Raw genomic sequence first — 71,827 nt, forward strand, 5'->3', positions numbered from 1 at the left:
CTATAGTCCATATATAGATTAGTCTATCTATAGTCCATCTATAGATTAGTCCCCAACTTAATGACTAACAGATAAAATCACAAAGATGAAAATGTTTTTGTTGCTTGTTACATTTCAGGCAAGCTACGCCAGCATTTATTTTATTGCCTAGTTTTAAAGCAAAGTTAGATGATGCCATTCATTTGACATTACATGGCACTGAATTTACAATAATCTGAGAAGATCTAACCAAATAATGTTAGCTCGCTAAATAAACTATGAATTACTCACCATCAACATCGTACCTACTGTTCTATAAAACATAGTCTATGTTGAACAGAGAAATTAGTTGAGGAAGACATGTGATTTTGGATGGAATATCTTAACCCAGTAACAAGGATGTAGCAAACAGAGGCGTGTGGGTGTTTCAACCTTTTTCAAACTTTTTGAAACACCCACACACTTGCTGAAAGTTTATAGAATTGTCCAAAATTGTCTACCACGTTCTAGAACTTTCTGGGACTGACCAGAAGTGTAACCATTTTGATTGATGTTCTGTTGAGGAAGTGAACTTATGTATACAGCTAGTTCGTTTAGATGGCATCAAGAAGTTACACACCTCCAGCAGACACATTTTGCTACATCTGTGGCCAATTTATAGACGAGCAAAAAAGTACTCTGTGAATCTGTTACGGTGTGTGATACTTACAAAGCAGAGTTTGTATGCTTTCACATGTGAGCACTGCAAGAAAGCTCTTGAACAAATGAAACTTATTAGATGAAAGCGTCCAAGTCACAGATAAGAGGAAGCATCATTAAGCTTGTTCCAGCTTCTTTAGTCATCACGAATGATTCTTTTGCTTCTTTTTAGTACATGAAAAGCAAACTAACTTCAGCTAAATGTGACCAGTAATGGCAAAGAGAGCGTGAGCGACTACTTTTTTCATGAGCTATGAATGAGAATGTGTTGACATGTTAGATCAGTAAACACTGAAGGATTATGGTGAGTTTTCAAACACACATCTTTTCCAGATATACTGTATACCCATATGCCAAAGGTCGGTAAAGAAATCATGAGAATCTCATATGCTATGGTTAACAAAGCAAATGGTTACTACAAAATTAGCACGTACATTTAAAAATTATAACAGCTCAATGGTCAAATGGTCAAATAGAATGCATAGGAGTGCAAAATGTGTCATATAAATAAAAAAATACAGCTCTATATAAAATATACAGTATCAGTGCCTCTGCCTTATTTTTTTATACACCTAAAAGCTCAAGACCAGAAACCAGGCTTTCATAGAGCTGGTCACACTAATGATGAATATGGTCATGATCAATGATCATTAGCAACATCTGGCTGCTTCTCATCCTCTTCATTTCTATGGAAACAGTAGGGGTGACCTTAATTGCTTTGCCTCATTTTTGTTAAACAAATAATGACAGTAATTTGTCCTGTGTCATTGTTCATTTACCTCATTTTAATCTGCCAATTACCAGATTTTTTTTCCTGATGTCCTGATATGTAACCATATTCAAACAGGGTCTAATTTGTTGTTCACATGACTGTATAGGAGATAGGTCCTTCATTAGCTGTAGAAGATATTTATACTACTCTATACTAGTCTTCTCAGGGGAACCTGTCCCATATGATCCCCTTCTCGGGGGTCCAGTTAGCAAGAGGTGGGTCCTGGATTCTCGTCATGGATCACAGAATGCCTGCTAGTAACATTATACAAGTATTACACTAAGGCTATAAGATCTACCAGCCCTATAGACCTACACTTAGACTCATTTCCATTAGCTGAATAACGTTGCATAATTATTGCATAATTATATTCATACATCTTGTAGTAACACTGCCTTCCTGTTTTTGTTTAGATGTACAGACATTATTTGTTGTGTGATTTTTGTTGCAGCCTTTGTTGGTTATATGATTATTGGTGTTCTGGGTAAGAGACATTTCCAATTACACTTCCATAAAGTCAAAGTGCACTGGGATGTTCTGTGGAGCTGGAGTCAGTGTGTAAGTGCTTCACATACTGCATTTTCACAGGAATATCAAGACATAAAATCAAGACATGAATCCCAATATGTAAGAAACGCTGTCAGTATTCTCTGTCAGTATTTTGTGTCAGTATTCTCCATAAGTATTCTCTGTCAGTGTCTGTCAGTGTTCTCTGTCAGTATTTTGTGTCAGTATTCTCTGTCGGTGTCTGTCAGTGTTCTCTCAAGGAGACTTTTGTGAGTTGAAGTTACAGTGGAGCTGCAGTTTCAGGTGGAAAAATTAATTGTTTGATTTATACCTGTAAAAGTTTTGTTTCTCAGTAGAAAGCCCTTTTCTTGTGTTCAGCAATGAGCGGAGGGTCAAGGAGAATCACCCAGTATTAATTCTCCAGTTTGATAGTAACACCCTGCAGAGAAGTGTGTGGCGGAGAGCTCTCCGAACAAATGAGGAACAAACTATTCTCTAGCAGCAAGAGAAGTTTATTCACACAGACAGGCTGTATCCCAATTGTTCAAAGATGAGAGGGCGCTCCCCTCATTTATACATACACAGACCAGCCCTGTGCGTGCAAGCAACAGGGTGGGCTCAATGAGGCTAGTCTAACATAGGTGATATACTACCATAGATGGAAACAAATGCAAATGGGCTATATGAAGACAGAACATAATTCATGCATATGCAGCATAACGGACAGGAAGCACAGCACCTGGGAAAGGAAATGATAAGCCATCTCTGGTACACTCACAGAGAACATACAGGAGGAGGAGGGAGAGGTGTGAAGGGGGAGAGGTGTGAAATAGGGTGTCAGGGGTCACAGAGAACATTAGAGGACACAATGTTCAGAGTTGCAGCAAACATGAGAAGACAAAATATTCCTTCAATCCCCTCTTTTGTGATTAAATGCAATAAGATCACAACACTGTTACACATCCTGCAAATACAAAGACAAAGCCGGTCCCCTCTTAAGGTTCTGCGTTCTGCTAGGGTTTCAGGAGCAGATGCTGCATGTCATGAGGGCGAGCTTGTGTCAAGGCATCGGCCATAGCCCACATCCTATTCATCAAACGCCTAAAAAGACAGGGACCACAGCACAGCAACAGCAAAACAACGGTAACGATAGGAATGGCCATGGCGATATAGGGAGTCATCCATCCAAACAATGTTCCCCACATAGACCAGGAATTACTTCCGGTCTTATCATCTGTCAAATCTCTCGCTACCCGCTTCATTTTCTCCAGTAGTTATGGATCCGTGCTCATCATCGTTAGCGGGGATATACGTACAACATTGATCACCAACCAATGCACAGACTCCTCCCTGTGCAGCAAGCAAAATATCTAGAGCCATGCGATTCTGAATCACAGTTAGTCTTAGGGCGGTAAGCTCAGCCTTAACACCTATCATAGCTTGGTTAGTAGCATTTATATACGTGGCTAGCCGGTAATGAGTTCAGGGGTGATGGTGGGAAAAATTCCTGAGCCTGAACTTTTTCTGAGCGGGGGAGGTTGGAGTGTTAGTGTACCATATTTAGAATATTTAATAATTAATCTTTAAATTAATTAATAATAAATAAGTAAGGTAATCATTATAGTGAAATAAAAAACTAATTTCTATTAATATTCTGAGAAAATGCTGTAACCTAAAGATTTAGATTTTTTTAGATTGTGTTTTTAACACAATATGTTAAAAACAGTCATGATTAATTATTTATTCATTACTGTAGGGACTTGGACATTTTTTTCAAAATTATTTAATCACATTTAAAATAGTTTTATTAGATGCAGCACAATATAACTAAAAAAAAAGGCTTCAATTGTAAAACTTGATCAAGCCAGTCCAAAGATATTCACATTTAAATTAAAGGCCCTATTTTTTAATGCAATTAACCTAAAACTAAAGGAAATCTTGTGATCAAGAAATGTGCGCTAGTTTTAGCATGTGGCCATAGCTGCCAGGTTCGCGGTTTTCACGCCAAATTGGGCTTGTTTAAAAATCCAGCCGCGGGTAAAAATTCTGGGGTGGCGGGGTGCGGTTTTTTGGCCTACTTTTGATTTGGGCCACCGCGGAAGTTACAAGTCCCCCCCCCCGTCAATAACTTTGGGCTTTAGGTTAGTTTAGGCTGCTGAAGGGCGGGTTTTACACTGACTTTGTGCGGGATATTATTGTAGGACCTGGCAACCCTGGCTAGTTTTAACATGTGGCTAGTCCGTGCCCACCGTTATCATGGTTCATCAAACCAACACGTTGTCTTGGGAGCCTTAAAAAACTACCTTAAACTGTACAGACTGAGATAAAACTAGGGGTGGGCATAGATTAATTTTTTCAATCTAGATTAATCTCACTGAAATCTTGAAATTAATCTAGATTAATCTATATTAAAATGGCTCATATGCGTGCTACCCAAGTAATGACTAAAAGTCCGTTTTTGAGATAGGATTTCTTAATACAGAGGGTGACCAGGGGCTCATCTCCTGTTTCCAAAATGCATCAATGACTGCTTGAGGAAGCTGTTCTACTTTGATACTTGAAGAAAAAAAAAACATGCTCAATAAAATGTAGGCTACTCGTGTTCAACGGTTTATTCAGTTAAACATGAATTTGTAAGCCTACATACTACATTAAATAACATGTTTATTCAGCTAAACATAATATTTGAAATGTAAGCCAACATTTAGTACATTTAAATTGTACTACCTGCACACTAGACTCAGTTCCCTCAAAGTTATTAAAAGAGGTATTACCAGCTGTAACTGAACCTCTTCTAACTATAGTTAACTCATCCATTACAATAGGTCACATGCCCAAATCATGTAAATTAGCAGTTATTAAACCTCTGATCAAGAAACCAAATCTTGATCCGACTGTGCTATCTAATTATAGACCCATTTCAAACACATCATTTATATCTAAGCAATTATGCCTATATCTGCATAGGAATCACATATTTGAAAAGTTCCAATCTGGCTTTAGGCCCCATCACAGTACTGAAACAACATTAGTCAAAGTAACAAATGATCTCCTCCTTGCTTCAGATCAAGGCTATGTATCACTGTTAGTGCTTCTTGATCTTAGTGCAGCTTTTGACACAATTGATCATAGGATCTTGCTAAAGCGGTTAGAACTGTTACGGAACAGCTCCGGACCCTTCCCTGTGGGCGTGCCGTTACGTTGTCTGCGTGTCGTTTTGTCCATGTTTGTACTTCCGTGGGTGTGGGTTGTCTGTGAGCGTGTTCGTTAGTTTCACCTGTGCCTTGTCTCGAGGTCGCGTGGGTCTGTGTAATTCACCCATTTAATGTGCGTTCGCGCAGTGTCGTGTGCTCGTCTTTGTCTAAAGCTACGTGTCTGTATGAGTGTGTGTATGCTACTCTTGCTACGCACGGAGCTTACACTTGTCGTCAAACAATAAATGTTATATGTTCACCGTAAACGTCTTGGTGCCTGCCTCCTATGCCCGGACGTTACAAGAACGCTGGGTTGGAGTCTCAGGCACAGCCCTTTCATGGTTTTACTCTTACTTGACAAATCACCATCAGTTTGTAGAGCTCAATAATATTCCATCCAAATGTACAATAGTTAAATATGGGGTCCCACAAGGCTCCATCTTAGGACCACTATTATTTACATTATATATGCTACCATTGGGCAGTTATAAACAAACATGGTGTCAATTTTCACTGCTATGCAGATGACACTCAACTTTACATATCAGCCAAACCTGATGACAAACTCAGTTTAGGAAAAATTGAGGCCTGTGTAAGAGATATTAAATGCTGGATGTCTCTAAACTTCCTCCAACTAAACGAGGACAAAACAGAAGTTCTCCTTGTGGGCCCTAAGGCTGCAAGACAAAAAAATCCAGATCTAATGCTTAATCTTGCAGACTATCCCATTACACCTGGCACAGTAGCCAAAAACCTAGGCGTCATACTCGACTCCGACCTATCATTTGATAAATACATAGATAATACTACTAGGATAGCATTTCTACATCTCCGCAACATTGCCAAGTTAAGAAATGCATTATCACAGGATGATGCAGAAAAATTGGTGCACGCCTTTGTTAGCTCCAGATTAGACTACTGCAATTCACTACTGTCAGGATGTTCAAATAGGAATCTAAATAAACTTCAAATAGTTCAAAATGCCGCAGCTAGAGTTCTGACCAGAACTAGAAAATTTCAGCATATTAGACCAGTCCTATCAGCCCTGCATTAGCTCCCAGTTAAATTACTTATAGATTTTAAAATTCTATTATTAACATATAAAGCACTGCACGGGCTTGCTCCTGAATACCTCCAGGAACTTATTTCCTACTATGAACCCCCACATCAACTAAGATCACAGGGTGCTGGTCTTTTATTAGTTCCACAAATTAATAAGGTAACAGTAGGGGGAAGAGCCTTTTCTTATAAGGCCCCCCAGCTTTGGAATAACCTTCCAAAATGCGTACGGGACTCTGACACAGTCACAATCTTTAAGTCTAGGTTGAAAACCCACCTATTTGGTTTAGCGTTTGATAATTAATATCCCCCCTTAGATAAATGTACAGATCCAGGGGTTTATAGACGAAGGGTTTTATGGTAGACTGGGGCGCTGGTGCTGTCGTCCTGTCACTGCTCGTGGTCACTCAAGTTTGTTGACAGGGCAGTGGATGGATGCCATTGTCTCAGAATGCCCCCAAGCCTATGTTACCTTCTGGTTCTGCCTTTTTAGCTAGGCTGTAATAGTTTAACTTAATGCCGGAGTTGCTGCCACACTCCTGAAATGTGTTTAATTTTATCTGTCCTGTATATGTCCTCATACAGAGTTAATTTTCCCTGTTTTATTTTCTCCACATGGCTGCCCGCCTGCTCGAGGAAAAATGAGATGAGACAAGCAATCCATCCAGTGCCAGCCACCTACTGCCTGACCGGATAAGCCTACACCATGATGGACAATTACTACATCTTTTCCTTTTCTTTTTTTCTTTCTGTCTAAATTGTTGTTGTTGTCATGGTGACCGGTGTCGGCCAGAGGAGGATGGGTTCCCCTCCTGAGTCTTGGTTCCTCTCAAGGTTTCTTCCTCATGCAAAAAAAACTAGGGAGTTTTTCCTTGCCACTGTCGCCCTTGGCTTGCTCACTGGGGGCTAGGACTCGGCACTTGTAAAGCTGCTTTGTGACAACAACTGTTGTAAAAAGCGCTATATAAATAAAATTTGATTGATTGATTGATTGAAAATGCGGCGCGCAAACACTACATACAACACTCACAGTCACAAAGCACGAGCTTTAGACAAAGACGAGCACGAGACATTGCGCGAATGCACATTAAATAAGTGTAGAACACATCCCTCAGTGATCACAAGACAAGGCACAGGTGAGACCAAACGAACACGCTCACAAACGACCCACACCCACAGAACTACAAACATGGACATAACTGCACGCAGACTACGTAACAACACGCCCACAAGGAGGGGTCCGGGGCTGAACCGTGACAGTATTATATAGACAGGTGTGTGCATTTCCTAATTGTGTCCAGTCAGTTCAATGAGGCACATGTGAACCACAGTGACATTTTAGAAACATTACAAGGTCCACTGACAGATGTAGGATGCAACATAGCTCAATTGCGAATTTGATATCAAAAAGCCGTAAAATTAATGTAAATTCAATATTTCAGGCTTTTGTTTTGAAGTCGCTTTAAGATGATGGAAAATTTGTCTCTCTGTTTCACAGAGGTCTGGTGGTAGCTATGGTGGTTAGTCTTTTGTTCCTCATCTTCATGAGATACCTGGTGTGTGTGTTAGTGTGGGTGCTCACCGTGGGAGTGCTCACACTCAGAGCATGTGGTAAGCCCCTTGTTTTTCTCCAGCAATTATTCTACCTTATGTTGCATTAACCATCAACTCACTAGGTAATTATTAACCCTTTCATGGGCATCTCCTGCTGCAATCAAGCAAAGAAAAGGACTGACATTTTTTCACTGCCCTGTAGTATCTGGGCTCTGCATGGGGCAGTAACTCTGAATGGGGCTCTTAATTTACATGATGGGTTTGGGATGCAGTTATGGTGTTCTACTCAGTATGTAAGCTGTCTACTCTGTCTGTCTCAGATATTCACTACTGTTACTGGGAATATAACCACTACAGGCACTCCAAACTCACCCTCGGTGATATTGCAAACAATTCCAAGTTCTCTGTCTACTTTTAAGTGAAAAAGACTTAACTGGCTTCCTGTAAGGGCACCCAGTTTTTCTCACAACACACTGACTTACAGTATCAAGCAGAAACACACATGTTGACGAGAATTTTTGTGGGGATCCTGGGCCTTTTGAAATGAGTAATATTGCTATTTTGGTGATATGTATGAGGAACAGAATCTCTGCAGTGGTGCTGATGAAGAAGAGATCAGCAGGCAGAGCATTTTAGGTCACACACACACACACACACACACACACACACACACACACACACACACACACACACACACACACACACACACACACACACACACACACACACACACACACACACACACACACACACACACACACACACACACACACACACACACACACACACACACACACACACACACACACACACACACACACACACACACACAGGTGGCAAAGACATGTGGCAGTCATGGTCTTGTGGTTTGAAACCTGAACTTGTGATTGGAGGGTTATAGGTTCAATTCCCAAGGCTCTAGGCCATAACTAATGTGCACTTGAGAAAGGCACATAATTTTGGCTGCTCACTTGGTAAAGGTTGCCCACCTCTCTTGGCACGTGTATACCACAGCTCCCTGATCACTGGTGTGTGTGTGTGTTCTCCAACATTCTCTAGCTTACTGGCAAAATTCACAACAGGTGTCTGATCTATGAATCGAGTAATACATTTCATAGTAGATTTTGTATTTAAACAGTCCTTCTCATCATTCTGTTCACATTTTGACATCATGAGATCTAGATGACACCTAACTATTGATCAATAGCGAGGCTTCGAACAGGATGTTCTGAGGCGGAAGTGGCCCCAGAGCATAGAGTGTCACAGAGTGACAGATACAGAGACTGGAAGAGAAAGGCATAGAAGTGGATGTCCTTTGGCCACATCTCACATTGATGACTCCTTCATTGTGAACAGTGCCCTACAGAAGCGGATGATGAATGCCACACAACTCTAGGCACATTTAAGGGAGGTGAGAGGCACCCAGGGGCGATTTTAGGATCTGGTCTTTAGGGGTGCCCAGCCCCCAGTGCTCACAGAGGCACAATACCAAAGTATTGCGCAGGTGCAGAGCAAGTTTTTTGCATAATATAATATTTTTAAAATGTGTTGATCCAGGGGGTGCTGAGCAACATCACGGTGGTGCTCTAGCACCACTAAAAATACCCTAGCCTCGCCCCTGGAGGCACCCAAGTGTCATGTCAGACCAGTCAGAACCGTTCACATCAGAGTCTAGACACAGGCCTAATTTCATCTTCATGGACAACAGTGCTCCTGCTCACCAAGCTCGCTGTTACAGTCCTTAGTATTAGGTGGCTCAAACGTCTAACATATAAAATCATGCAACATAAATGCAACACCAAGACACCACACCAGAAGTTTCTTACTCCGATATTTTTCATATCTACTCCAACCCCATATAACCAACTTTTAACAAATAACCAACATATAATAACCTTTTGATGGGCTTGTGCCAAAATAACAAACAAAACAATCAAATCATCCCACTAACGTCCCTAAAAAAAGGAAAAAAATAAAAACAGTTCAATCTTCCCTAACTTCCTATCCTCTCACAAAAACAGGAGAAAGGTAAGATTCAAATAGACACCCACCCAAACAAAATACAAATGAAACAACAAAATGAGTAAATGAAGACCCATACAGACTCTGATACAAATAGGTAAAACTACAACAGCTTATCGCATGTGCACCACATGCATCAATATTATTAAACACCCGTAAGGCGCAATTAAACACCCCTTTATCTCTGAGCACTGAAGTATTTAATAACTACACTGATGTTGATTTTCACATGCCCCTTAATCTGTATATCTGTATATACTGGTTTGCATCATTAGGGAACAGCTAAAATACCGTTCAAGAAACTGGTCTGAGATGATTCATGCTTTTTGGCGCATTATCCTGTGGTCAGCAACAATACTCAGGTAGGCTGTGGTGTTGACATGATGCTCAATTGGTACTAATGGGCCCAAAATGTGCCAGGAAAATATCCCCCACACCATTGCACCACCACCAGCCTGAACCGTTGATACGAGGCAGGATGGATCCATGCTTTCATGTTGTTGATGCTAAATTCTGACCCTATAATATAATAATAATAATAATAATAATAATAATCTTTATTTGTATAGCACCTTTCATACATACATGTAACTCAAAGTGCTTTACAGTATAAATAAAAGAAACATTAAAAGGAGATAAGACAAAAAGACAAAAGGAAAATGTTAAAAGAAATTAAAGATAAAAATATTAAAATAACAAAAAGTAAAAAAGTAAAGTAAATAAGAAAAAACTATTAAGATAGAGTTTCTTAACTAAAAGCGGATCTAAACAGAAATGTTTTGAGACTGCTCTTAAAACTATGCAGGGATGAAATGCCTCTGAGCTCTTCAGGAAGAGAATTCCAGAGCTTTGGGCCATAGTGGCTAAAAGCACCCTCGCCAATCTTTAATCGGCTTTTAGGAATCACCAGTAGATTACTGTTTGAAGACCTGAGAGACCTGACTGGAACATATCTAACCATCATTTTACTCAGGTAAAGAGGGGCAAGACCATGAAGACATTTAAAAACCATGACTAGAACCTTAAAATCTATTCTAAAGCTGACAGGTAACCAGTGCAGTGAGTGGAGTGCAGGTGTAATATGATCTCTCTTTCTCCTGCGGGTCAGAATCCTTGCAGCCGCGTTCTGAACTCGCTGTAGGTGCGAAATAGAGCTCTTTGGAAGAGCAGATAGAACAGCGTTACAATAATCTAGCCTTGATGTGATAAATGCATGGACAAGTTTTTCATTGTCAGCAGGAGAGAGCATATCTTGGACCTTAGCGATGTTTCGAAGGTGAAAATAAGCTGTCTTGCATGTAGTCATGATGTGTGATTTGAAGCTGAGCTCATTATCAAAGGTGACGCCCAGGTTCTTAACACATTGTCTGGCATTCAAATTCATTTGATTTAAATAAGTCTGGACATCATTCCTTTGTGAATCACTGCCAATAACAAGAACCTCTGTCTTCTGTTTATTTAACTGCAGAAAATTGTCAAACATCCATGTCTGTATATCATCTATGCAGTCAAACAGTGAGCAAATTGATTTTGCTTTAGGTTCTAGCGAAATATAAAGTTGAGTGTCATCTGCATATTGATGATAACTAATACCATGTTTATTAATGATGTGTGGTAACGGAAGCATATATAGGTTGAATAGTAACGGCCCAAGAATTGATCCTTGGGGGACGCCACAAGTTATTTTTTGACGTGTGGAGGAAGAGGTACCTAATGCTACATAGTAATCACGCCCAGTTAGGTACGATCTAAACCAGTCTAAGACTAAGCCACTAAGGCCTACCCAGCTCTGTAGTCAATCAAGAAGTATTTCATGATCAACGGTGTCAAAAGCGGCGCTTAAATCTAGCAGAAAAAGGACTGAGAGTTTGCCTGCATCCTTATTCAATCTCAAGTCATTTACTACCTTAACTAGGGCTGTTTCAGTGCTGTGGAGAGCTCTGAAACCAGATTGAAAAGTGTCATTTATTTGATTTACTTTGACATAGTCATTCAACTGGATTGACACTACTTTTTCAATTATTTTGCTAAGAAAGGAAAGGTTAGATATAGGTCGATAATTATTAAGAATTGTGGGATCAAGATTTCTGTTCTTTAATAGTGGTTTAACCATTGCAGTTTTAAGAATTTTAGGGAATTCACCCAATCGCAGAGACTGATTAACAATCGTTAGAACTTCATTTGCTAATGAGCTCAGAACCTGCTTGAAAAAGCAGGTTGGTAAAGGGTCCAGTTCACAAGTAGAGGATTTTAGTGATGAGATCACATCAAGTAGTGTTACCATGTCAACTTCTTGGAAATAAGACATATTAAAGTTAGGCTGAGTAACTGATGTAAGGGTTGATGGTCTATTAGTGCTTGTTGCTATGTTCTGCCTTATACTAGTAATCTTGTCCCTAAAAAATATAGCAAACTCCTCACATTTTTCAACTGAAACAGTCTCAGGGAAGCCACAGGAGGTGGGGTTTACTAGCTGATCTATGCTTCTGAACAAGACAGCCGAGTTATTATTGGATGAATTGATTAAGGTAGAAAAGTAGTTTTTCCTTGCTGATTTCACTTCACTGTTGTAATTCTGCAATGTTGTTTTATAAATATCAAAATGTACTTGCAATTTTGACTTTCGCCAACGTCTCTCAGCCTGCCTACAATCTTGCCTAAATTTTACAATAGATGGAGTGTTTCTCCATGGCATCTTCATTTTACCAGAGATTATTTTAGTTACCTTTGGTGCCACAGCATCAATACAGTTCCTAACTCTGTGTGTGAATGTTTCAACTAGCTCATCCCCATTTTCTGAGAGGGGAGGGAGGGACTGTATCATGTCTGTGAAGGCCACGGCACTGCCAGCACTGAGATAACGCTTGGTTATTGTGCGCTTTTCACTGAGTGTTCTAGTAGATAATGACATATTGAAAAATACACCAAAATGGTCAGAGATTGCAACATCAGTAATTTCAGTATTATTAACCTCTATACATTTAGAAATGATCAAATCTAAAATGTGGCCATGCTTATGAGTTGGGCCTGATACATGCTGTATGACCCTATCATCTGAAACACTCAAACCAGCCTGTCTGGCACCAACAACCATGCCACATTGAAAGTCACTTAAATCACCTTTCTTCCCCATTCTCATGCTTGAATTGAACTGCAGCATATATATACACTACCATTCAAAAGTTTGGGGTCACTTAGAAATGTTCTTATTTTTGAAAGAAAAGCAGTTTTTTTTTCAATTTAGCTAACATTAAATGCATCAAAAATACACTCTATACATTATTAATGTGGTAAATGACTATTCTAGTTGTAAACATCTGGTTTTTAATGCAATATCTACATAGATGTATGGAGACCCATTTCCAACAACCATCACTCCAGTGTTCTAATTGTACATTGTGTTTGCTAACTCTGTAAGGAGGCTATTGGATATTTAGAAAACCCTTGAAAACCCTTGTGCAAGTAGGTTAGCACAGCTGAAAACAGTTTTGCTGATTAGAGAAGCTATAAAACTGACTTCCTTTGAGCTAGTTGAGAATCTGGAGCATTACAATTGTTGGTTTGATTAAACTCACAAAATGGCCAGAAAAAAACAACTTTCAATTGAAACTCGACAGTCTATTCTTGTTCTGAGAAATGAAGTCTATTCCATGCGAGACATTGCCAAGAAACTGAAGATTTCCTACAATGGTGTGTACTACTCCCTTCAGAGGAGAGCACAGACAGGCTCTAACCAGAGTAGAAGGAGAAGTGGAAGGCCCCGCTGCACAACTGAGCAAGAAGACAAGTACATTAGAGTCTCCAGTTTGAGAAATCGACGCCTCACAGGTCCTCAACTGACAGCTTCATTAAATAGTACCGGCAAAACGCCAGTGTCAACGTCTACAGTGAAGAGGCGACTCCGGGATGCTGGCCTTCAGGGCAGAGTGGCAAAGAAAAAGCCATATCTGGCTAATAAAAGAAAAAGATTAATATGGGCAAAAGAACACAGACATTGGACAGAGGAAGATTGGAAAAAAGTGTTATGGACAGATGAATCAAAGTTTGAGGTGTTTGGATCACACAGACTGACATTTGTGAGACGCAGAACAACTGAAAAGATGCTGGAAGAGTGCCTGACACCATCTGTCAAACATGGTGGACGTAATGTGATGGTCTGGGGTTGCTTTGGTGCTGGTAAAGTGGGAGATTTGAACAAGGTAAAAGGGATTTTGAATAAGGAAGGCTATCACTCCATTTTGCAACACCATGCCATACCCTGTGGACAGCGCTTGATTGGAGCCAATTTCATCCTGCAACAGGACAATGACACCTCCAAATTATGCACAAACTATTTAGAGAAGAAGCAGGCAGCTGGTGTTTTATTGGTAATGGAGTGGCCAGCGCAGTCACCAGATCTCAACCCCATTGAGCTGTTGTGGGAGCAGCTTGACCGTATGGTACGAAAAAAGTGCCCATTAACCCAATCAAACTTGTGGGAGCGGCTTCTGGAAGCATGGGGTGAAATTTCTCCAGATTACCTCAGCAAATTAACAGCTAGAATGCCAAAGGTCTGCAATGCTGTAATTGCTGCTAAAGGAGCATTCTTTGATGAAAGCTATGTTTAAAGTAGAAAATTATTTCAAATAAAAAAAAAAACATTATTTCTACCTTGTCAATGTCTGGACTATATTCATTTTGCAACTCATTTGATAAAAGTATGAGATTTCAGGGAAAACACAAAATTGTCTAGGTGACCCCCAAACTTTTGAACGGTAGTGTGTGTGTGTATATATACAGTATATTCATCTGTGATGTTTGTCTCCTCTAGTGGAGGACCTGGAGCCTAATGACAGAACCATCCAGAAGCTGTACTACATGTCCAGGACTCTGCGCAGAATCCTTTACAAACCCAAAATCCTAACGCAGCGTGTGGCTAGTCTGGCTTTTTCCACACTTTACTTCACAATTAAACCAATGAAGCATTTGAACTGGGTTCAACTGCAAGTTGGGGAAAAAATACATGTCACTACTGTAATACTCCGAGGACTAATGTACAATAGTGTTAACCAAAGACTAGATATGAACTAGGTTTTTTATGTATTAATAAATACTTTCATAAATACTGGTGAAGCTAATATTTAGAAATCTAGCTGAACCTTAAGCAAGGCAGACAGGAGTTTTTATTCCCCAATCCTGCTCTTTCCATTCAACACCCTGCTTACTGAGTACAGGGGCCAGAACCCTAAGGGTGGGGTTATAACGTTAAGGAGCCAGGACCCTAAGGGTGGGGTTATAAAGTTAAGGGGTCAGGACCCTAAGGGTGGGGTTATAAAATTAAGGGGTCAGGACCCTAAGGGTGGGGTTATAACATAAAGGGGTCAGGACCCTAAGGGTGGGGTTATAACGTAAAGGGGTCAGGACCCTAAGGGTGGGGTTATAAAATTAAGGGGTCAGGACCCTAAGGGTGGGGTTATAACGTAAAGGGGTCAGGACCCTAAGGGTGGGATTATAAAGTTAAGGGGTCAGGACCCTAAGGGTGGGGTTATAACGTAAAGGGGTCAGGACCCTAAGGGTGGGGTTATAAGTAGGAGCGTCCGTCACTGTTGGCTCACGGGTGCCACAATACTTCAGTGTCCAGATTTCACAGCTTCACCACTGTAAACAGCGTCTGTATTCACAATTAGGGAGTTTTTCCTTGCCACTGTCGCCTTTGGCTTGCTCACTGGGGGCTAGGACTCGGCACTTGTAAAGCTGCTTTGTGACAACAACTGTTGTAAAAAGCACTATATAAATAAAATTTGATTTGATTTGATTTATAACGTAAAGGGGTCAGGACCCTAAGGGTGGGGTTATAATGTAAAGGGGAGGTTTACGGTTTTCATAGCTTTAGGTTTTTGCCAACTCCTCTGATTATGCATGAAAGATCACATTCCAGGCTACAGTAAAGTATTAGTTTTATATATCTGTGGATAATATGAGTATATGAACTAGTAAGAAAGACTAAGCTAAATGTAAATTTTGTTGCTTTTTTATTTTAATACTCTTGTACAGGAAATATATGAAAGTTTACAACATACAGAATAAAAGTATTGTGACATACAGCATTGTTCATAAAAAAAACACCAATAGTATAAAATAACAGTCCTCTCTTTTTCACACTTATGAAGTCATAAGCCTGTCCACATGCTCTGTCGTGAACAAACACACGCACCATTCTGAAAAGGCTTGCAAATGTGATTTTTTTCCACACAGTTTTTACAGAAGACAATGCCTTGTAAAACATGTCCTGTTTAAACGGCTGAATGGCCGTTTCAAAGAGTTGCTGGCTCTCAGGTCTACAAACAAATTTCCAGTACATCATTCATTACTTTCACATTTAACCAATACATATAATTTAAAATGGGATTTTCTCTCAGAAGAACTAATACAAATTCATTAAGACATGTTTTAAATTAAATACAAAGGTATAGTTAGCAGTAGTAGCACACATTTTGAAGGGATCTAGGTCATTTGCATGAGCATGGATTATTTAGAAATCAAACTAAAATGGACACCTAAGGCTGCCATAACGATACGAACATCAAAACAACAAAGTAATTTTGTTTCAAATGCTGAAAATGCTAAATTACAGTAAAACTAAAGCAAAAATAATCTTTGGCCTATGCCAAACACAAATATGACAACTAAATGGACATGGCCCTCTTTAAAAGCTGTACAAAAGAAATGGAAGTAGATTTATTATATATGACTAGTATAGAAAAATGCAAAAATACTGTGGACATGGTCAAAGAGATTATGTGCACCATAATACCTATAGTACAATTGTATCTGGACGAGTCTGATGCATCTCGTGGGTCTGTGGTAGACGGACATTATGTATATGTAAAGAAAATTAGAATGCTGCACCTCAGCAGAGAAAACAAGACATCAACATCAAAACATCAAAACAGAGTGGTTATTTTATACAATGATTATGTAGAAAGGGACTGAAGCACAAGAACAAATATCGATAAGAGAGTTCATATCAACCTGGCTAGTTGCTCTTGGCGCTATGCTAACTTGGATATGGGCATGAATTTTCATTTCCAGTCAGTTACTCATAATTTGACAACAAGCATAAATGCGTGATCAAAATTTTGAGCAATGAATGAGAACCTTCATGTAAATTTCAGATGTAAACAACGTATAGCGCTTCCTAACGAGACGGCCGGATGTTTCCTTGAAACTCTGAAACTGGACTGAGGAATGCTAGTACTCTACTCCAGTGTGAAGACCTTTCTAGTGATACTTCATAAATATTATAAAACAAGAAAGCTGTACTACTTAAACAACTACTGTGCTTTCCTATATTCTCAATCTACTATCTGCATCATCCCACCCCTCATTTCAAAACATTTCAACATCTCTTTGCCACTTATTCAAACAGAGAGGTATTCTGTGGAGGTCAGTGAGAAGAGATTGATTTGGATTTCTCTGGCCATAACTGACAAACACAAAATTAAATTACTTTGGGCAGGTTTCAAAAAACAACAGAGTCCACAGCTTGGTTTTGGTCCCACAGAAACTGCCACAGGTCAACGATGATCAAAATACCAGTGAAAGTCAGGGCAGTGTATATTTGGTAGCATTACAAAGCATTTGAGTAGGTCTTTGTGTTTGTAGTTAGGTTAGAATTCTTGAGAACTAGTTGCTCTCTACATACATTTTTCATCATTCATAACAAACACATAAAAAGACCCCAAAGGTATGAGGGAATCAGGGCGGTTAGCGTTGAATTGGCCGTTTCCAAATACATTACAATTTGGCTACAAAATTTAAAACGTACACACATATGGTAGCACCCATTTCATGATAATTTTAGTTTATTTTACTATATTGTGTAATTTATTAATGATATTTTCTGACATTGTCATTTGTCATTGTTATTGCTCTGTGCAGCAGACTAAAGGCCTGCAGAGTCTCAATTCCATGGATAAAGCTACAGGTGATTTTTAGTGCTGTCAATTCCAGATGCCGCGATTAAAAATCCTCACTAGGATTTTGATCAAGCTCGCTAGATTTTCTAATTAGCAATCCAGGTAAAATTAGTGGAATCAACACAATCCAGAAAGCCTGAGCAAAATCCTGGTGAGGACTTTTAATCGCGGCACCTGGAATTGACAGCACTAGTGATTTTACATTACTGAGCTACCACACAACACTGATTTGTGCTCATGTGTTGTACCAAGCATCTAAATCCAACAGTGTACACCGGTTCTGGACCCAGGACCCACTGGCTAAATGGAACAGCATGAGAGGCATTGTGGCACGTTTTGGCACATAGACTTTGGATTTGGCATATAAATGTTTTCACTGATGCTTTGAATGAAGAGTGTTTCTGTTTCAAGTGATTTGGCTTAATGTTGGACTTTGGAGACATCGCAGACGGAGGCAAACAGGATGGGTAGGCGTATGGCGCGTTACTTGCATGTGTGTGTGTCCATGTTATGTTGTGTGTGTACGTGTGCTGTTCACGCATTGGAGTTGGAACTTTCCTTGGCTTGGCTGAGCTCTGAAGCCACCAACGGAGGTCTGGGTATGGAGCCCAGGACAGGGTTCTGGACGGAGGAATGTCCGACTGGCAGCTGCACCTTGTCTATCACGTCATCACTGGGCTTCATCCTTGAAAGACAGCACAGTGACAGTCAGTGACACAATGCTGATGAAGCTAATCGGGATCCGACCTGTTAACCATGGCCATATAAATGTTTCTGCCAGGGTGGAGCTCACCTGCCCTCCGGGGCTCTGCGGAGGCTCTCCGTCCTGCTGGAGCTGCCGGCCTTGCTACGTCTGTCTGCCTGCAGCCCCCCCGCGCTCCTCTCCCTGCTGGCTCGGCTAGACGCCCGTCCCGAGCCGCCCTGCTCCGTCTGGTCCCGCGCGGACGCCTCCGACGAGCCCCGCGGCTCCGGCCCGGCATTGTGGGTGGGCGCATGGTGGTTGCCTGTGGCGACAGGGACAGCGGCGTCGGCTGACGGAACGCCAGTGTTGGTGCCCATGGACTTGGAGATGACCTTCAGCTTGTGTGAGCCGGGCTTGTAGTGCTTCTTCTTGTGCTGGACACGGCTGTTGTGCTTTAGGAAGAACTCGCAGGACTCCTGCAGGACACGGCGGCTCTCGGTGATGGGACTGAGAGAGAGAGAGAGAGAGAGAGAGTGTGAGTGAGTGAGTGAGTGAGAGAGATATCGTTTTGTGTAATTGTTGTGCTTTTCAATGGACTAGTATGTGTCTCAACAACCAAGCAAACAAGTGTGTCTATCTGCTATTCACCTCTGATTAGTTTTATTACATGAGGAAAATGCTGGTAATGCCAAAATCTTAGCTTATACTGTTTTTATGAAATCATATAAAATTCTATTCAACAGTGAACTGCACAACAGGCTGTCAAAAAGCAGTTGTGCAGAGAGCCAGACTCAGATAGCTAGTATTAAAAATATAACAGAAATGAGAACCCCAAAAACCAATTAGACTGGTTCAGCTGGGGAGTCACCCCAAGGGCTGAGTAGCAGAATCAGATGGCCTTAATTAGAACGGAGTTTCCTCCAGTAACACTATGCTAATGTCTGACTGGTTTAAAACTCAAGTTTAAAAGCTTTAATAAGTTACCAAAGGGCCCCCCGAGTCAGAAGGGCTCATAATGACGAACAAGCGATGTAGAAGAGACATTCTTCTCCGTCTTTACCTCACACTCAGATGTGATGACACTTCAGACTCAGTTGAATTCATAGGTTCATAGGTCATTGACTGTTATGTTAAATCTGACATTATGTTACATTCAAGATTTCACAGGTCAGGTGGTAGCTTCACATCTCTCCTGCTTTGCCTCAATCACTGTGTTTAACACAGTGTCACAGGATGGTTTCTCCTACCTGCTGCTGGGACCGAGACAGGAAGGGAGCGGGACACTCACTCTTTCTTGCGTGTCCTGTTGAAGAAGTAGGCCCACTGTGAGCAAGTCTTCTTGCTGCTGACCCAGAAGACAGCCGAGATGCCCACCACAAGCGTCATCAGATATTTCAACAGGAACAGGGACAGGTCCGGCCGGGAGGAATCCACTCTCTGCGAGTCGAACAACAAAAATCAACAACCCAGTCGAGTTTGGCCCAAAGTTGTGACACAGGGTCAATAATAATGTACTGTGTTGGATATGTTAGAACTGCCTAATGTTGCTGAGAAATGTGCAGTAGCACGTCACTAAGAGTTCAATCAGTGTGATCGTAACCTAACCATGTCTCACCACAAAAAAAAAGTGCATCATAGTATGTTCAAACTTTTCACTATAGTTTCACCATCACTGCCATTGTGGTGTCTCCCTAGGACCCCCCCCCCCCCCCCCCCATGGTCCTCCATGAACCTCAAAGTTCCGATGCTCAGATTCACTGAACGCATGCATGTCCGGCTAGGTTTGCACGTTAGCGAGGAGGAAGGAGAGGCTTACTGTGTTGGGGCAGGGAATGCTGTACTCCTGACAGTGCTCTCTGATCCAGGTTTTCTCCCAGACGCCACGCAGCGTATGCTCGTACACGTAGCAGGCCAGCAACGTCAGCAGGGGCAGCAGGTAGAGGCCACTGAACACGCCGATGCGGATCATGAACTTCTTCAGCTTCTCCTGGTTGCGCTCATCGTGCTGGATCACCTGCCGCACGTGATTGAGCGAGACGATGCCGGCGAGCAGGAGCCAGAGGCCGGCCAGCACCCCCAGGGCCTGCGGGGCCAGCACGAACCAGCGCAGGGCGGCCAGGTCGTAGAGGCCCACGAAGCACACGCCGCTGATGCCGTCACCCTCCACCTTGTTCAGGGCCAGCAGCATGACGGTAAGGCTGCCTGGGACGCCCCAGGCCGCCGTGTGGAACCACACAGCCTTCTTCTCGATGGCTTCACAACTCCATTTGGGCCCCGCTGCCAGGAACCAGGTGATGGTGAGGATGACCCACCACACCATGCCGGCCGTGGAGAAGAAATAGAGCAGCATGAAGAGCATCGTGCACCCTTTGTTCTGGCTGCTCTGAACCACGGTTGCATTGGTGCCCGTCTGGGCGGGCGGGGAGCAGGCCGCCTTGTCGCCCAGCAAGAAACCGATGAAGTAGACGAGGGAGACGACGCTGTAGCAGATGGCGTAGAAGATGATGGGGCGCTCCGGGTAGCGGAAGCGCTTCACGTCGATGAGGAAGGTCAACAAGGTGAAGAGCGTGGCGCACAGGCAGACGGCCGAGGAGATGCCGATGAACGTCTTGGCGAACTCGATTTCGTGCGGTTTGAAGTACATGTTGTTGCAGGGGGGCGCACAGTCCTGGGCACCCAGGAAAGAGGAGCCCCGACCAGGCCGGGTCCTCAGCTCCCAGGGACACCAGAAGCCCAGGTCCCTGCTGGATGATGGGGAGGCTTTAGGAGTGACCGTGTCCTTTACAGGGGGACCTGGTGATCCATCTCCAGAGCCACAGGGCTCCAACCTATTACAATACAGAAAACAAACTCAGCTGTATGGTTATGGCTGTTCTAAATGCAGGGTACTTCATGGATGAACAGAAAAACTGTACAAACAAAATCTGAAAGCAACTAATCAACCACAATAACATTTTTCTCACTACTAAGCAAAACCCTACAAACCTTTCCCCAAAGGAAAAAAACTCTTTTATTCAATACTAAGTCATGTTACAGCCACTGGTCTACAGGGCGAGGTTCGCTCTACTGCGCCCCACACACACACACACACACACACACACACCTGTCACACTGGAGCTCCCCAGGCCAGCTGATGTCGAAGGTGTGCATGTTGCGCTCGCAGTCGGCCAGCACACGCTCACACTGCCCTCTGCAGGGCCGGTGCACACGCGTCTGCTCCGTGCACTGCGGGACGAAGGCCCGGCACAGGAAGAGGTGCACGTCTGGAGAGCAGCGCAGGTTAGCCAGCGGCATGAATTGCTGCAAAACAAAGAGGTTACGCTGCAGCTCAGTCACCATGGGAACGAGCTGGGAGAAACGCCTCAGGCATCAGACAGGAGCACACAAGCAAGAAAAGATGAAATCAAAAAAATTACTCCAGCTATTTACCTTAGCTTCCCCTTAACATGAGATAAAATGAGGATCTCGTCTGCTTTTAAAGGAGCATACAGACTACCTGGAGACTGTCTGGAACCACAGTCCAGAACTGCAGTGTTTCAATATTTAAAGTTCTTTTTCAATTCTTTAAAAGTATTTTGAGATCAGCACTTCAGAATTATCACCTCACTACACCTCAAACTGTAGGTAAAAGATCACATATTTGGCTAATAAACTGAAAGAAAACGTTGCTATTGCTATAATCAATAATGGAAGTGATGGTAATACGTAGTAAAATCTGAAAATAATGTAGCGTCCATTCACAGCTCCTGTTTAACTAAACCTTAACACAAGTGTCTGGGCTTTTGGAATAACATGCGACACATTATGACAAATGTTACAACAATGACAAATGACAGGTTATAACCTCAGTAGGTCTGTTGGAAAAAAATAGATTTCCAGCTTCTGATAGGCTGATGTCTTCCTGGTTACTTCACTGTATTTCAGTTATTAATGCTGTTGTGTGTTTAGCATGAAAGCTAAATATTGTCAGGCTTTTAGCAGGAGTCCTTGCTCTTGTGTGCCAGCAAGACTAACATTTATACAATTCTGAATTGACTGCCGTGTCCAAAAGCCCATAGTGTATTAAGACAGAATGCCCCAGTCTCCTGCCATGCCAGCTGGGTCTGTAGTTGGTTGGTGATCAGGAGCTGGACTGGAGCTTTAAGGCATGCCATTGTTATCAGTTAAAGTGCAGGAAATGCTGGTGAACAGAAGACCATTTGACCACGGCTCCACTATGCTCACCCCGGTCAGGAAAGGGGCGGAGTTGACTTCCTGCTCTTGAATCCTGCTATGGAGACCCTAAGGTGTGGGGATAGTGGTAGCTGGACACTGCCCTCTGTACCTGCCGTTATACTGCAACTAGTCTGGTACAAAACCCGTATCTCAGCTGGGACTGTAACCCAGGCACCGCAACACCCGAGAAACGCTGAAAGTAGACACAAAAAGCAATCCTGTTACATACTTGTACTCTTACCCCTGCAAAGCAAATAAATGATTCAAAATGCTGAAATATGCAAAAACCTGTTCCAGAAAATAAACACCTGCGTCATTATATAGGAGTGTGTTCACTGTGTCTGCTGTTGTCTTTTGTGCTGCGACATGAACATTTGATGTTGCCACAATGACAGCACCCCCCCCCCCACCTCACACACACACACTCTCTCTCTCACACACTCACTCACACACTCTCACACACACACTCACTCACATACACACATTCTCACACACACACACACACACACACACACACACACACACTCACACACACACACACACACACACACACATTCTCACACATTCTCTCACACACACTCACACACACACACACACAGCTGGCCTGCATGTTTTTCTCTCCCTTTTTCCTTCCTTCCTCTGCTGTAGTGACTTTTTAAATCAAAGGCCTGAACAATAAAGTGATGAGCGCCGTTACCTAGCAACCAGTACTGCTTGGGTCCGTTACTTGATACAGAAACAAAAGGAGTGAGCTGATCTCTCAGCACTCAAAGCCAGTGTGAAATCCAATCTTTCAGACATGGTCAAGAGAGTTCCTCCGCTGGGCAGAAACACTACACCTCCCTACAGTACAGACTACAAAGTAAACACCACTACATAGTTTATCTAAATTTTCAATTAATTTCCAAGTATGCAGGGCAAGTTCACTGTTCAAATAATTAGACTTCCTCAGACTGATTTTTTTAATCTTTGCATTAATTTTTTTGTGATTTTAAAGTGAAGTGCATCCATGAACGTGTTATAGTTTTGAACCCTGACCGGTTTCCCTGACTGTCATTTCATTAGATCATTAAAACTTTCATCAGAACATGAGAAACGGCCACACCGCCACCACACGTACCTTCATCTTACTGACGGCGATGTCCTGGTCATAGTGCTCAAGCATGTTTGGGAAGAATGTCATGTTGTATGGCATGTTGTGGCACCACTGGACTCTCACTGGCTCACAGGTGAAATGGCTGTGAGTCAGGCACAAGTCCGCCAGCCCCATAAACACTCCCAAACTCAGCCAGACAGGGTTTAACATGGTGCTACCTAGTCCACCACAGTTTGTTAACAGGAATGCATCAGAGGGGATGATGTGGTTTGGGCTTCAGATAATATGGCAGGTCCTACTCCTCCAAACTCCACGAGCTCATGGATCAGGATCATGTCCGTGGAGGAATCAGACGACTGATCTCATTTCTGATGGTTGCAACTGCTCACGTTAACACTGCGTAATCTGTCACACAAATAAAATAAAATGTACATTTAAAAAAATACAGAAAAGATGTAATACAGGTCTACTTTTGTGATTATAACACGAAATAGGTAAAACATATAGATCTCAACTTCAAGTTGTTAGACAAATGTGTCTCCTTTGTGAATTTGGCCGACTGGAAAAACGCAGAAGTTCCAGACGTTTGGGGAGTTTTGCTCTCTTAGAAAACTTATTATTTATCAGTAATTTCTGAAATAATACCGATCTACGTTATAAAGTCTTAAAATAACTTATAGTAAAGGCCTATAACCCGCCTACACCTCAGGGTAAGACAGTTAAATACAATTTATCATAAAGCTCAGCACTGACTTGCTGGTGCATGCTGTTGTGAACATAGGAATGTCGGAGGGTTCGGTTTCTACTCGTGCCTTGAAGTTAGTCTGAGATCCAGACACAAAACATAACTTAACATGTTTTCATGTCAAAAACGAAAACATAGGGAGGACATTAACTACATTAACCTAACTACATTAACTACATTAACCTAACTACATTAACCTAAATTAACAAGTGTAGTCCACTTCCAACGCAATGTTGTTAAGAAATTTCCATGTACTAATACTCATGTTTGAGTCGAGCTAGCGAAAATCATTATCTTTATCCCACACGGTTTTAAGTTTTAAGTTTGAAATGGCATAGAAAAATAGACATATTTGGTGTACATACCCATATTTCTGGCATAAGTATTCAAAAATTAACCTTAGTGTAACTAGTTATCGGATCACTCGTGAGAAACGTCTTACCTACACAGCTTGCAAAATATAGATATCCTGTAAGCTATTATGTCGATATTCGGTCGTTATTTGTTCATTTTGCTTACTTCTGGATTTTACAACTAAATCACTCTGTTCTGTACATTCTTTAGTTTAAATACAGTCTACTTTAAATATCCGTAGCCCTGCCAGGGCCTTGCCAATTGTCTTTTCGTAAGAGTCTGTAAAGTTACGGGCTTCCTGAGGAATATCCAGGGGTGTGTTCGTAAAACGCAAACGTTGCCCAGAATTACAGATCTACATATCATACACAGCGAGAAACTCCACACAGCGATGATTGGAAGATCAGTGAAGCTACGCACTTTTGCGTAAAAACTCCACAGGATTTCAAACGGAACATGCGCAGAAAGTTCACTCTCCCAAAGCGACCGTCAGGTAATAAACCAAGCAACATAGCAGTCGGTGTTACTGTAATCCAAACATTACAAAGTTGTTCCAGGATCCGTTAACAATGCGATAATATGTAGCCCCGTCAAGATATAAAATACGTTCAAAACGAGAGAAAAATACAGAGTACAAAAGCATAAACAATTTCCAACAACAGATTTTAAGTTTTTTTAATGACCTCTAGAGGGGTGTAGTCTACAGCATAATTGGGATTATTTTCAAGAATAGTATTTAACTATTCTAACCAGAGCCCGTATATATATTATATATACGGTCTATGATTCTAACTACCAGTCTAAAGTAGCATACATAACCCGGACATACATTAAAGCTGAATAAGGTAAAATATTCCAAGTCTGAAGTCTCCAAGTAAGGATAAAAACCCACAATTTGTTGTATACCTTGGCGTGAATAAAGATCATTAGATTTTCTCTACTACCTTAGATGTCCACTCTCATTGCCTGACGGATGCTCAGATATTTTGCACGACTGTTTTTAAGGCATATCGTAAAGTGCTCAGTCACTCAGTGAAAACGTGAGTGTGAAAAAGCCAATGTTTCAGCTGTACAACCTGGCTAAGTTAATTCCATCACCTGGGTGCCAAGACAGAAGAGTCTTGATGCATGTCTTTAAATACAAATGTATGCTAGTATTTTGATATGAATTCTATCAATTAGTTTACACATGAAATATATGGTAGCATTTTAGTCTTCGATTTTCTCCGAAACGACCTGGTAACGCCTGAAGCGTCATTGTGGGATGAGCTCGTTACATCTCTGGTTACATCACTGGTAACCCCACGGCGCTCACGTGGGACGGCTGTCACACTCTATTACCCGCTGTTATTCGCAGCAGTAACCTATTTTCAGAGGACTTTTCCTTGAGCATGTAAACCCTGAAGGACTGTTCTTTTACTCGCGGGCAGTTTTGTCTTCTCCAGGAAAGGTGTATGTGAACAGACTAGAAGATGATTTTTCCGTGGGAACGACTTCACTCGACTCGCTGTTGTCTCTGCTGTCATGTTCGAACCGGGACCATCATACTCGGAGTCTGGTACATGGTAAGAGTTGTGCTCAAATACTGCCAGATGGTCATCGGTTTTTCAAGTATTTAGCAGGTTTGATGCATTCGGAGGATAACATGATAAAGTACACTATATACATAAAATTACCATAAAACAGATTAGAAGACAGACAGATGATACAAAAAAGTGTCGGTATTTCTAAGTCACAGAAGGAGCATGGGGATGTCTCCCTTTTCAGATCCATCCAGAACATAAGAACAACCGACCACACAGAAAAAATATATAGCATAGCTTGTTTATGTTATTGTAGGGACGATCTCTGCTTGGCCTCGGGATGTAATTCACGTTTTTGCAGTGCAATTTCATATTTACTTATTTTGTACTTCGAAGTAAGAGTTCATGCCTGTCACACCGATACGTCTTACTTGTATAAATTAACATTGATTTGTTTATTTGCTGTTGTTGTTTAGTCACAAGAGACTATGAGAAAAGCAGCGAGAACATAACACTACTAATTCCATCCATTATTCACTGGCTTCCCTCAGTGTGTTTGCCTGAGTCTCTCTGTAACAGGATCCGGCCGATTCTATCTTGATTAGTCCGGTATTTTCCATTGCATTGTAACTAAAAATTTACTTCATACAGAGGAGTCTCTTCAAACCCACTGTTTCCGAACGTCACAATTGTGTGAACGGCTATATTAAGTCCAGTTAGTCTTAACTTTCCGTCATAAATTATAGTTAATAATACCCAAAGCCTCAGCAGTGTTTAGGGTTTAAATTAAACCTTTAAAGATTAACATAAAGAAAATTCTGATTGTCCTTAGTGTTTTTCAGATATTCATGACTAGTCTAGATGTCATGAGTTTCAATTACATGTAGAGCTGGCTCTCTGTGGAGTAAAGTGGAGAGACTTTGAGTGGTTGAAGGGAGAGGATAATAAATTCCACGTTCCCACTTCTGTGAATTTATTGAAGTATTTTTGAAACGCATTTCCTTTCCTCAGATTTCAACTCTAGTTTTGCTGAGGCAATAGAATATAGGAGCCCATAAAGTTATAGGCAGTATCTAAGCCTGGGGATCCCAGCTAGGCTGCTGGATGTCCAGACTGTTCCACCAGCTCCTACAACTCTAAAGATTAGTGAACCATTTTAACTGGCCGTCCCTAGTGTCACTCTACTGAACAAGAGGATAAGCTTGTGTGTGTGTGGATATGAAACATGGCACAATACTCACGGAGAGTCTCAGGGGTGGGAGTGATGCGTGTGTGAGAACAGTTAGCTCATAGTAGATGGCTTCCACCAGGACTCTGTCATGTATAGTGTTGTGAGTGTGGTCCATTTCACTGCAGATAGCAATGGCAACAGGAATGTACCAGTAAATATAGAGTATCTAAAATTTTTAACGTTCTCATAGTATCAAAATCCTGGAGAATAAAATATAATACCAGGAATGTGCTTATGTACTAACCTTTAAACATGTCCTTAGAAACTAGGACTCAACTGCTTAATTTAGGTATTTACACTGTCTGTAGTTTCAAAAGTGTTAAATGTGCTGTACAAGGACATTATTTTTGTCTGTACAGTGTATCTGCATTTTTGACTAGGTTGTATAGTGTTTTTGTCTGTATGACAATATTGATCCGATGTCCCATTATTTGTGTCTGTAGCTCATCAATTCTGTGGTTCTCCTCATCCTCCTCACAGCACTAAGTGACCCAAATCAGTATCACCTGACCAGTGCTGAGTTGGCCAACGACCTTGACATGATGGACGATGCCAGTAAGACGTCATAAAAGCACAACCAATGCTCTCAAAAATCTTTGTCAGACACTTTGCCATGATATATACATTTTGAGTTTTACTTAAAGCAAAAACGTTGTAGAAGAATGTGTTGGTGCTGCCCACAGTACGTACCACACCACCTGGGGCAGGAGGTTTGGTCTAGTTAAGTGGCAGTGTATCTGTGGTCATCATATTGGGAAAAGTTGCAGAAGTTGTGTAACCCTCTTCAGGAAAACTCTCTTTGGGGAAAAAAATAAAATCACAAAATACTATCAAGAAGTGTTTATTTCAGAATTTGGTTCAACAATATCAAAAATTCTTTACTCACCAGCCTCCTCAGCCTCAAACTCTTCAAACGTGATGAAAGTTAACCACCAAAAAATATTTCAGCAGAAATTTATAGAATTGCATCATTCATCACCTTTAGACATTTACTATATAGATATAGTATATTGTTGTTCCACTTTCAATTGAATCTGTCAAATGATCAAAATCATTGCAGTGTTAAAGGTCATCTTAAATAAGTGAGAGCTCTCTGAATCTCAAATGTGTTATTGTTGCATTTCTGCCAGGGACTCTGCCGAGTCTGACAGAAATCTGCACCACAGTGCAGGCTCTTAGGCATTAGATGGTGCTGTTTGAGCTTTAAGAAAGCTGAGCTTCAAAATGTGTTGAGGTTTAAGAAGTGACATCCATATGTTAAACAATAGCCTCAGTCTATACAAGTCAAGGACAGCAACAGCATTTTGATAAGAGGATGTAAAAATAACATTTGCAAGGCAGCATGAATGCGTACCACAAAAAGGCTGTTTCTAGCTTTAATGCAAAAGCTAATTCTAGCTATAATGTTCCTTTAAAACACTAACGCTGAAGGTCTTTTTTTTCTTCTATCTAGATATGTGCATTGCTTCTGCAATCTCGTTAGTCATGATAGTGATCTCTGGTATGGCAACATATGGAGCTTATAAGGTGAGGGTCTCCACAGCTTTTCAACTGGAAATCAAATCGCAAGATCACAGTTTACTCAGTATGACCAGGAAACATACTGATGTGAAACTCTCCATATTAGTACCTTGGCCTCAAAATAGATTGTGTTTCTAATCTTCATGATATCTCTTTCTTCAGCTACATGCTGCTTGGATCATTCCATTTTTTTCCTACCAAGTCTTTGACGTTACGATGAATGCACTGGTGGCAATGAGCATCGTGGTGAATCCACACACCATCCAAGACTATCTGCAACAGCTGGTGAGTGACAGGAGCTCAGGAGAGGAGCCTAGCCTGTCAGCTACACTCAAATCAACACAACCATAAATGATGGTGTTCAGTGCTTATTGCTAATCTAACCATAGCCAAAAATATTCTGCACCTTTGCTAGACCTACCATTACCTTAAGTAAAACTCCTGCGCGTGTGTGTGTGATATATATATCACACACACACAGGGCTTGGACAATGAAACTGAAACTCCTGTCATTTTAGTGTGGGAGGGTTTATGGCTAAATTGGACCAGCCTAGTGGCCAATCTTCATTAACTGCACATTGCACCAGTAAGAGTAGAGTGTGATGGTCCAATTAGCAGGGTAAGAGCAGTTCTGCTCAAAATATTGCAATGCACACAACATTATGGGTGACATACCAGAGTTCAAAAGAGGACAAACTGTTGTACGTCTTGCTGGCGCATCTGTGACCAAGATAGCACGTCTTTGTGAAGTATCAAGAGCCACAGTATCCAGGGTAATGTCAGAATATCACCAAGAAGGACGAACCACATCCAACAGGATTAACTGTGGACGCAAGAGGAAGCTGTCTGAAAGGGATGTTCTGTTGCTAACCTGGATTGTATCTAAAAAACTTAAAACTACGGCAGAATTAAATGTGCACCTCAACTCTCCTGTTTCCACCAAAGCTGTCCGTTGACACAGGGTCAATATACATGGCCGGGCTGCTACAGCCAAGCCTTTGGTCATTCGTGCCAATGCCAAGCATCAGTTTCAATAGCACAAAGAGCGCAAATCTTGGGCTATGGACAATGTGAAACATGTATTGTTCTCTGATGAGTCCACCTGTACTGTTTTCCCCACATCCGGGAGAGTTACAGTGTGGAGAAGCCCTAAAGAAGCGAACCACCCAGACTGTTGCCCAGAGTGAAGTATGGGTGTGGATCAGTGATGGGTTGGGCTGCCATATCATGACATTCCCTTGGCCCAATACTTGTGCTAGATGGGTGTGTCACTGCCAACGACTACCGAACCATTCTGGAGGACCATGTGCATCCAATGGTTCAAACATTGTATCCTGAAGGAGGTGCCGTGTATCAGGATGGCAATTCACCAATACACACAGCAAGACTGGTGAAAGATTGGTTTGATGAACATGAAAGTGAAGTTGAACATCTCCCATGGCCTGCACAGTAACCAGATCTAAATATTATGGGGCCACTTTGGGGTGTTTTGGAGGAGTGAGTCAGGAAACGTTTTCCTCCACCAGCATCACGTAGTGACCTGGCCACTATCCTGCAAGAGGAATGGCTTAAAATACCTCTGACCACTGTGCAGGACTTGTATATGTAATTCCCAAGACGAATTTATGCTGTATTGGGCGCAAAAGGAGGACCTACACCATACTAATAAATTATTGTGGTCCAAAACCAGGTTTTAGTTTCATTGTCCATCATCTGTACAAGCAAAGTGCTACTGAATATAGTACATGCACCTCACTATACCAACTTGTCACAACATCACCAGCATCATTCAAATTCTTGTAATGCGTTTGTCCTATAACATCTCGACAAATTTTGCTCGACAGCATTTGCAGTAAGTGACTGTTTGGTCCACGTCCGACCTTTAAAACCCGATGTACTTCACGGCTCCTTCATTTGGCAAAAGTTCCTTTGGGGCATCATCATCTTTTACACCAATGTTTGGTAGAATTTGTGGTTCAGAACGTCCCTCGTTTTCAGCAAGGTAGATTTGCGCTCCGTTGCATGTGTGCTTAGCGGCGCAGCAATAAAAAGCGTCCCTTGAGAAACAATTAACGACCGTGCTGCTTTAAACTGGTGTGGCCAGTATCTTATCATAACAAAAAGAAACACCGGTTTTCGGTGCGAACCGGTATACCGCCCAGCACTAGAAAGGGCACACTGAAACTGAATAACTTTATCAATGAGAAAGCACTAATAAAGAAAAAGAAAAGAAAGCAGGCCTTAAAAGACAATGTATAAAAAAATAAAAGTTGCTTCCTGGGTAGATTGGGTCTTCAGGCTGCGTCAGGCTCAGAGGGCGTCAAATAACTAATACTTGGGCTCAGAGCAGAGTCAAGGGCTTGGGAAAATGCTTTATCAAGTTCACCTAATATAAACTATATATGTGTGTCTGGCTGACATCAGTCTGGATATATAGGAGTGTGTGTGTGTGTGTGTGTGTGTGTGTGGGACTCTAGCCGTCCATAGGATGATGCTGGTGGGATCCTTAAAATCATGACTCCTGGTTCACCATCTCTCTCACTCAATTCTGGAAACAAAATCAATCTATAAAATAGTCAGCTGATCACGTCTGCTGTTTCACTCCAGTCTCTATTGGATTCCTTTCATGATCACTTCACAACAATGCCTGATATTATATGCTGACTTTTGTAAACTCTGTCAGAAAATGTTTTTTTATAAGAAGTCATACAAAAAATTAAATACAGCTTGTTTTGGGTGAAAAGAGGAAAAAAAAATGTCTCACTCATAGGCTGGGAGAGAGCCCTAACACTAAATTTAAACCTTGCCTTTCCAGGGATATTTAGGTGGGTTACATCCTCCTCCCATAAATCTGCATGCATGCTCACATGTAGAACTTTTAAACCATCTCAGAGGGCGTCAAATAACTAATACTTGGTCCCAGAGCAGAGTCAAGGGCTTGGGAAAATGCTTTATCGAGTTCACCTAATATAAACTACCTAATAAGGATTTAAGGGTTTCTTAGGGATTTGTAAGCGAAACTATCTGGTGCCATTCTTGATCATATAGATCTCATAGGCTCCAAGAATCTTACTAACTGGTCAGTGGCTGTACTCTCCTGTTCAGTTTCCATTTCATGATTATGCTCACAGGTATTTGGAGACTCTGCCTTGCTCTCAGTATCATGACTCACTCTGTCCTGGAGTGGGCATAACACTTACCGCATCATTGGATGACTGCTGGGTCTGGCTGCCTAGCTGATCATTTTGCACAGGTGATTCTTGCGGGTGAAATGTGAGAGCTTCTGGATTTAAGTCAGACATCACAACTCTTTCATCCTTTAGTCTGAATTCCTTGGTCCACCTGTCTTAAACAGACTGAACATCTGATTCATTCATAGTAAAGGATACTTTACTATGCCAGGATCCTGTTTGTAGATTTAAACTCTGCATTCAACAGCATCATACCAGAAATTAATTACTGCATATTCATTACCCCATTACTGCAAAGACTCTGTGACTTAATTGATTGGCATTGCTGCATGCTTTATGAATCATGTTGTGAAAGGGGAAACACAAGGGAGTGCAGTCACCTCTCAGGGCTTCCTTTATGCAGGCCAGAAGAGCCCATGGTCATATAGCATAGAGGGGGGGCTAGCTGAAGCATCCTGGGAAAAGAATACACAAAGGTAAAAGATACAAAGGGATATCCATGTAAATATTGTTTGAAGGTACCTATGTTGTGTATGTGTTATTTTTTGTCATATGTATGTGTTTATGTTAAAGTTATTTTATTGCATATCCCTGTGAACGCACCCCAGTCAATAATTGATTTGGTCCAATTAGACAGAGGGCGGGGTTATGGGTTTATAGGGACAGAGTGCAGTGAGGAATGAGAGGTTTATTTGGTTTCTAGAGTGTGTGAAACTGGCGGAGTGAGTTGTCGTTGGGACAATTCCATTTCTTTACTGGCTGCAGTAAGCCCGTAACAGAGAGGTTGCTTTAACCTGCTATGGTGCAGTTGAATCTCTGTTGGTAACCCCAGAATTTTCACTTTCATTTGTTTTCTCTTTATACAAGTTTTTCTTTTTTTTTTCACGTGTGCTGTGAATAAATGTACCAATCAGGATTTAAAATATATCCTTCGAGCCCTGCCTGATCTCTCTCCAACACGAACTCAGCGCTCCGATTAGGAAACGCTATGACCAAAAGTGTGGTATTTGGACACAAGGGACCTGAGGGCGACCGGTGCACCCCCTCACCTGTGTGTGTGTGTGTGTGTGTGTGTGTGTGTGTGTGTGTGTGTGTGAAGGGGACCTGAGGGCGACCGGTGCACCCCCTCACCTGTGTGTGTGTGTGTGTGTGTGTGTGTGTGTGTGTGAAGGGGACCTGAGGGCGACCGGTGCACCCCCTCGCCCGATGACAGTGTGTCTGGCTGTATATCAGTCTGTGTGTGTATGTGTGTTTATCATTGGCAGGACAATGCTGGCAGAATCCTCACAATCATGACTCCTTTCTCCCCATCTCTCTCTCTCTCTCTCGCTCTCTCTGCTCTCAATATTTTGAGCAAAATCAAAATATTGGCTGATCATATGTCAGTCGAATCATTCAAGTTTCCCTTTGTTTCCTCTCATGATCATTTCACATTCACTACAGCTTATTTGTGCAAAAAGAAGGAAAGAAAAAATTACTAGTGATGACAATAAAATATCTCACTCATAGGTTGGTAGAAGGCTCTAATGCTTTTAACCCTTTCCTTTCCAGGGAAATTTAGATTTCATTTTGCTGGCATCTAGTTTCAAGAGCGTAGATCAGTTCTTTATGTTTGAATTTTAAATTTTTTCCTGCCATAGTAACAACTGGCAATGCAAAGAGATATGTCATTAATGCAATGTCCATTAATATTAAAATGACTTTCCACTGGAAATGATAAATTCTTATTTCTGATGGTCCAAAGGTGTTCAACATATTTTGATTCATATTAACTGTATTTCTGCAAATTCATTAATTAATGTATTTCTATCTAAATCCACATCTGGAAGTGAATATTATTATATGACAGAAGAACATTGTGTATGCCCTGTATTTTTTTGTTTATTACTGTTTGATACATATTTATTAAATTTTTTACTGTTTGGTAAATAACGTAATGCACCCTTGTGTGTCCCAGCCTGGAAACCTTCCCTACAGAGAAGAGGTCATGTCCATGAACACCGAGTGTCTGCTCCTCATCGTAGTCCTCTTCATCACCTGCATTTTAGCTTTCAAGGTAACCACTACAAACACCAGCTATTAGCTGTCTAGTCCTAGGTTTTGATGACAGGTGTGCTTTGAAGACATTTGGGAGTTCTTTTATTCCTCTGCTGATGTATGACGTCCGTTTCAGTTATTGGTAGAGTGGCACATCGGTGGATCATCAAAGGTTTATTATTATTTCCTGCGGATGGAAATAAAGACCTCAGACACTATGGTGGTGCTTCTAATGTCGCCGTTATCATTGTCCAGGCTTATCTCACGCTGTGTGTGTGGAGCTGCTACAGATACGTGAACAGCAGAAGTGTTGCAGAAGTGCTTGTGTACGTCACCAACGTGAATGACACCACGGTGAGTTTGATGCCATCACACGCTAGGTTCCCTTCACAACGTTTGATGGTATTTTACACTTTAAATAATGCTAAATCAAAACATGTTTGCTTTGCACTAAAACTCTTACCAATATTTGGACTTTTTGTCTTTTTCCAGCTATCATAATAAATTGCATGACTAAGAATAGCAGTTTTATGTAATTGACCTCAAAGCCCCACCACCACCACAGCGCTCTACTTTACACCCTGCATAGTCCTTATATCTCTATATCTCTCCACTCTCTAGTCTTCCTTTGTCTCCATCTTTCCATCACACTCCACCCATCGCCTGCTAGGAGTAAGATGTTTTACTCCAGTTCAGTCTACGCCGAATTGTGTGGGATTCACAGTCATGATCTCCTCCTCTCCAAAGGCTTTACTGCTTTAATACACTTCCTCTCCCCATTCCTCCTGTTCTTCTCCCTGTATCTTCCAGCTTCCATCCATTTTTTATTGTAGGCAGATGTGCTAAAGCAATCTCTAAAGCAAATGTTAAGCTTAATAGTGTGTAATGTGGGTGAAAACAAAGCACATACAGCCAGTTCTCCTCCCACGAGGAAGAGAAGATCAGAGCAAGCGTTCTGAAGTCATTTTACTAGCTAGCTCCTTCATGCTTTCTTACACTCTGGGTTTCAATATTCATTTTGGGCATTTAGATGTTATTTTATGTACTTATTGATGAACACTGTAGTGTATGTAATTGGTTGTAGATGTTCCATGTTCCTGTATAAAGAAATAAGAAGAAGGGCGATGTGACGGGTGTAGAGAGGTGACCGCAGGCACTGGTTGCATATCACGTACGACGGGCAGTCGTAGCCTGGCGGTTAGGGAACTGGTCTTATGACCGGAGGGTCGTGGGTTCGATTCCCAGACCTGAGGCCATGACTGAGGTGCCCCTGAGCAAGGCCCTTAACCCTCAATTGCTCACTTGTATAAAAAATGAGATCAAAATGTAAGTAGCTCTGGATAAGGGCGTCTGCCAAATGCCATAAATGTAATGTTCTTTATTTTCCATGATGGATGCAAACACAAAAGCACAAAAGCAACAGCTTTCAGAAAGAGCTCACACTTAAATGAGCAAAGAAAATATGACGAAGAATATCAATCTCCACGTAGCAGTAGAAGTAGGCGGCTCCAAGGGAGACACGTAGTCCTCAGTGAATGTGCGGCACTGGACTGCACGAGCTGTGGGATAGTAAAGAGGTGCACACTGATGGGGGACAGGTGTTAGTAGTCAGGTGATTGAGACCGGGGAAGTGGCTTGGTGCTTGGTGCGTGTGCGAGTGGGTACACATGCCCTCTGGTGGCCTCCCGGCTGACCCACCATGACAGGCGAGGAAATAAAGGAAGAAAGAAGAGGAGAGGAATAAGAGGAAGTATGTGGAGTGAAGAAAACCCAAGTGCTATTCATATGAAAAAAAATTATGAAAATTTTATAGAAAAGTAAAAGAAAGAAATCACAGATAGTGTCACAGACACAAACTCGGTCACAGATAGTGGACAAAATGTCAGTTTCAAACCGAGCAAGAGCTCCAGGTGTGGAGACACTGACATCTGGTCCACTGTGTCACTAAACTCTTCGAGCAGGAGGAAGGAAGCCAGAAGGGGGCCAACGCTGTAGCCCACCCTGCTAAACCCATCAGCACTCACACTTTCCCAGAAAACTGGCTGGCCCGTTCACTCCCCATCCTGCTGCATACATCTGTGGGCTCTCACTCACGTTTGTTTTTGGCAGTGGTTTGTGCGGTGGGTGAAGTACTGTGGTAATGTGGCTCTGTTATGGACGTCACCCACGCCAGGCTCTCCTGCGGAGCAAAAACAGCTGCAGTGTTTTCCTTCAGCAGCTGACAACATTGGCAGAGATGCAGAGAGAGTATGGTGGAGACAGTTGGCCAATGCTTTTTGGAGTCATTTATACCTCCAAGGATCTGGACAAATGTTGTTATTCTGAATATATTTATTCACGTATACAGTTTCTATAAATGTATATTGTTATATTTGTAAACACTGAGCTGTGTGGTTTAGTCAAAATATAAAGACCCCGATCAATTTTAGCAAATATTTTGGTCTGATCTTAGAGTGGCACATGCACGCACGCTACAATGTGACTCACGGGACTTTCACGAGCTCACACCAGATCTAATTTCCTTCCTGAGTGTGGAGTGGAACCCTAGGCGGAGCTGATACCGTGTTTGAGTTGGAAACTTCATTAGAGAGCCTGTAACCAGACACCACTGGTATCCACTTCATGCAAACCAGTCTATGTCTACTACATGCTGATGACTAACCCTTATGAGTAAAGAGTAGTATGGAGAGGTACTAGTCACATAAAAATTATGAATCCTCAGGGGTTCAGACTGTTGAGACGACATAGCAGTCTCATTCACACCACACACCTGCATTTGACTTTACTTTGTTGTAAATGCTCACTGTGCCTTAGCTGCCTGTTTTAGTAGCATTTCTCTGTAATCAGTGCGGTACATTTTACATAACATTTGGCAGATGCTGTTTAACTTACAAATTGATCAGTATGGCAGTATGTGTGCGTATACAGTCTCATCTCTATTTCTGCTCGATGGTGGGTGATCATTAAGATCATTCCTCTGAATGGGTAGCAGGGTTGTCTCTGGTGTGGTATGCAGCTGAATTAGATGAACCACGATCAGTCAGTAGAAAGGAAACAACTTCCCACTCAACTGCTCTGAATCACAGGGTACCACGCTGTATACTCAGTAGCTCATCATACTGTTTCATGTGTAGGACTCTTAATATACTCTATTATATATAATATAGGACTCTAATATATTCTATTACCTGATCTTGCTCAAAGGGCTGATTGATATCTCATGTGGTGTTTACTTGTTAACTGAATAGTATAAGTGTTCTATTTTTACTGTAAATGTTTTATACAAGGTTATTTTTTCTGTTGACAGGTCCTTTTGCCCTCATATGAAGATGCAGTAGCAATCCCTGTCAAACAAGCTCCGCCTCCGTCCATGCTGTCTTAACTGCCTCTGATCTCTTATGAAGAACTGGCACTGATGGCTTCATCTACCCCCTTCAGCCTATCCTGAATCTAAAGAGCTCCGAGTCTCTTTAGTCAAATACTGAAAGTATACTTAACACTTCTATTTATTCAGATTGAGGATATAACATGGTAAATATGTATTATTTTATCTAAATGTGCATGTACATGGTTTTATTTATTAATAATAATAATAATAATAGTAATTCTTTATTTTTATATAGCTTTTCAGGAACCAAAAGACGCTTACATTTAAGAGTAACAGAACAGACAGATGGAAAAAGTACAGGTAACAGACTATAAGAATAAAGCTGTAAATGGGAAGAGGTCATGAAGTATGGTAACATATTGGAAGCTGGTGATGGAGTAAAATAAAGTGGAGTTGAGAGTACATGGAGTTGAAAGTGGTGTAGGTGTTTGGAGTCAGATATTGAAGGTAAGGGGAGTGTTATAGGCCAGTGCAAAGAGATATGTTTTTAAGTTTGTTTTGAAAGTGGAAAGAGAAGCAGAATGTTTAACTGGAGAAGGGAGGGAGTTCTAGAGTCGAGGTGCCATTCGAGAGAAAGCTCGGTGACCAAAACCTTGGAGGTGGAATGTAGGGGTGGTTAGTAGCCCAGCAGAGGAAGACCTGAGAGAGCGAGATGGTTTATAGGGAAGAAGAAGATCAGATAAGTAAGAAGGTGCAAGATGATTAAGGGCTTTGTAGGTCAGAAGGAGGAGTTTAAATTGGATACGTTATTTGACAGGGAGCCAGTGAAGGACAGGGGTGATGTGGTGACGTACGCAAGTGTGGGTGAGGAAACGGGCGGCAGAGTTCTGAACAATCTGGAGTTTATGGATGGAGGAAGAACTGATACCCGATAGGAGTGAATTGCAGTAGTCGAGATGACTGGAAATGAAAGCGTGAATAAGAGCCTCAGCAGCAGACTGAGAGAGAGATGATCTAATTTTAGCAAAATATAACCAGAAATCAGATTAGGAGAGTTATTAGGACTATTGCAGGGGATTTATTAATTCAAAAAACAAGCAAACAATCAATAAAAAACAGAAACCATGCAACACTAGCAAAAACATGAAGCTAACGACAGACAGGTGCTTACAACCAATTGTAGCTAATAAGGCAGGGGTGCCCATTATGTCGATTGGAAGGAAGGAAGTGTCGGTTGATCGCGAAGGAATGCGGGTATATCGCATGACATTAAAAGTAGTGGATGAATGACAGGATATCGTCCATCTGCTCTGACGGTTGTGTATCTATCTGTGTGTCTATTCAGTGTGAATGTTTAATTGTGTTTCTATGGATTTTTCACGTCTCACTGCACTTACGAAAGAACATTTGTTTAGCGATGATTGTCATTTTTGTTGTGAACCGACAAAAGTATTCAGACAAAAATTCTGAAGCATTCTGCTTCCAGACTAACAGTGTGTACATTTAAGTGTGTTTGTGTGTGGCTAAATGTGTGAAATAAAATACCCTATCCCAAGTCTCTTCTTATCTAAGTCTCTTCTACGTCTCTTCTTGCTGTTATTGCAGCTGTTTGGGCCTGGAATACAGGACCAATGTGTAATACTGAAATTAAGCGTTTAATGACTTAAACTTTAAAATGGACACTTTAGTCCAAATAACGGCCTGCGCCCCTCCCCAGACTTAAGCTCATACGGGTTGCCAGGTTGAGTATACTGAACCTACACGACAAGCACATAAGGGTGCTTATTAAACTTTGACAATGGCAGGCTATGATGAGCCATACAGTGTATGTTCATCAGCTATACCTTTGCAATATTTTTTTGGATTTCTTTTGTAACTGTCAATGTTAGCTAGATGAATTGGCTGAAGACTGGCGGCGAGCACCTGAAAACCCACTAGCATGAGTCCTGTCTCGCCAGCAGCTCCTCTAACCCTAAGGTCCTTGAAGGCCTCCACACATTTAAGTTGATCCGCCAACGTCATGTCTGCTGTTATTTCATTTATACTGGTTCTTTTAACACTAGATATTTGTTCCATGATGATCTCAGATGGCTTAATAGCTTGCAACTCAGGATGTCTTTCAGTGAGACCTGCGACCTCAGCTGGTACTCAGTGGCGGACTTAGCAATTTGGGGGCTCAAGGCAAATTTAGCTAGGGGCCCATCAACATTAATATGCGAGAAATAAGTTCAGGTTCACACTACACGATTTTAGGCTGGTTTTTCAGTCGCCGACTGTTTTTTGTTGATCGCCGACAGAAACTGTGGTCGGAGGCAAATCGGGGATCACTCGGCGCTCGCTCAGTCGTGTAGTGTGAACTGCTGAAAGACACTCGCTGAGCCGTCGCCGACTCATCGCAGACGACCGGCAGATATCTAGCATGTTTAATATCTAGCAGTCGGCGACAGAGTCGGCAGCAGCGTCAACTTTACTACAACACTGTGTTTAAGTTATTGTGACAGCTAGGGATGTCCCGATCCAGCTTTTTGAACTTCCGATCCGATACCGATATTTATTTGCACTTCCGATCCGATACCGATATCGGCCGATACCGATACCGGCCTATCCGAGCATGTATTAAAGTTTAAAGTTATTTAGCCAACTTACTTTGTTGTCAAACTCATGTTGAAAAGCGTTTTACTCTTGATAACAAGTAGCCAGCTGAATTAGGTGTGTTTGAATAATACACAATGGTTGGTAAGGAGAAACTGACCTGTTTATTTAGCAATTAATAAACTCAAAATAGACAAAATATTAAATAACAAACAGAAATAGCATCAGTAAACCACGGATTAAAAAGCCACAAGTGCAAATAATATTGTAAATTATATTTAAAAAAAAACACAACCTGAGTGGAAAATAGTCTATTATTAACATTAACATTAACATCCATCAGTGCTCTTGAACAAGTGTAAACCAAAGCTTAAAAAAAATCCGTGCACATATCGTAAACTAATTAAAAGCAAAATGCCTTCTACTCCACACTTTGCTGCTCCATCCCCATCTATACACTCCCTTCAATTCAAACGTTTCTGCCAGTGTTAGTTGTGTAGGACCTTTCTTTTTGTCTTCGGTTTTCATTAGAAACTCGTCATGTTGTTTATGGTGGTATTTCGCTAAATGCTTGATTAGATTGGTGGTATTAAAAGTTCTTACAGCTTTACCACAACGCTTGACTTTACTGTGGCATATGTTGCACTCTACCTCTTCGTCTTTGTCATCCTTTAAGGTAAAATAATCCCACACAACTGACCGATAACTTCAAATTTACACGGCGGTCCGAGATGCCACGGAGCTAAATTGGGGCAGAAACTACGCTCGTGTGCTGAAGGTGTGCTGGAAAATGCGGACCGGATTTTACTCTCACTAGCAAAAACTGGAATGGATTATCTAAATGGGTGCGCAGGAAAACCGGGATCGGACTTAAAAAAACTGGATCGGGAGTCTGGATCGGCATTTTCTCGTGTCTGCCGATACGCATTTTTTTGCTAATATCGGCGGCCGATCCGATCCAAATATCGGATCGGGACAACCCTAGTGACAGCTCTGGAGAAATAGTGCGATTGACTATATCTATGTTCACTGCAACGGAGAGATGAAATAATTCACGGTAAAAAAAATAATAATAACGAAAATGTGGAGTACATGGCTGTGTTCGAAATAGTCTACTACATACTACTGGCATACTGATCGAGCCCCAAATCAGTATGTCGTATGCAGTATGTGACCAAAATGAAATTTTCCAGTACGTGAAACATACCCGGATGACCTACTACTTCCGCAAAATATTCCAGTACACGAACAGAGCTATCTTCGTGGTGTACTGCATCCCATCATGCAACGCTACGTTCACGTGACCCCGTAGTGTGCTTTGCTTTTGTCGCATACTGGAAACTACTGCATACTACTACGAGGACCAGTATGCAGTATCCAGTATATACTGAGTCCAGTATGCAGTATCCAGTATGTAGTAGTCTATTTCGAACACAGCCCATGTGTTTTTTTTTCTCTTCTACGTGGTGTTGCTGGTTCTCGCGAGAGTTTCGTTTTCGTGTTTTTGGACGGCAGCCAGATGAGTCGGCGATTCCCCAGTCGTGTAATTCGTGAGCCCGCGTTGCCGATCAGTCATGTAGTGTGAAAGCCACAACAACTGAAAGACTCGCGATTACGGCACAACCAGTGTAGTGCGAACGGCACAAAAACCTGACGACTGAAAAGTCGTGTAGTGTGAACCTGGCTTTAGCTAGACAAGGGGGCCCTACAGTGGGAGGGGCCCAAGGCAATTGCCTAGCAACGCCTCTATGCAAAGACCGCCTCTGCTGGTACTGCTTTTTGGGTGATCTCATCAATGATACCCAAATCTATTTGCAGATCTACCTCTACTGATTTGGCAACTTTCCGGCGCCTACGATAGGTTTTCTTAGAAGAATGGGGTGGTTTTCCCACCTCCTTTATAGAATAATATTTAATTTTCCCTTCATGGCCATGCCTATGTACCATTCTCAAGCACAGCACCCTGCATATATGAACGGCAACTACAGTTCTCTACAGCTGGTGCACAACCGTTCGTCTACGCTCTAGGCGTGAAGGACTCAACAGCACGTGTTTCAATTGGACTCTGTTATTATGTTGTGCACGGACACACACACAGGGTTGCCAGGTCCTACAAAAATATCCCGCACAAAGTCAGTGTAAAACCCGCCCTTCAGAAGCCTAAACTAGCCTAAAGCCCAAAGAAGTTGTCGACGGGTGGGGGTGGCGAGTGTAAAATAGAGACAAATTAAGTATTATATCGCGATCGATTCTTAGTGTTGACTTGTAACTCCCGCAGTAGCCCAACTCAAAAGTAGCCCAAAAACCGCACCCCGCGACCCCAGAATTTTTACCCGCGGCTGGATTTTCAAACAAGCCCAATTTGGCGTGAAAACCGCGAACCTGGCAATCTGCACAGTGCACACACACCAAGTTACGAGGCTGAAGTTGGTTACTTATTCGCAGTTTGAAATTCGTTTGGTTACTTATTCGCAGCTCCGTATTCGGCGGCTGAAGTTGGTTACTTATTCAAAAAGGGTATGTTCACGTTGCGTGTTTGCTGCGCACTTTGTTTAAAAGCGATAGATTAAACGTTACATTAAACAAGCGTAGGAGCAGACATTTAAGAGGTTATTGTTTCCCATACTGATTTTGTGAATGTAAAAAATAAAAATATAATGAAAGCATTTCATTTGTAAAATGGTTTCTATTTCAAGTCGTTTCAATTGTATGCAGTTTGTATATGATGATTGAATTCAACATAGGCATACAGCAGGCCTCTGAACTTGGCTGCCTGACCTATTTCACCTATGCGCTTTACTCAATATGCCATGTTCGCAGTTAGATTTGAGGGCTAAAATGATTCTGGGCCCGGCCAAATTGAGGTTCATCATACATATAGGAACTAGTTATGTATGATACAATTGAGTTTTGCCTGGCCCAAGACATTACAGGCATACAGCAGGCCTCTGAACTTGGCCCTCTGACCCATTTCACCTGTGTGCTTAACTACCCAATATGCCATGTTTCCAGTTAGATTTGAGGGCTAAAATGATTCTGTGCCAGGCCAAAACCAGGTTCCTCATACATATGGGAACTAGTTATGTATGATAAAATTGAGTTTTGCCTGGCCCAAGACATTACAGGCATACAGCAGGCCTCTGAACTTGGCCCTCTGACCCATTTCACCTGTGCACTTAACTACTCAATATGCCATGTTTCCAGTTAGATTTGAGGCATAAAATGATTCTGGGCCAGGCCAAAATCAGGTTGCTCATACATATAGGAACTAGTTATGTATGATGCATGTGTTTTTTGTCTGGCCCGACGCATTATAGGCATACAGCACACCTCTGAAATCGCCCCTCTGAACCATTTCAGTGCGCTCTCTGTGCACTTAACTACTCAATATGCCGTGTTTCCAGTTAGATTTGAGGCATAAAATTATTCTGGGCCAGGCCAAAATTAGGTTGTTCATACATATAGGAACTAGTTATCTATGATGCATGTGTTATTTGTCTGGCCCGACGCCTTATAGGCATACAGCACACCTCTGAAATTGCCCCTCTGAACCATTTCAGTGCGCTCTCTGCACTTAAATACTCAATATGCCGTGTTTCCAGTTAGATTTAAGGTATAAAATGATGTTGGATCAGGCTAAAATCAGGTTCCTCTCTTAGGGAGTGACCTGTTCTTCATGATGCATTTGTTATTTCTCTGGCCCACCATCAATAAGGCTTTCAATAATCCTCTGAAACTGCCCCTTTAAAATGCGTTCACCTATGTGCCCACTGCTCAATATGCCATGTTGTGTGCTGGTATTTCTTCTTCCGATTATTTGTGTTCTAGAACAGCATTTCTGTGTTTTTAGTTTTCAAATCTAAGAATATGTTTCCTTACGTTAGAAATGTTGACGAATTCAATCATCATGTACAAACTGCATACAATTGAAACGACTTGAAATAGAAACCATCTTACAAATGAAATGCTTTCATTATATTTTTATTTTCTACATTCACAAAATCAGTAGGCCTATGGGAAACAATAATCTCTTAAATGTCTGCTCCTACGCTCGTTTAATGTAACGTTTAATCTATCGCTTTTAAACAAAGTGCGCAGCAAACACGCATCGTGAACATTACCTTTTTGAATAAGTAACCAACTTCAGCCGCCGAATACGGAGCTGCAAATAAGTAACCAAACGAATCTCAAACTGCGAATAAGTAACCAACTTCAGCCTCGTCACCAAGTTGCAACTCGAAATGACGTCTGCTCTGTCCAATTAATCTGTTTAGATTAGGAGAAGCGCAAGCCGATCAAACGTGTTCCAGAACAGAACAAAGTCCTGCTGAATTTTGCTAGGTTCAAAAGGTCCAGTTAGACCTCCTGGTTTTAGGGGTGACCATGTTTACAGGTGAGGGAGAAAGCCACAAAATGGAATGAACGGGCGCGGGTATACCACAAATAAAGGAATTTGACTCCTAACCTGATTAGCTATTGCCTAGATTAGCACGATGGATTCTGGACCATAATCTGAGTGTTTGTCAATTAGTTTTAAAAACCAGGACATTTCCTCATTTCCTAAAAAAACCGGGACAGGACGTGAAATACGGACGTTTGGTCACCCTAAATTGGAGAAAAGAACACACTGGCTGTAGTACTATTCCAGCATTTAAATGTAGCATGTTTACTTAATTTCTGATGACATGTCATGGTAATTTTTATGATTTAGTAGCAGTAAATATATTACATATTGTAATATATGTACTGCTATATATTTATATTTACAGTAAATATATTACATATTGTACAAATTTGAGCCATTAAAAATGGTCGGGAGCAGGTTGCTTTTTTTGCATTGCTGATTAAATGTGCTGTTCTATCTGTGGGAAAGACTGCTTTTCGAGTTATTTTAATAAATGTAACACGTAAACGCTAAATTGCCCTTAGACAATCCTTAGAAGCAAAAGTGGAACTGGGGGTGGAGAAGAAACGAACTGCGCAGAACATCTGAATGAAGTCGTGTTAAACGGCTCAATCTTACAAGTAGCACTCTCGAAACTACGTGGATTACCTTCAAATCCAGGTAGGCGTCATTTTAATTTACATCACACCCTTTAACACGAGTCTTTGGTGCGATGTAGGCGAACATCTGCCTCCAGTTTATTAAAAAAAAACTGGGGTTTCCATCGTGAAAATACATTACTTTCTGCACAGACTGCCTATATACACTGCTCAGTAGCGTTCTCTATATTGTCACATTAATATTAACCACACAATGTATGTTACCTGTTAAGGTTAATCTACACTGACGCTTTTTACTTTTTAAAGTCTTGTAAAAGAGGTAATGTGAAATGAATGTGCAAACGTTTTAATATTAATTAATTATTAATTAATATTAATTAGCATTTAATTTACATTTAGAAAGTTTAAGGCTTTTTCATCATACATCATCTGTAATATGGCATTACATTAGCCAGGTTAAGCACATGACTGTTGGGTTCGACACAGATCATTACTGTAGGCAAAAGCTTCATTAATGCACGTGTACATGAGCGAGAGACAAACAAATAGAGAGAGAAAAAGAGAGAGGCACAGTTGAAGCACAGTAACCTTCATTTTGTTTTACTCAAAAAGATGTTTTGTGTTTTCTTGAGTTGTGACTACCTGTTTCATTGCCCAGCTGAAATGAGGGCCGCTGTGTTTTCTCTGCTCTTCTTGCTACGCGGCTGTGTGTGTTCTGCTGAGAACAAGCAACATGTACATGTGCCCAAGAGACATACACGCACATTAGGCAAGCCCCGGCTCCCAGGTATTTCCTGTACACACACACACACACACACACACACACGCTGTAGCCTGCACTGACTTCACCTTCCTTTGCTAACCGTATGTATGTTCTGTATGGTGTCTAACTCGGTGACAATTATGGTTATCATTTTCCAGGCAGCCCCTGTAAAGGGAAGATGCTGGATTTCGTTTTTGTGATTGACAGTTCCCGCAGCATCCGGCCTGATGACTACGAGAGGGTGAAGCTCTTCATCAAAGACACGGTGCAGTTCCTGGATGTGGGGGAGGACCGGACGCGTGTGGGCCTGCTACAGTACGGCAGCCTGGTGCAGAATGAGTTCTTCTTCAATGCCTACTTCAACAAGGAGCTGGTGCAACAGGCGGTCGGTGGGATGGAGCACATGGCCTCAGGCACCATGACCGGACTGGCCTTGCAGTTCCTTCGCGAGGAGGCTTTCTCTGCGGGTCATGGGGCGCGTCCAGCGGAGCTCGGAGTGCCGCGCGTGGCCGTGGTGGTGACGGACGGGCGGCCGCAGGACCGCGTGGAGGAGGAGGCGGAGCTAACGCGGCAGGCCGGGATCGAGGTGTTTGCTGTGGGAGTGGGCCGCGTCGACATGGCAACGCTGAGATCGATCGGGAGCGAACCACACAACGAACACGTGTTCCTTGTGGACAGTTTCAGGCAGATTGGCACTCTTATCTCCGTGTTCAACTCCACACTGTGTACAGGTCAGTTAGACTACTAGGGGACTGAATTGGTTTTGCAACCACCCAAAAATCATCCTCACCCAAAGTATATAATAGTTAATATATAATGCTCTCAAAATAATACTACACTTCACAATGTATTTAATAATTTTTGTATAAACAATGTTGAACAGTCTCATTGAGGGTGTTGTTGTGGATCACAGTGCAAACAGTCAAAATAAGGGTGTGAGCAGAGGGGGCAGAAGAGGTCACCTGTCATTAACATGTCATTAACTTTCATATGTTTTCATATGTATGTGCATAGATGTTGACCTGTGTTTGGTGGTGGATCATCGATGTGAACATGTGTGTGTGAGCACTCGTGTGTCCTACGTCTGTCACTGCCGCAGTGGTTTTGTCCTGCAGCCCGATGGGAAGTCGTGCAATGGTGAGTGGACTCCTCTCAACCCATGTAGTACACACACACACAGACACACACACACACACAGACACACACGTGTATGCACACTGTGTGCAGTGCTGTGTGATCCCATTTTCAACATCGCACAGATGTGAGATCCCACCCTGAAGGGAATATCACAATATCAGATTGAAGAGTGTGAGACTCTTTATCTCCTACTATGTTCCAGATCTCAGCTTGTAGAAAAAGGAGAAACACACATGCAAACATTGAAGCATTTGAATAACTTTCAATCCCCTTTTTACTGTAAAGTCATGTTTTATTTCTCCCACATGCATGCATTTTTTTATATATGCAGCTGCTTTTTTGAAGCAAAAGCACATGATGATGAGGTATGATGTGAATCTCAGAATTGTCTGAGCTGTGCAATAGTGGATATCAAACTCTCACAGGCCAGCCAACACTTGCACTGGCCTACGTGCACTCTCACGTCACTGTGCACGCTCACAAACTTTTACAACCTGTTTTGCAGATCATAATCCGGCATGCACTCTTGCGCTTACATTGGCTGGCTGTTGTATTATCCTTGCAGTGTGTGAGCACTAAGTAAAAACAGATGAACCTCTGCATGGGTGTGTGAACACGTCAGTGTAATTGTGGGTCTGATTGTAGAAGACGACCCATGTGCCGTGGCGGAGTACGACTTCCATCACCTGTGTGTTAATGTGGGGAAATCGTATGAGTGCCACTGCAGACCAGGATTTGAACTGAAGGAAGATGGAAAGATATGTCACAGTGCACCCACCACCCCCCCCCCCCTCTCTCTCTCTCTCTCGTCTCATCAGTCTGTCTGCGTGTTGTCTCACTTTCTGCTTGACAGAATCACCATGAATACATTGATGTCATTAATCATTCCTTGTGTGTTGTCTTTGACTGTGTGTTTGTTTTGTGCTGTGCGGTCAGAGATAGATTTCTGTGATCTGGGGGATCATGGCTGTGAACATGACTGTGTGAGCACCTCAGATTCTTACATGTGCCGCTGCAGGAAAGGATTCAGACTCCATGCAGACGGCAAGAGCTGCAGAAGTGAGTGTGATCTATTTTTACAAATAATAACAGCATATACTACACACATGCATACACAGGGTTCTGGACCCATAGTATTGTTAACCTTGTAAATCCTTGTAAAGCTGCTTTGTGACAACATGTGTTGTGAAAAGCGCTATACAAATAAACTTTGATTTGATTTGATTTGATTTGACATGCAACAGTAGTGATGGATGACATCTAATGCACACAGCACGCATGAATCCGTGCTCTAGTCTCTGATTGCAGATATTGCAAAACAAATATGGCCCTTGCTCTTCAAAATTTAGCCAGCCAGCAGATTTAGATGCCAAAATGAGCAGCCTAAGAACACTGCAATGATCAATTACAGATGAGTAATTAAAGAAATATCATTACACGTGAATGTCTCGAAGACAATCGGCTAATCGGCTTCCTAAACATTTCTAATATTTCTAAGTAAAAAAAATCTGTAAATTCTTCCACACTTTGAGTTTTTGTTCTTTGCCTAGTCCAAGGGATTCCACACTAGTCATCCCTTAACAGTGTTTCAATGTGTCTGAACTTATCATCACACTGAAGGCATTTAGCAGCTTTAAGGAGACGTGTGGGTATCAGACCTTTGTCCTTGTAGTCATCTCACTAGATACCAAGCTGTGTCATTACTTCTGTTTGTTGGAGCAATTGTACCAGTGTACAGTCCTTCAAAGGACCTTCACACTTCCACAGCCTAAGGTGCCCCTGTCACCTCTGGGACAACCTTGGTCTTAGCCTTCCACATCCTCTTTGTCTCCTCTGTCAGTAGCTGGTATTTCTTCATCTTCTGACATCTCCTTTAAATGTCTCCATAATTTAAGATTGCCATTTTTTATTACTGCTGCTGTTTACCGCATCTTATATACTGTTTGCTAATATCTGCTAATGTGTGGTATCTCCCCAGATCTGGAGGCCCCATGGGATCATACACTGTAACAAATTGATGTAAATTCACAGGGAAAATCTGACAGTAAACTACTGTATACTTCATATACAGGAAGTTGCTGTGAACTGATAAGCATTGTGGGTATCTTTACTGTAATTGGAGCGCCCCCTTTTGAGCATTTCCTAATCACAGTAATTAACTGTAATTAGCAATGGCTGCTGGGAGATTAGAAAATCCTGAGTTTTTTCCCTATTTTTTTCTACTTGCTTGAGTGTTTTAGCAGTTGTAACACTGCATTGTGGTGCTTAAAGTTACATCGTGGACCTGAAAAACGAATCTAAGTTTTTAGCTAAATGTACGAAGCTAACAAAAAAAATTTGAAAATACTTAGGCTAGAATTTTATATAAGGGCAGTCATGGCCTGGTGGTTAGGGAACTGGTCTTGGGACCGGAGGGTCGTGGGTTCGGTTCCCAGACCTTAGGCCATGACTGATGTGCCCCTGAGCAAGGCCCTTAACCCGCAATTACTCGCTTGTATAAAAATGAGATAAAAACGTAAGTTGTTCTGGTTAAGGGCGTCTGCCAAATGCCATAAATATAAACCCAGCCATTGATGGTTAAGGGTCTTGCTCAGGGGCCCAGCAGTGATTGGATTCGAACTCGGGACCTTTGGATTGCAACACCAACATCTTAACCACTGAGCTACCGCTGCCCTTTGAATTGTTATTTTTGTATACAGAGTTACAGTTACCTGTCCTAGAAGACATTTATGCAATTAATACAGAATTAAGTGTTCTTCAGTAATATTATGAATAAACAAAAATTAGCTGTAACAGAAATTAACAGTAAATTGCTGTAGGTTTAAAAAATACAGTAATATTGTGTAGATTTTGTTTACAGTATTATGCTGTAATTGTAATTACAGTATGCGTACTGTAAAAATAGGGCATAATACTGGTGAAACTGCTGCCAGTTAATTACTGTAATTTTACATGGAAATTTTTTACAGTGTAGCCTTGTTGTTCTCCTCCTCTCTTTGTGGTTCCTTCTATTAGAACCGAGAGGTGTCCAGCTTCTATGGCTTGCACATGTTCTTGTATATGATCCCTGCTCCTGAGTGCTGTCTCTCAGTGTATGCATTCTCCACCAGCACCTTGCGTCCTGCTACTATGTGCTGGATTATCTCGGGGACTCCTTTTCACAGTCTACATCTTGGCTCTTGTCTGGAGTGGTGTGACTCACCGCTGCTCCAACAGACCTAGTGTTTCATGCTTGTTCTTGTGCTTCCGTGATTAGTGTTCTTCATTTTTGTCTCATGTCAGTCACCTCCATGGATGATTTGTCTTGCCATAATACCAACTTGCCAACTATTTGACAACTATTTCATATGATGTCTCCTATTTTCCTGTGTGTCTTATAACATGAAGATGTGTTGGGCCTCACTGTAAATCAGACCCAGACCTTCGGCTTAGTCTGTCCTCTGATAATGCCTCTGCCTCTATGCTTTACAGAATTGGACTCCTGTGCAGTGGGAGACCATGGCTGCGAACACAAGTGTGTGAACGATGAAGACTCGTTCAGTTGTCGCTGTAGAAAAGGGTTTACCTTAAGGGCAGATGGCAAGACATGCCTGAGTAAGTCACATAGGGAACCGGTGCCAATACAGATATTTTTAAGATAATAAGATCTCATAACCATTCTTTAAAATATGAAATTGTCTAGTCTTCCTTTTTGGGGAAGTTGGACTTTTAATAGATGGTCTCTGCTCTCACTCCAGCTGTGACTGAATGAGCAGAAAAAAATAAATACAGTTTGCAGAGTGTATTGGCAAAAAATCAATATAGTTCCTTTTTCCTTTTATAGTGGACCTGTGTGGGATGGGAACCCATGGCTGTGAACAAAAGTGCGTGAACACTGAAGACTCGTTTGTGTGCCGCTGTAGAAGAGGATTCACATTGAGACAAGATGGGAAAACATGCCAGAGTAAGTCAGACAAAATCATTGAAGTCATCCATGATGCTCAATCATGAAATGTCATTCTTGAATTAAGTAACTTTATTTGCGTACTGTCTGAGATTCACTAAGAAAAAAACATCTGCAGAGCTTTTCAGTACTTAAGCCCATGTCTTGTTTCACTAGACTGCTGGAGTCTAATGGTACTTCATTATAACACTTCATGCTGACTCCTTTATCCATGTACTTGTACTGTACTTTTCCTTAGTTGTCAGTTGCTTTATATTAAATTATGGCCAAATGAATATATGTAATGTAAATGTTTTGTTAACATAAAATTATTTCTTGCTTTGTTACGTACAGTAATTAGAATTTTTTATAAAGTTGACAGAAATACACTAAACACAAGAATTCCATTGTACCTGTGCTGTCCTGTACCTATACAAATGGTGAAATTGTCTAAATCTCTAATGTAACCTATTTGGTGTATAATTAGAAGTTATTGGCTTCAGTTTGATCTAAGTGTCTTTCTTGGTATGTAGATTAGAATTTACTATTTAGATTTTTACAATTTGACAGTTTTCTTTTTATAAGCTACAAATACAATACAATACAGAGGACATTTTGTGCTTTGCTGGAAAAAAAATTCATTTCAAATAAAGTGTATGCAACAGCTGTAAGCACTTCAAATGGCCTTCAAAATGGCCACCATTGTCACCACCCATCTTGAAATGTTTTCCCCCTCACATATGCTAATGTGCCACAAACAGGAAGTTAATATCACCAACCATTCGCATTTTATTTAGGTGTATCCATATAAATGGCCCACCCTGTAGATTTCTCAGAAGGGAATCTTCAGGAAGAATCTATCTTCTGACAATACTGAGGACGAAGTAATGTCTGTGTGTTCAGGAGTGGACCTGTGTGGGATGGGAACCCATGGCTGTGAACACGAGTGTGTGAACACTGAAGACTCGTTTGTGTGCCGCTGTAGAAGAGGATTCACCTTAAGGCCAGATGACAAAACATGCCAGAGTAAGTCAGATAAAATGACCAGTAGTTTTACAAAGTCTACAATGGTAGTTTTTCATTGTTGTTAACGTTACACAATACAAATATTTTATAAAATTGTGATAAAAAAATTAAGTAATATGGCAGGCATTAAGAGGTATGAGAGATAAGAGCATATGTAAAAGCATCTGAGAATAGGGAATAAATATAAATGATTTTGGGTAGGAGTGGACATCTGTGGAGTGGGAGACCACGGCTGTGAACACGAGTGTGTGAACACTGAAGACTCTTTCAGGTGTCACTGCAGAAGAGGATTCATCTTGAGGCCAGATGGCAAAACATGCCAGAGTAAGTCACACGAAATTACTTAAGTTGGTCAATAGTTTGTTTGTGCTTTTGACCTCAATGAGTATTTCTAGCAACACAAGTGTGTGAACACTGAAGACTCTTTCAGGTGTCACTGTAGAAGATGCTTCATCTTGAGGCCAGATGGCAAAACATGCCAGAGTTAGGGGCAGTCATGGCCTGGCGGTTAGGGAACTGGACTTGTGACCGGAGGGTCGTGGGTTCGATTCCCAGACAGGCCATGACTGAGGTGTCCTTGAGCAAGGCACCTAACCCCAACTGCTCCCCGGGCGCCGGGCTAGGGCTGCCCACCGCTCTGGGCACGTGTGATCCACAGCCCCCTAGTAATCACTAGTGTGTGTGTGTGTTCTGACTGCACAGATGGGTTAAAAGCGGAGGACAAATTTCGATTGGGGTGTAAAAATCACAATTGACAAAATATGGCAAAAAAAAAAAAAAAAGTCACACAAAAAGTCTTAAGTCAATAGTTTGTTTGTGCTTTGGACCTCCATAAGTATTTCTAGGAGAGCAACACTTGGCACCAAATTACAGTCAGAACAGAAGAAAGCATCTCTCCCAACTACTGACAAGAGCCAATCAGCACAGAGCTTCTTGCCAGCTCAGTCCCTTTAATGAAGGATGGTTCTTGTGCCACAGAATGTTTTCTCTTTCTCTCTTTCCCTCTCTCCCCCTGACAATCCATTCAGTCTGCATCATGCATTAAAAAAAGGTCAGAAATGTTGCAGGCTCAAAATGATCATGCAGGTAACCTCCTTAAGCTCAGATGCTTTTTGACACTTATACTTTGTTTTCATATGTTTGGTGCATCATGTTATTGAGCTGCTATGTCTGGTGCTTGTTAAATTCTGCTACTCTGATCAGAGGAGATGCCTGCATATGTTTGTTAGGGAAGTCACTCCTTTATTTCCACACATGGGGAAGCTCAGGTTGTGTGAGGGCAGCAAGCAAATTTCCCTTTTTGCCCTAAAATAATGAACATTGTCTCACTGTCCAGCTCTTTACAGAATCATATACAGTATATTTGTTTCTAAGAGACACCATGTTGTCTGCTTCTGTTTACATCATTCATTGTCCTGAGATGTCTTGACTTTATTACACCTGAGCTGATGAGAGATAAAATGCATTCTCTTGATTAATATTTTCAGAAGTATGTCCATCAGTCAGTAAGATAAGTCAGTAAGGTGTGGCGATGTGTTATTTATGTACTCCAACTCCAAAGGTATTCTGTCTCTGCTTATCTAAGAAACACTGGAGAGTGGCTATGTCCTACATGAAGTCAGTGTGTGTGTGTGTGTGTGTGTGTGTGTTTTAATCTCTCATGTATGGATATACACTACCGTTCAAAAGTTTGGGGTCACTTATGTTCTTATTTTTGAAAGAAAAGCAGTTTTTTTTTTCAATTTAGCTAACATTAAATGCATCAACATTATTATGCACTCTATACATTATTAATGTGGTAAATCACTATTCTAGCTGTAAACATCTGGTTTTAATGCAATATCTACATAGATGAATGGAGACCCATTTCCAACAACCATCACTCCAGTGTTCTAGTGGTACATTGTGTTTGCTAACTCTGTAAGGAGGCTATTGGATATTTAGAAAACCCTTGTGCAAGTAGGTTAGCACAGCTGAAAAGAGTTTTGCTGATTAGAGAAGCTATAAAACTGACCTTCCTTTGAGCTAGCTCCAGAGAATCTGGAGCATTACAATTGTTGGTTCGATTAAACTCACAAAATGGCCAGAAAAAAAACAACTTTCAATTGAAACTCGACAGTCTATTCTTGTTCTGAGAAATGAAGCCTATTCCATGCGAGACATTGCCAAGAAACTGAAGATTTCCTACAATGGTGTGTACTACTCCCTTCAGAGGAGAGCACAGACAGGCTCTAACCAGAGTAGAAGGAGAAGTGGAAGGCCCCGCTGCACAACTGAGCAAGAAGACAAGTACATTAGAGTCTCCAGTTTGAGAAATCGACGCCTCACAGGTCCTCAACTGGCAGCTTCATTAAATAGTACCGGCAAAACGCCAGTGTCAACGTCTACAGTGAAGAGGCGACTCCGGGATGCTGGCCTTCAGGGCAGAGTGGCAAAGAAAAAGCCATATCTGAGACTGGCTAATAAAAGAAAAAGATTAATATGGGCAAAAGAACACAGACATTGGATAGAGGAAGATTGGAAAAAAGTGTTATGGACAGACAAATCAAAGTTTGAGGTGTTTGGATCACACAGACGAACATTTGTGAGATGCAGAACAACTGAAAAGATGCTGGAAGAGTGCCTGACACCATCTGTCAAACATGGTGGAGGTAATGTGATGGTCTGGGGTTGCTTTGGTGCTGGTAAAGTGGGAGATTTGAACAAGGTAAAAGGGATTTTGAATAAGGAAGGCTATCACTCCATTTTGCAACACCATGCCATACCCTGTGGACAGCGCTTGATTGGAGCCAATTTCATCCTGCAACAGGACAATGACCCAAAGCACACCTCCAAATTATGCACAAACAATTTAGAGAAGAAGCAGGCAGCTGGTGTTTTATCGGTAATGGAGTGGCCAGCACAGTCACCAAATCTCAACCTCATTTAAGCTGTTGTGGGAGCAGCTTGACCGTATGGTACGAAAAAAGTGCCCATTAACCCAATCAAACTTGTGGGAGCGGCTTCTGGAAGCATGGGGTGAAATTTCTCCAGATTACCTCAGCAAATTAACAGCTAGAAAGCCAAAGGTCTGCAATGCTGTAATTGCTGCTAAGGGAGCATTCTTTGACGAAAGCAAAGTTTAAAGTAGAAAATTATTTCCAAAAAAAAAAAAAAAACATTATTTCTACCTTGTCAATGTCTGGACTATATTTCTATTCATTTTGCAACTCATTTGATAAATAAAAGTATGAGATTACAGGGAAAACACAAAATTGTCTAGGTGACCCCAAACTTTTAAACGGTAGTGTATGTCAGACTGAATCATGGCTGTGATCATCAGTGTATCAGTGAGCCTGGCTCGCGTGTGTGTGTGTGTGTGTGTGTGTTTTGATGGCTACACTCTAGCAGAGGATAGCAAAACCTGCAAAAGCACAAAATAGTCTCGACTTCTCTCACATCTTGCACTGCTCCCACAAGCCCCTATGAAGCTTCCATTCAGTGTTCATATGTCAGTGGTACACTGGCTTGAAGGGACAGTTATTTTAATGAAATAACTCTTAATACTCATACATTTACATTAATAAAATAACTCAACCCTCATATACATTCTCACTAAAGGTTGTTAATAGTGCTTAGTGAATGGGAAAACCTACTCAGAGAGAAGTGCTTGTCACTAAGTAGATTTTCCATGAATTATTCTTTCATTTTTTCATTTGATTTAGTTAATTGTAGAGAGGCGGTGTGAATTTTGTCTTCATTTGATCTGATCAGTCAAAAACCAAAAACGAATTTCATAGAGCCTCTTCTCTGCTTCCTCAGAGTCTGACTGTGTGGACCAAGCTATGGATCTCATGTTTGTGATTGATGGCTCCAGAAGCGTGGGCATGGATAACTTTGAGTTGGTGAAGCGGTTTGTGATGGGCCTGGTAGGGGCGTTGCCGGAGGGGACGCGTGTGGGCCTCCTGCAGTTCTCCACCAGTGTGCAGACTGAGTTCACCCTGGGCCAGTACAGTAGTATAAAGGAGGTGCAGAGAGCTGTAGCAGCCACCCGCTACATGGGGCGGGGCTCCAGGACCGGCACCGCCCTGCAGCACCTGGTCCAGCACAGCTTCCACCAGAGCCGGACGGGGGCGTCCCGCACTGCAGTGCTCCTCACAGATGGACGCTCCCAGGATGATGTATCCACATGGGCCTCCATGGCCAAATCAGAGGGTACTTACGTTTACATTTATTAATATTAGCTTCCTATCGTAGTCATATTTCAAAGCTGCTAATCTCACATTCAACTTGGCAACCATAAAAGTTGCACTGTATAGCACACACTGAATTTCCAATTTACTGCACAAGCTTTGCCGTACCGCCACGTCTAGGCATACGTATCTACGCTGTGGGTGTGGGGAAGGCACTGGAAGAGGAACTCAGAGTGATGGCCTCACAGCCAGAAGAGAAGCACCTCTACTACGCCCAGGATTTCCGACACATGGAGCAGATTGCTGAGAAGCTGAAGAGCCGGTTTGAATCATGTGAAGGTAATGAAGCAGCCTGCACCACACAACACCTGGACACCCAGAGCCAGGAACCATCAGCTGCCTGGGTATAAGTGGGTTGGAGTCCAGGTGTAAACCGGCTAGTTTTTTTTCTGCACATTGAGCTTGTGCTTTACATAAGCCCACAGTAACATTTAAAGCTTACTCATGTATTGTATATTTGGACAGTGGACATTTTTATGATAATGCATGCCAAATAGAGGTGATCTGAAATCACTTTGTGCTGCCTTGTGTAATGCTGGAGATCCACTATAGTTAAGTATTCCTTATGGTGTGCTCCACCACCTAGATGTTACAAATGAGAGCCTGCAGTTTATGATGGACGCTGTACACTTCACCCTTTACTGTAGGGGTGTAAATGTCCATGCTTTCGGGGGCGTTCCTGCACACCCAGCCACTGAAATCAAGCAACTGTGGTAAATCAAGATTCTGCAGAAACGGTGAACTCTGTAGTGCTGTGGTCTTCCAGGACTGGGGTTGCAGGCCTCGGAGCAATTGCATCTCCAGGCAGATGATCGTAGCATTTGGGTGCTCCCTGCTGGCTCTGAGCAGAATTAATTCAGCAGTGAAAATGACTTGCATTACATTACATCAGTCAGCAGAAATATACAAAACACATTCAGTTTTTTCTTGTTCAAAAAGGATTAAATACACTAATAACAATAACTGCTCAAATGGACCGTCTTGGTAAAAGAAGTACAGTTCAAACCAGTACAGTTCAAATTGAAAAGATTTGCCTTGATGACTGTTTAGAAAGAGTGCCACTTTACATCCTCTATAAAGAAATGTTGCTATTTGCTCTCTGTATTACTGTTCCATTTATCTTCTAGTCCAACCACCTGAGGACCAGTGCAGCTGCGAGAGGTTGAAATCATTCCAGAGTCAGGCATCTGACGCCCTGAAGAAGATCACAGAAAAACATATCCTCAATTTTACATACACAGTACACTCTGTAAGTATTGGTACAGTTGGGCAACTTGTATTGGTTTTGCAATATGGCTCCACACTGAATTTGAAAAGAAACATGTTTTAATTTTAATGTGCGTATGCTTGGCTATACGAGGAAGGAATATACATCCATATTATACAAGTATTCCAGGTCTTTCTACACAGTTGCATCTGAGTGGATATTTAGTTCATGCACAAAATAGCAAATGGCTGCCCTTATTTTGTGCCATTATTTATTACATAATATACATCATGTACTATTTTGTACATTTATTAAATAAGCAGGAAATATTCATTAAATAAGTAGTAATTTAGCAACGTCTCAAAAAACAGTCCACTTAAGACTACAGTAAGGGAAAACGTAAAATACGTCTTTTCAAGAATTTAACACACCCAAGTATAGATGTATCAAAGACACCACCATAGCCCCTGAAGGTCACCCCAATGGGAAAAAAAACATTCTCAGGGTCAGAAAAATTTTTCAGTTAGCTTAAAAGTGCATTAATAGACTGACAAAGTCTTCTGATCAGATAAGTTGAAGATTAACTGTGGTGGGGGAAAGCCAAGAGCGAAAATGAGTAATTTCAGTGTACACTGTACCGTTTGTGAAACATGGAGGCCCAGGCCTGCCAAGCTGCCAGTGAAACTAGCTCGCATTCTTCCGACGCGGCGTGAAGGGTACTCGCGCCAGCTGGGTGCCTCCAACCTCCGCAGGGGGGTGGGGGTGCAAGTACAGGCCCATCTATAACGGCTGCTGATTCTTATTTGGTTCATCCAGTGTCACTGTAACTTCAGATTAAAGCAGGCAGACTCCACTTCAGCCTCTCTGTGGGCTACAAGCGTAGTCTTGGACAAAATTGTAGTGCCAATGGTGAATCACCACTAGAAATAGTTTAGACTAAAATTTATTTGGGTCTGGGAAATTGGCCCTCAATCTGGTAGGAAGAAACTTTAGAGGGATTTATACCACGTATTCAGGCATTGCGATTGTCAGATGCAAGGATGCACAGCACATCTTGTATTCTAGATCTAGAATACGTACGACTCATCAACTCATGTGTTTTCTCCTCTTTGAATGGAGTAGATGTTTAGTATTTGATACAGCAAACTAATTCAGGGTTTTGATTAGTCCAATCAGACATTTTTAATAAGAGAAAACATGAAACTAATGTTGAATACATGCACTTTATGCTCCTGCTATAATACACATCAAAGAATGTTCTTTTCCTCATGTTGAATATGGTTTCCTTAACCAGCGAACACTAGAAGATGTGACAAAAAGGATTGAAGTACTAGAAAGCCGAAGGCACAAGTGAAATTCAAGAGGTCTTCCTATTTAACCTGGATGCACACTATTGTATCATAATCTTTTATTCAGTAAAAATGAATACTTCATTAAGCCAAGGATTTAACAATTACAGACAATGTGAATTCCTAGTTCTTTAATACCTCAGTGCTTTTAATATTTTTGCTAATAAAGCATACAGTATTAAATTCACAAAGACAGATAACGGTTTTTGAAATGCTGGTGGCAAAAGTTTATATAGACAAAAAGATAAAAATAATGCAATATCATAAAATAACTAATTCAGTTTAATCAGCCACTGGAATCTATAATAAGTTTATTACATTACATACAAGAGAAGACACTATATTTTAGATGGCAACTGGTCATGCATTTAAAATAAATATCTGATGAGAAAAAAAAAAAAAAAAAAAGTTAGCAGTGGCAGTGTTGTGAGCACAAGCAACAACCCCCCCCCCCCCCCCCCCCAAAAAATAAAATATTGCATTGTACTAAGCATACTGACAGAGGAGATGCTAAGTATCTACTATGGCAACGCCCCAGTCAGAGTTGGTGGTGGCTCCCTCATCCCTCGAGACTCCCATGTTTAGTGGCTCTATTGCTCAGAGCCGCATGCATCAGACTGCACAAAGTTCTGTTGAGTCAAGCCCACTCCTGCTGCCACGCCTGTGGGGGAAATCATTTAACATTTAGGCCTCCTGAGAAGCATCGTACCTAAAGAGATGAAGTGGTACAGAAAAGTAGAGCAATTATATAGTCATAGAATTAGTTCAGTGTAATTCTAGACAGACAAGCTCTGCGCCTCTCAGAGGGCCACAATGATTGAGAAGCTCCATGTTCATGTATCTAGCAGGGCAGGCAGAGTGAAGAGGAGGCAGAGTGGCCTGATCTCTAGTCTCTTGCTAGCATATTACTCTGGCGAATGTCCAGCCCTGCTCAGACCACATACAGGTCCAACAGGTGAGAAAAATTCGCCCTGGAAAGGGCCTGAAATAATGAACGGTCATGCTAAATAATGTGAAGAAATGTGTTGCACTTACGATGATCTATGAATGCAGGAGTGGACATCGTAGAACTTCCCATGAAGTGCTAATCTTGTGTATTAACCAGCACCTGAAAACAGGGTACCCACACCTGTTCACAATATTCAAGGGCCTTTAAATGACTTTCCAGGACTGCACCTGGCAGTATTTACCTACTGCTACCCATGAATGCTACCACGTTTGCCAATTCACCTGTGAGAAGGTGGCACGCATGTAAAGAGGCTACAGACACGTACACGTACTATGTACAGGAAACACTAGAATGCAGTGCCGAACAAACAAATGAATTTCGCCAATAAAATCTACAGAAAAATGACTGCACCTTTGCAAACAAGTCAGCATAGGCCCTGTAGAATCAATGTAATTTTAAATGAACTTATGCTGGCAAAATAATGACACATTAACAGCAGACAAAAAAAAAAACCCTAACAAAATAATAAATACACACATGCATATACACATACATACACAGAACAGAGGAGCAAAGTTATATAATGAGATTAGAACAATACTTTTCTAGAGATCTGGTGTGAGATGATTATCAGTTTTTGAGCTTTTTAATCAACTGAAGAATAATACAATTTAAATTTATTCGTAAAGCAGATAACCTATTATCCCTCCGCTTAACGTAGTGAATGTGGTATTTTGCGAAAAGTACAAATTCATTTATTTACAAAAGGCACATGAATCAACATCAAATTTAAATCTTTCAAGAAACATGGCTACAGGATATATCTTATTATTTCAAAATGAGCTTCTTTCACTTTAGGACATGTGGGCCATTTTACAAATTTTGAATAAGCAAAAGCCACTGTGGTTTTATAATTTGGATTTGGCTGTTTGCAAGCCAGTCGTACCTGTCGTGGGAGAGCAGCTTGACCTTGACACGCCATGTTCTGATTGTGCCTTTTATCAGCAGCTCAGCCAGCTCATGATTTCGCTTTTAATCGACTACACCAAGGGATCTGCAATAAATAAATATTAATAACAGCAGCATAGTCACACTGTAAATTCATTGACAGTCCGACCTTAAGAAACAAGTACAGGCGGAACGATAGTATCAAAGTACCATTCAAAGTACCATGAAAAACGCGTGAGGCTAATCCGTTTAGTCTCGTGTTAAACCTTTACTCTGGCGAATATACAGTCCTAAATATAATAATTAGCCAGTTTTTTTAGCCAGGCATTCAAGAACAAGAATAATACGAGCTGAACTTGTCGGCATCTATGATGGCTACCTAAATAATACGGAATAGATATAATAATGCTGAAGCAATTAGTAAGAAAAATATACTCACGGTTTTCAAATCAAAGCTTTTCGTCTCACCTACAGAATATATTCTTGTTACACACATCCTGTAACAACGTAGTTAGAAAGCTACTAAATTACAAAGCTGATAGAAAACGTTTATGCTAACTGGATTATAAAGTCGAGACGTAACTCCCAAACAGTCGGAGAAGTGGGCGTCTCTCCTTCCCGCCCCCTCTCTCTGGAACCAATAATAAAACTGAAGGCGCGTCAATTTGCCAAGATAGCCAATCAATGAAGCTAAAATAAAACCGACAGATTCACCTAAGTTAGTGTGTATTGAGCACGTGTTTGTCCTGTCCATTTCAACCAAACTCGGGAGCTTTTAACCCTTTCAGTAACATACATATAACCATAAGACTGTATTTTCCATCTTCTAACACTGTTTTACATAAGAACAATATACAGTTATCCAGAACAGTCTCCAAATGTAGAAAAACAAACATCTTACAAAGAACAAGGGGAAAAAAAACACCAATACCACTTCAGTGTCCCTTTTTTTAAAGGGCTAAATCTGTATGTGCAAATGTGTATTACAGTAATAGCTTTTCAGCTGCATTTGTTTTTGCAGAACTTTGCAATTTATATGATATTTAAGGTTTTGAACCTTAGGTTTTCATTTGACATTCTGTGTGCAAGCATTTGTAAATAAGACAAGACTTATCCAGAATTTTGTTATTGGGTAACCTTGTGTGTATAGAAAACTGTATTGGGTAACCTTGTGTGTATAGAAAACTGTATTGGGTAACCTTGTGTGTATAGAAAACTGTATTGGGTAACCTTGTGTGTATAGACTTCGTTTTGTGCAAACGTAATTTGTAGTGCTGTCAATTCCAGGTGCCGCGATTAAAAGTCCTCACCAGGATTTTGCTCAGGCTTCCTGGATTTTGTTGATTCCACTAATTTTACCTGGATTGCCAATTAGGAAATCTAGCAAGCTTGAGCAAAGTCCTGGTGAGGAATTTTAATCGCGGCACCTGGAATTGACAGCACTAGTAATTTGTTGACCTGGGGGGTACAAATTCATTAAAGGGCCGAATCTAGCCCTGGTTCACGTTGTTCCGCAGACATTTTAAACATCCGGGGCTTATGCAAGACGAACAGGCATTAAAACAACAGGCTTAAAAAGGTTCATTTCTTCCAATTGCTTGCGCCCCACCTGCAATGGGCGCACCCCACACTTTGAGAAACGCTGCATTAGTCTAATGCAGTGGTTCTCAAACGTTTTAGACCAATTGTCAAACTGAAACCTCCACGTACCACTACCTACCCCCAAAAAACAAAAAAACAAAAAACACTGTACTCATTAGAAACATATGTTATAATGACAACTTACTTCAGTGGGAGGGGTGAGCCTGTTTAGCAGAGCATAGCATGTTTAGTGCTCAAATGCCGTCTGAGATACGCTGGTTTCATGCTCTCGTTGCTGAGAATCTCACAACACGTGGTCTTAGCTTCAGTGGATAAATTATCCTCCTCACGCTCAACAGGTGTATTTGATTTCCCGGGGTTGGGCTCATTACTCATAGCTTCTGCCACCTTCAGCCATGACATAATTGTTACTTTATTCGAGGTATCCATGTTTAACCACTGCTTTTTAAAAACCTCGGAAAGCGCGAGACTGTAAACAGTGCAAAGCCTTGTAGATATGGTAGCGTGTAGTGCAGAGGGTTTATTCAAGGAACGAGGCATTCTGAACGTTTGCTTACTCTTTTTTTTTTATTAAGAAGCAGCCTCTCTTTTCAACAACAAAGAGTACTGATTGTGAACAGAGACTCCAACATACAATGCATGGGTGCGGGGTATCGAATGGGTGGGCTACGTACACACGGGGATGGTAGGTTTGACAGGCAACATTAAAAACACTTATACATACATCGGTTAACAGCTTACATTGTACAGAAACATTCATCACATAACATTTTATCACAAGCACATTACCAACATTATAAAACTAAACTTAGAGACCAAATATGACACGAAAGGGATTATGGGAATAGTACCGACCCCCCTAGCGGACCCACGCTACACAGCCCCCCCCCTTAAGGGTCAGACGTCCCGGCGACCCCCCAGCCCCAAACCACAAAGTCATTCAAGTGACCCGGTAGCCGCCTATTCCTAGTAGGTCTAACCTCAGGACTAACATCAACGGGCATACCATTAGGCTCAACAACGGGTTCAGGAACATTTGTACACAGAACATCATCATTAACATCAGAACTAAGCATAACATGGTCATCCACGTTCACGTCTGGTGTGACACGAAGAGATGGCTGCACCGTCACATCGTCCTGCAAATTCCCACTCGCCAGTTTGGGCTTGTACGGCGCTAGGCGGTCGCAGTGCACCACCAACTTGCGCTGTTCCACCGTATGCGGTACACCACCTCACCTAATCTCGTCAGCACCGTACACGGACCCACTCAGGCGGACTGGAGCTTTGGGCACAGCCCTCTCTTTCTTACCGGGTTGTACAGCCACACCTCCGTGCCCACCGTGAACACCTCACCGAAACATTTCTCGTCATATACCCTCTTCTGTTTACTGCAAGCAAGAGAAATATTTACGAGTCAGCCCATAAACAGTGGCAAGTGATTGTTTCAAGTCTTTAACATAAACAGGCAGCGAACTATTCAAGTCAGGGTCGGGGTCCCCAAAAGCTAAGCACACGGGTGTTCGGAGCTCTCTACCGAGCATCAGCATGGCCGGAGTGAAGCCCGAGGATTCCTGGACAGCTGACCTACAAGCCAAAAGTACCACCGGCAAATGCCTGTCCCAGTCTTTCTGCTTTTTGTCGGTGATGATCGCCAGTTGACCCGCCAGAGTATGATTAAAACGCTCCATGAGGCCATCACACTGCAGGTGGAGCGGTGTAGTCCGAGTCTTTTTTATGCCTAGTAAACGGCAGACCTCTTTCATTACCTCTGACTCAAAGTTCCTTCCTTGATCACTATGAAGCGACTCAGGCACCCCAAAACGGCAAAAGAACTCGTTAACGGAAAGCGTAAAATTAGTTATTTTCCTTTTTGTTAGCTGGCGCCGTCAGGTGCAGAGTAAAGAGATGCTCATATTAAGTTAAAGATCAGCCATAAACTACCTTTGGAAGAAGGTCAATTAATGTTTATTGGTACATACAAAATTAAGAAGACTCCAAGATGCTCATTATAAAACAGGTGGTTTAATGTAACAAAGGTGGATCTTAAAGCAGCAGATTTCTTTCATACCTCAGAGCCCCTAGTGGGTGGGCACAGAGGAAGTTGTAGTAGCAGATGTCTTGGTTACCCGTCACATTTACAACCTAATAAACACACAAAAGAGAATAACAGAGTGGGGTCAGCACTCATCTTCAAAACATCGTGTCTGGACTGTGATGCCATGTTTACATCTGATGCTACTCTGATGCTGTAATTACCAAGGTCCTAATGTCACAGTCCAAATGTCTAAGGAGAGGAAAACCTGTTCCTGTACATCCTCTCAGTACCTTTCAGCTTCTCTCAGCTCTTCTCAGCACCTCTCAGCTCCTCTCAGCACGTCTCAGCACCTCTCAGCACGTCTCAGTACCTCTCAGAACCTCTCAGCTCCTCTCAGAACCTCTCAGTACCTCTCAGCTCCTCTCAGTACCTCTCAGCTCCTCTCAGAACCTCTCAGCTCCTCTCAGAACCTCTCAGCTCCTCTCAGCTCCTCTCAGCACATTTGTCTGACTGTAGACTGTGTTATACAGATGGGAGGCGGAAGGCATGACCGACAAACACTAGAGCTGCGGATGACAGTGTACAGTGGAGAACACACACTGTCTGATACGTGATGACCAGCTGGATCACTGGCAGGGCGTAGAACACGGCAATAGTGGCAATGTTCCTGCAGGGGAGAGAGCACACACACACACACACACACACACACACACACACACACACACACACACACACACACACACACACACACACACACACACCACACACACACTCAGGTGCGCACACATGCACAGTCATCACAAGTACCAGAATAAAAGTGCCTAGTTTACAAGTGTTTAAGCGTGGTTGTGTATTATTTTATTAGTCAAGTCAAATTTATTTATATAGCGCTTTTCACAACACACGTTGTCACAAAGCAGCTTTACAATCGTATGGGTCCAGATCCCTAATGAGCAAGCCAAAGGCAACAGTGGCAAGGAAAAACTCCCTATGATGGAGGGGATTAGGAAGAAACCTCGGGAGGACCAAGACTCAAAAGGGAACCCATCCTCCATTGGGCGGCCCGTTAACACAAGTCCGTGGTCGCAGGGTGGTTCCACAGTTCCACAGCAACAGTCCAGGCTCCTGTTCCCCGGCCAAGCAGCCTCAGTCCCCTCGGTGCAGGCAGTGGGCCTCAGGTGTTGGGCCTCAGGCGGGCCAGCATCAGCACGACCCCCCGTGGCAACGGCTCATCCAACCCCGGCATCAGCGCCTCCACCGGCAAGCCAGACCATCCCCCAGGTGCCTGCAGGTGCCTGTCTCCAATCGTCTTGGGTGGAGGCATGCAAGAAGATAGAAATACAGACTGAGTGTACATGAATTTAAACCACCATTGATTTAAATGTACATAGCTCAATATGATAATAATTGTATGATAAAATAATATAACAATGACACTAATGATAAATGTTTGTTACCAAAAGTAAATCTGGTAGGCCAGGTCAGAGACACAGAGATACTTCTGCAGAGATGAGACAGCAAGGGGGGTGTCCCCCACACACACACACACACACATTTAACCAATATAAAAAGAAAGGTATGTTTTCTTTTCTCTGTAGTTTGAGTAGAACTGGGGGATGCGCCTCCTCCCCGTCTTGGTGCGGATGATGTTTTTGTCAGAGTCGATATCGGCCAGCGTGTCGTAGTCGTCTTCCTCCACAGAGCTCACAGACTCCTGCCGACAGCGGGCCACAGTGTGCAGGGATCGCTCTGAGAGAGAGACCACACGATTATCACACACACGGCCGCTTTGTTCATTAGGGCCATTGGGCGACGCACCACGAAACGATGAAAAGGAAGTTTTTATTTCTCACACATTCCATCACCGTATTTAACTAGTTACGTCTGTTCTGGACAGCGTCTCTTGCCTCTGAATGCCATTGTCCAATCAGCGTTGAGGTGCGTTCTCTGTAGTACCGCCCCTTTTGGGGCGGTTTGAGTCTAACTGTAAATCGCCCCGACTGCTCTCGTAGACTCTCATGTTAAATGTTTTTTTTCTAAAGTGTAGGCGCTGCAATGCAATATGTGTTCCGGGAGGGCGTGCCCTTACGTGCTTACGTCAGACGTAACGTAGGGAAAATAATCTGCTCAACATGGCCAGCGGTCCTTCACCTCACAACAACTCAGTCGTTTCATTAAGAGAAGTGCCATTCTGTCGTCGGAATAATCAAGATAAACTAGCAACTAAGGAATTAGGGCCACCGAGACCAAATTTAAACATCAAACAAGTGAAGTGTCCACAAAGGGAGGAAAAGAATATAACCGGGGATTTTGGTGAAACTGGTATGAAGGGGAAACATGGCCAGCAGGCTGTGAAGTAGCGCGCGCCCTGTGCTGCTTTCCCTTCATTCTGTTCCATCCTTAATGCTGCTGCCCATTTATATTCTAACACACAACACCTACAATAAAATACTGTCTGAGGAATTATTGTGAGTGGGAAATATTCACTTTATTTAATTAATGGTAAATCTGGCCTCTCCATGTTTAAAGTTGTTTGTAAGGGCAAATTGAGAGATGACAATGTCAGTTAAATGTTCAGTCATTGTAGAGCTTTAACCAAGATGATATTTACAAGATATATCGGTGCACAAATACTGTACAGTCTATAATGTAAAGAGAAATATATATTTCTGATTATAACGTTGACATAATAACTTAATAATATATAATAATATTATAATATATAATAATAATATTAACAACACATGTCCAGTTGGGACTCCTGTATGTTCGTACAAGCTAGAGCTACACTTTATAACATAGAATCAATCTCCATGCATTATGGACTTAACTATTTGAATTTGTGGGATTTTGTCTTGATTTGAAAATATACTGATTGTGGGTATACTCTTCTTATCTGTATTGCTCCTCAGATATCCATGATTTTGCCAGACAAATTGGCATTGACACTGAGAGGGAGCCAGAGCTCCTATGGCTGGCCAGAGAGGTGGCTGTAGCCCCACTACCTCCTGAATGGAAACCCTGGTAGGACAAGCTCATTCTCATACAGTCACCCATAATGAAACAGTTTTCTTATCCTTACACACAGAGCAGTGAGCGTTGGTGTGAGTGTTGGTGTGAGCGCACTGTAAAACCCAACAAGTTTACTAAACTCAAAAGTTTTGTTGTAACCGATTACCTAAGAAATTTTAAGTTCATGTATTGTCATTTTTAAGTACAGTTAAAAAAAAAATAAAACTTTAAATAAAATATATTGTCACGTTGAGGACCCCGGCCCCTCCCTTTTGGGCGTGTGTATACGTGGTCCACGTGCTTTGTCTGCGTCTGTGGAACTCCGTGGTTATGGCTATGTCGTGTGATAATGTGTCTCACCTGTGAATCGTCTCCAAAAGATTAAAAGTGACGTCTTTGCAAGGATTCTGTGTCTCGTCCTTCGCTCCACCCCGATCGTCACAGAACGACGAGCCTTTCAAGAGACACCGAAAGAATGCCAGGCTATGCCACCCGGCCGAAGAAGGCACAGCGCCGCGAAGCCCCGCCGACTCTGGCGCAGCTCAAGGGAGATCCAGAGTGTGCCTACCTGCTCTGCGCGGCTCAGGAGACGGCGATTCCCGAGTTAGCGGAGGAATACCGCCGGACAGCTGTGCGGGTGTGGCTGGAGAAGCACCCCTCTCCCTACCGGGGGCTCTCGCCCCTGCGGATGGGTGTCCAGGAGCGTGAGGGGGACCCTCCCGGTCGTGAGGAGAAAGAGAAGGAGGGGAATTCCTCCCCGCGTCACGAGGCCACGCCCATGCTGGAAGAACTGGAGCAGGACCCGGTGTGTGCTGCTCAGCTGGCCGCGGCTCGTACGTGCCAGGACCCCGGCATGGCGGAAGAGCTCCTTCCCGCGCCCTCTCGCCTCCGAGGGTGGAAGCTTGTGTCGCCGGCGCCACCTCATCGACCCCGGAGAGTGAGTTTGGGGAGGGGGACTCAGAGGAGGAGCAGGAGGAGAACTACCCTCCGTTGTTGTACTCCGCCCCTACCGTGGACTACAGCGGGGAGGTGGACCCGGCTCCCTCGGTCTACTCCGTCCCCACCGTGGATTATGGGGAGGGCGACGAGGAGGAAGAGGACTACCCTCCCTCCGTGGGCTCTTCTTCCGCAGACGACCACGGTGAGGGCGAAGGGGACTATCCCCCCTCCTTATACTCCGCTCCTACCGTCGACTACGGGGAAGGTGAGGAGGACTACCCTCCGTCTGTGTGCTCGGGCGTGTCCAAGTACATGGACAGTGAACAGTACACGGAGGACGAGGGTAGCCCGGTGGCATCAGAACGCTCCGTGAGGACCGTGAAAGGGAGAACCAGCCCGGCGGTGAGCGCATCCTCGGACCCATACGAGGGGAGCGCTCGGGGGGGGGGGGGTCCAGCCGTTCCGATGAGCTGGAGCTTGGGCAGTGAGGAGGAAGAGGAGATGGAAGCCGAGGAAGAAGGCCACACTGCCTGCTCCAGAGGGTGGTCGGGGAGCGAAGGAGGTCCCTACGACCTACCAGGGGGGGAGAACAGCCGCGCTGCACCTGGCGCGTACGACAGCCGCGCTGCACCGCTGCGTCTGTTACGTGTTTGTATGTCCCAGTGTTTGTGAGTCTTCCCTTGTGTATACCAAACCCATTTTTCCGATTCGTTCCTCTATGTGTTAATGTTCCTGTGTGTATGTTTGTGAACGTCCTGTCCAACTTGTCTAACGTTTTTTCCCTGGTCTTCCCAGGGAAGGTGTGCTAGGCGATTCGTGACGGACGCTTCGCCAAGGGCGGTCACCTCCCAGACGCAGGACTGAGCGTGTCGGATCCGCCAATCGTCGTGGGTTCGGGGCACTCGGTCCTGTTGGCACCCCGGGACGGGTAGTGCCCTTGGAGGGGGCGTCTGTCACGTTGAGGACCCCGGCCCCTCCCTTTTGGGCGCGTGTTAACGTTGTCCACGTGCTTTGTCTGTCAGTGGATCTCCGTGGTTATGGTTATGTCGTGTGATAATCTGTCTCACCTGTGAATCGTCTCGTGATCACATGGGGCTAATGTGGTTTGTCTATTTAATGTGCGTTCACGCAGTGTCCTGTGCTCGAGTCTACACGTTTCTGTGTAAGTGTCAAATGTTCCTCGTGCGCTATTGCGCAATCTGTGTGTAAAGATTAAAAGTGACGTCTTTGCAAGGATTCTGTGTCCCGTCCTTCGCTCCACCCCAATCGTCACATATATAAGTTTAGGAAAATCTTAATTTTTATAATATATATTTTTAAGTACTACATACTACAATACTTTTAGTAATAATTATATAATTAATATAATTTCCCCCAACTTAACAATTTTTTAAACATTTTTATGGCATTTGGCAGACGGTCTTATCCAGAGCGACTTACATTTTATCTCATTTTTTTAATACAAGTGAGCAATTGAGGGTTAAGGGCCTTGCTCAGGGGCACCTCAGTCATGGCCTCAGGTCTGGGAATCGAACCCACGACCCTTCGGTCACAAGACCAGACATGAAAGATCAGACACATTTTAACATATGAAATCTGTTATCCATTTTTGGAATCCATTTTTGGATTCTGTATTCAAATGGTTTGGGGGAAAGTATGTTATAACCTTATTGTCAGGTGTAACAGTGGTGTCTTTATATGAGTCAGTATCTTCATAGATACAACACACAAAGACAAGATCCAGGAGATATTTAATGTTAGTTGTCCCTGAAACTAACAATTGCAAAGTATAAAATTAATATTTTATCACTCTATGCAGCAGATTTGCTTGTAGACTTGCCTTCTGGCACTATTAATTTGAGCAATGAGACCCAGAGCACCACTCAGTGTTTCAGATGTTGTCCTGTTGACACCTTTGTGGACAGTCCTGTGCTGGAGAACCTAGGCTGGTCCACATGTCATGTGTTTTTATGTGTGTGTTTATCTATGTGATGAGCTTGTCTCTCTTTCCTACTCTCCAGTCAGGATGGGACTGGAGAAGTTTACTACTTCAACTTCTCCACGGGCCAGTCCACCTGGGACCACCCCTGTGATGAGCACTACCGCCAACTAGTGGCCCAGGAGCGGGAGCGTGCTCACCACGGCCGGACTGCCTCTGCCATCTTAGGCTCCGCCTCCACAGGCACCAGAAAGGAGAAGGAAAAGAAGAAGAAGAAGAAGAAGAAGAAAGAGAAGAAGAAGGAGAAAATAAACAAGGAATCAGAGGGACTGAAGGCCCCAGGAGTGAGTTTGGATCTGTGTGTGTCACTGTTACAGTCTCTAATTGTGTCCTGGTACTAAGAAGGTGTACAAGCACTGTTTGTAGCTCAAAGGTTTCTAACTCGATTCTAAGTATGCTTGTGTGATTTGCTATTGAAACGTTCAAATGAAACTAGACATCATAGCACATTTCCATGCAACTAAATGCCCTGTTAGTTGAGTCCAAAGACACTTGTCTTGGTGTGACCTTTGACCCACCACCTCATGCCCTTATGCATGCCTCTTGTGTCCTCCACATCCTTTAAACTCTAAACCCTGGATGCACTGTAAAAAAAAAACAGGTTTACAGGTTTTTCCCAATACATTTTACAGTTTTTTCCTGTATTTTAAAATGACAGGGAAAGTGTATTACAATTACCAGAACAAACTGTTTATTTAAAAATGTCATGTGATTTAACAAGAAAAATCTGTATAAATTAAATACATTATAAATCTGTTTTTTAACAATTCTTAGATAATAATTTTAACTAAACAAACTGTAAAAAGAAAGTAATATTGATTAATCTTATTGAGACAAAGTAATAGAATCTTCTGGAATTAATTTCAAGGAAATATTACAAGACAACATTGATGCATGGTTTAATTTAAGTTTTGACATGTTAAATATGTGATTTTCATGTTATAAAAGTGAGTAAAAAGTAAAATGTTCTTGACTGTGATTTATTTTTATATTTATAACATACATAAAGAGTTAAGGCGTTCCAGATCCATCTCATTTTCAATCCACTATTAAATATGCACTGTATCTGTATTACTGTATCTACACTGTAAACCCGGATTAGGTTTTAATAAATTATTTTAGTAATCATTAATTATTATTTCATGTTTCGTAAAAAATATTGCCATTACTAAATAAAACTAGTTGTTATCATTATTGAGCTGAAATAGGCATTGCAATGATCATGTTAAGTAAAGATAACTGAATATGTTAAGTTTATGATTGGTAGGGGTGGGGCCGGACCACTGCACAGTGTGCATGAAGAGTTGTTCTGGTTGTGCATATTGTTTGAAGAACCTTTCGTTATCACCCCGCTGCAGCCCAAATGTATGAGTTTTGAAATCAGTGTTTCTTCAAATGAGTATTTGCAACGTTGTCAGCTTTCAGTGCATGTAACTTATTT

At 42.1% G+C, this 71,827-nt stretch overlaps 3 protein-coding genes and 2 long non-coding RNA genes across 6 annotated transcripts; 2 read left to right on the plus strand and 3 right to left on the minus strand.

Moving 5' to 3' along the window:
* Positions 1–15,780: 15,780 nt before the first annotated feature.
* fzd6 (frizzled class receptor 6) lies at positions 15,781–25,134 on the minus strand. The gene is made up of 7 exons (XM_077012990.1): positions 24,925–25,134; positions 23,762–24,142; positions 21,530–21,726; positions 20,243–21,254; positions 19,715–19,863; positions 18,538–18,933; positions 15,781–18,429 (listed from the first exon to the last, which is right to left on the minus strand). The coding sequence occupies exons 2-7, from the start codon at positions 23,945–23,947 to the stop codon at positions 18,279–18,281; spliced, it is 2,091 nt and encodes a 696-aa protein (XP_076869105.1). The 5' UTR covers positions 23,948–24,142; positions 24,925–25,134; the 3' UTR covers positions 15,781–18,278.
* Positions 25,135–26,136: 1,002 nt separating this feature from the next.
* Positions 26,137–39,233, plus strand: LOC143519508 (lysosomal-associated transmembrane protein 4B-like). Its single transcript, XM_077013024.1, has 7 exons — positions 26,137–26,401; positions 28,034–28,145; positions 29,044–29,117; positions 29,274–29,396; positions 34,260–34,358; positions 34,595–34,693; positions 37,647–39,233. Exons 1-7 carry the CDS (start codon positions 26,309–26,311, stop codon positions 37,719–37,721), a joined length of 675 nt encoding a protein of 224 aa, XP_076869139.1. The 5' UTR covers positions 26,137–26,308; the 3' UTR covers positions 37,722–39,233.
* Positions 39,234–44,544: 5,311 nt separating this feature from the next.
* LOC143519498 (matrilin-1-like) lies at positions 44,545–59,279 on the plus strand. Of its 2 annotated transcripts, none has more exons than XM_077012987.1 (14): positions 44,545–44,652; positions 45,189–45,324; positions 45,922–46,050; positions 46,185–46,757; positions 47,041–47,163; positions 47,809–48,222; positions 50,635–50,757; positions 50,987–51,106; positions 51,989–52,111; positions 52,313–52,435; positions 55,913–56,305; positions 56,464–56,622; positions 57,471–57,558; positions 58,850–59,279. In XM_077012987.1, exons 3-14 carry the CDS (start codon positions 45,927–45,929, stop codon positions 58,902–58,904), a joined length of 2,418 nt encoding a protein of 805 aa, XP_076869102.1. In that variant the 5' UTR covers positions 44,545–44,652; positions 45,189–45,324; positions 45,922–45,926; the 3' UTR covers positions 58,905–59,279. The 2 variants fall into 2 exon arrangements, with proteins under 2 accessions (XP_076869102.1, XP_076869104.1); XM_077012989.1 differs by lacking the exon at positions 44,545–44,652 and adding an exon at positions 44,858–44,952 and having other exon boundaries at positions 48,100–48,222.
* LOC143519511 (uncharacterized) lies at positions 59,112–62,660 on the minus strand. Its single transcript, XR_013132447.1, has 5 exons — positions 62,583–62,660; positions 61,236–61,486; positions 60,795–60,902; positions 59,935–60,007; positions 59,112–59,560 (listed from the first exon to the last, which is right to left on the minus strand). It is a non-coding gene; the product is annotated as an uncharacterized LOC143519511 (long non-coding RNA).
* Positions 62,661–63,333: 673 nt separating this feature from the next.
* Positions 63,334–66,379, minus strand: LOC143519512 (uncharacterized). The gene is made up of 4 exons (XR_013132448.1): positions 65,894–66,379; positions 64,727–65,745; positions 64,470–64,543; positions 63,334–63,789 (listed from the first exon to the last, which is right to left on the minus strand). It is a non-coding gene; the product is annotated as an uncharacterized LOC143519512 (long non-coding RNA).
* Positions 66,380–71,827: the final 5,448 nt, after the last annotated feature.

This window comes from Brachyhypopomus gauderio, chromosome 7 (assembly GCF_052324685.1).
Source record: "Brachyhypopomus gauderio isolate BG-103 chromosome 7, BGAUD_0.2, whole genome shotgun sequence".
Lineage (NCBI taxonomy): Eukaryota > Metazoa > Chordata > Actinopteri > Gymnotiformes > Hypopomidae > Brachyhypopomus > Brachyhypopomus gauderio.

Bases quoted from the DNA above. Each gene is read 5' to 3' on its own strand.
- fzd6 (XM_077012990.1), bottom strand. From the start codon at position 23,947: ATGTTAAACCCTGTCTGGCTGAGTTTGGGAGTGTTTATGGGGCTGGCG. The intron at 21,255-21,529 runs GTGTGTGTGTGT...GTATTGTAATAG, and splicing joins GGGGAGCTCCAGTGTGACAG to GTTGGAGCCCTGTGGCTCTG. The intron at 18,934-19,714 runs GTGAGTGTCCCG...TCTCTCTCTCAG, and splicing joins AACAGGACACGCAAGAAAGA to TCCCATCACCGAGAGCCGCC.
- LOC143519508 (XM_077013024.1), top strand. From the start codon at position 26,309: ATGATTTTTCCGTGGGAACGACTTCACTCGACTCGCTGTTGTCTCTGC. The intron at 29,118-29,273 runs GTGAGGGTCTCC...CTCTTTCTTCAG, and splicing joins CAACATATGGAGCTTATAAG to CTACATGCTGCTTGGATCAT. The intron at 29,397-34,259 runs GTGAGTGACAGG...TGTGTGTCCCAG, and splicing joins AAGACTATCTGCAACAGCTG to CCTGGAAACCTTCCCTACAG.
- LOC143519498 (XM_077012987.1), top strand. From the start codon at position 45,927: ATGAGGGCCGCTGTGTTTTCTCTGCTCTTCTTGCTACGCGGCTGTGTG. The intron at 50,758-50,986 runs GTAAGTCACATA...TTCCTTTTATAG, and splicing joins AGATGGCAAGACATGCCTGA to TGGACCTGTGTGGGATGGGA. The intron at 52,112-52,312 runs GTAAGTCAGATA...GATTTTGGGTAG, and splicing joins AGATGACAAAACATGCCAGA to GAGTGGACATCTGTGGAGTG.